Consider the following 72,089-nt stretch of genomic DNA (forward strand, 5'->3'; position numbering starts at 1 on the left):
TCTAGTGACGAGGTACCGTTACGCAACCTGATACAAGACTTGACAGATCCGGCTATGGCATCTACGCCCTTCTGGATAACGAAAGGGTTGACAGAGGAAAAATCCTTTCCGTCCTCAGATCGAGAAACTACGAGGAACTGTGGGGCAGGCGGTAGTACTATTGTCACAGGTGGCTCGTCAGGTTTCCGTTTTTGGGCAGAAGTCAAGAGAGAGGAGAAATCCATTGCGGAGGAATCCCCCATGATTGCCAGCGTCTCCGATGGCGCGCTCCTTCCTTGTGGGGACCCTCTCAGAGAGCACTCCCGCCTTAGGTGAATGTTTACACCTCAGGTCACACCTCCCGAGAAACAGATGGAGCGACCAATCGGCATGGTCGGAAGGTATCAGCTCAGGCAATCACCCCTCCCTGGGCCTGGCCTTTACCAGGGAGTACGTGCGTGCCTTACTTGTCTACCCAGGGCGGGGAATTGCGCGTTACCCCATCACCGGCTACGCGTGCGAATGCGTGGGTCAGCCTTCAGGCGCACACAGGGAGGAAGGAAGAAGAGGAAAAAGAAGAGAGGGAGAGAGAGAGAGGACAGACTGACTCAAACGCCTGGCAGGGGAAAGAAGGCAGGGGAAAGAAGGCAGGGGAAAGAAGGCAGGGGAAAGAAGGCAGGGGAAAGAAGGCAGGGGAAAGAAGGCAGGGGAAAGAAGGCAGGGGAAAGAAGGCAGGGGAAAGAAGGCAGGGGAAAGAAGGCAGGGGAAAGAAGGCAGGGGAAAGAACAAAGAAAGGAACCAACCAAAGGAAGGAAGAAACGAGAAGTGAAAAACCAAAATGACCGGAAATATAGGTCGTGGAACTGTCCGTCTCTGGACGCAGGTGCTAACTACGCCCTTGATGGGGAGGGACTCCTTTTAGTCGCCTCTTACGACAGGCAGGAATACCTTGGGCCTATTCTAAGCCCCGGACCCGCAGGGGGGGAGAAGGTATTGTGAAAAACTGGTGATCTGAACCCCCAAGGGGTTCACAGCTCTTCTGAATAAATGCTTGGCTATCATGGGTCCCCAGCCTTTGCAGCATTACTTCCTTTCCATGCTACAAGCTTGTACTTTCAACATCCCCCTCTCACCCCCCCCCCCCCCCCCACTCTGCCTCACCAGATGGTTTTTCTTGGTGGTGCACACTTTGCTGGGACCTGGTTTATGGTAGAGAATCGAGTTTTCACTTCAGACATTTTCTGTTACTTCTCATTAAATAAAAACATTGTCCCCATTCTTGGGTTTGACTTTCCACCTACTTCCAAAGCTCTCCGGAAGCGCATATCATGCGGGGAATGTCACCCAATGCAGTGCATGCTCCAAATGTTGTGCCTTTCCATCTTTGCACCTGTAGCATTGCATTACTGGCCAGGTAGCCATTGGTGAGGCTGGGTGGCGCCCATGGGAAGAGTTCCAATTCAGAGTGGTGTCACTACAGCAGATGAGCTGCAAATGTAGTAGATGAAATTATCTGCCACTGGCAGTCATACAGCCCAGCAGTATCTAGGGAAGGAAAGACCTCGCTTGATGCAAAGAGATATTACCCTAAAAGTTCCCTTCCTTGGTAAGCACGTGGTTTGCATAAGGACTGGTGGGGATTCCTTGTTGGCCAAAAAAGTACATAAAAGACAAGTCTGTGGGCAGGAGATGCTGTTTTGATCAAAACTGACCGACTTTTCATTTTAGAGATGACTGCCACTTCCAGTCACAGGTGCTGCTCGCTTGCAACAACCTGGGTGACATACAGGTGACTGTCACTCCTGCATAACAGTCTAAATATAATTCAGGGCATCATTTTCCGCCAAGACCTGCTCTTGGAATCTGATGAGCTATGCACCAGTTTGGAGTGAGGGGTGTACACTTCGTTCATCATGAACATATAGGACCAAAGGACAATGGGTTGCTATAGGTGCCTTCATCTTGGCCTGTGAGGGCAATTAATTGCCGGAAAAGGTCAAGGTGATTATATACCGATATCTGATGTGAAACTGTATGCCCACCTTCCACCATGCAGTGCTTAAAGTGTCAACTGTGGAATGCACCATTCCCCCCTGCTCACCAGAATGCACCATTTTCCAGAGAGAAGAAAGACAAGAATACGAGACCCTGGATGAACTAACTTATCAAGAGGCAAAGTATGAGTGTTTGCACCCAGCACACATAAATGTCATATGCTACAGCTCTCATGACCTTCCCTGTTTTGGCAACAGTACTCTCACCAGCTACGTCCCCTACAGTGGGGCTTCAGGGCTGCTTGGTCAAGCCTACCCCTCCTCCTCTCTCCCCCCCCCCCCCCCATAGTTGGCAACTCTCCTCCTGCTATTTCCACCTTACCTACTTGAAAATCATGGACTTCCCACCCATCAGGGACATTGGTCCCCCACCTCTCAGTCTGACAAGTCATGTTCCTCTGGCTTGCCTAGCCACAAAGAGGTCCTTTGGGACACTTTCTTCCAGGGTTTCCACTGGTCTGCCAACACTCTAAGAAGAAGAAATATCAAAAGTCCTCAAACAAGGAAATTCTGGTAGCCCCCACACCACCAAATCCCACCTGTTCCATTCCTGTGACCAAGGAAGAGATTCTGGTGGCCCATGAGGCCCAGTTTGTACCATATAGTGGAACCCAGAACCTGTGTATATTGATGCTATAGCCCCTCAAGCTTTGGCGGCACATGACCCTAAGGCATAAGCCACCTCCTTGATCACTTTACGGCCCCACAGTACTTCAACATTATTATTCTCCAGTGGATCTATAGCAGTTTTTTCCACCTCCAGGCTGAGCTATGACATCTTTCAAATACTTCCCCTGCCTTCCATATTGCCCTTCAGGAGGCTCGTTTTCCACCAACGCAGACCATGGCCCTTCATTGATAGCAGGGGTATTATAAGACTCGTGCTACCTATGACAGGGTGTCAGGCAGAGTTTGCACATATATTCAGGACACTCTTTGTAGTGAACTTGTGCCTCTTAATACGCCTTTAGAGGTTGTGGCTGTTTGAGTAAGGGCATTTCAGAATATCACCTACTGCAGTGTTAACCTCCCCACCCCCAACGGTAAAGTGTGTCAGAATATACTGTAATCATTGGTTTCTCAGCTTCCCCCATCCTTTTGGGGATTTCAATGTCCGTAACTTCTTGGGGTGGAACTACAATCATTGGCCATGGCAAAGACCATGAAAGTGTACAGCCACAACCTGACCTTTGCCTACTGATTTCTGGTACCCCACAAACTTCAGCTTGGTGCATGCAACTTTCTTAGTTATTTACCTTCGTATCTATCTCCATCCATCCATCCATCCATCCATCCAGAGTCCACGTTGACGTGTGGTGACCACTTCCTGATGTCTTCCTCTGCCGAGATGGGCTCTCAACAGTGTTGACCAGGGTACTTTCATATCTCCTGTCACCCTTGGCTCCCTGCTGCATGGAGATATTGATGAGGCAGCTGAGAATATAACTGCACTCAATCTTTTGACAGCTGAATTGGTGATCCCCTGTCCTCTGACCTGCCCCAAAAGAAGACAGTACCTTGGTGCTCATTAAAAGCCAGAGGTTATTAGAGATTGTATGTTGGCTCTCCAATGCTCTAAGCAGCATTCACAAACAAAGCACGTTACCACCTGTAAGCAGCTTCATGTTCGGGCTTGCCACCTAATAAAACAATGGATATAAGTATGCTGGAAATGGTATCTTTGAACCATCAGATCATGTATCTCTCCTTTCAGGTTTGGGCTAAGATCAGAGATCTCTATGGATACCAGACACCTACAGATGTGCCTTGTATTACCTTGAATGGCACAGTCTACACTGATCCAGATGACATTACTGAACATTCTGCTCCTCTTTATGCCCAGACATCTGCATCTGAGAAATATCAACCTGCCATTTGTGTCCCAAAAGAGTGTATGGAGAAAAAGCAATTATCTTTTGCTACTCACCACTGGAGCCATGTAATGCTCCATTGAGCAAGTGGGAATTTGTCAGTGTCTTAGTCCACTGCCCTGATACAGCCCTAACACGAGGCCACATCCACATCCAAGTGATTAGACATCTATCAGTGTACTGTTGGCGTCATAGCTTTACAGTCTTCAACAGCATCATCAGGAGTGAGGGCAAGTTTGTATCACAATGGCAAGGAAGTATAATTGTCCCTGTACTGAAACTGGATAAGCACCTTCTAGAGATGGGCCATTATAACCCAATTAGTATCACCAATGCTCTCTGTAATTTTCATGAATGCAGGGTGAGCCAGCAGCTGTGTTGGATCTTTGGGACTCTGGATTTTCTTGCTCCATCCTAGTGTGGAAGCAAATTTTGTGTGGAGGTTGATGAATTCTTATGCCAGAGAGGTACCACTGCAGCAAAATGAGGGAGATCAAGCAATGAAGTGGATCAAAAATCCAAGCAAAGACCAGTAGAGTACGAACAGCTCATGTGCCACCAAAGGATATAAGACAGGACCACGTATGACACTTGGAAGTAAGGCAGAGATGCAAATTTCCTGAATACAATGAATTTATGTGGGTTTATTGTGAAAAGTATGTAGTCCCATTGTGCAGTAACAAAAATAAAGTGCTTTAAGGTATTTCGTATGCAATAGGACGAAATTGTTAGTCCCAAAATGAGCTGAAAAATTTAGGATTAATTCTGTCTTGTATTTAAATACTTTATTATTCTATATAATCTCCTGAGACTTGAGTACCTTCTTTTATTTTTCCTCTCTTTTCATATCAATTAAGAAGAGTGAGTGAGTGAGTGAATAGACAATGTTCACTTTAGCTCTTGAGCTTAATTACCTAGGACCAACTGAGGCGAAATTGTCACTGTAGTGTGTCAGTTAAATGATAATGGTTTGTAGCTGATGAGCTACGTAACACATTTAACTTTTAACTCACTCAAATTTTGAAGAACTAGTTTATTCTTTTCTTGCTTTTAAGACAACCATGGTAATTTTCAACAAAAATTTAAAAAACCATACATTAATGGTTAAAATACAGAAACTGTCTTATTATAGTTGGTACTTAACTTATATCGAGTACTGTGGCTTTATTCTTGTGAATGAAATGCAGTAAAGTATTGAGAATTGATGACGTATGAATCTACGTTTGCATAAATATTCCTGAAACTACTCTGAAGTGTGTTTCAGAGGGTATTTTGGAAGGCACCATGTGTTAGGATTTCTCCTCATTGCAATTGCGTGTGGACTAAGAGAATAACGGATGATTAACTGTCTTTATGTGTACAGTAAAAAGCCTAATTTGGTCCTGAGAGTTTCTAAGGGAGCTACACATATGAGGCTGAAGAATATTTCTAGATTCTTCACTAAATACTGGCCCTGGTAATCTCATAAGGTGACTTCTGTGGAATAATATGTATGTTTCCTCAGGGTTATTGCTCCCATCAGTCAAGCAGACCTGTGACAATCTGAATGTATACAAAGAAGGATATCACAGTCAGTTGAACAAATGGTCTGATCCCTCACACTTTTAGCAATTATCTAAGTTTGGCCACACAGATGAACTGGAGTCATCCACCTGTTATCAATCCTGTTAAACTGTTCCATTTTGAATTCCTGAAATTATTATTGTTTTACTTTACTGTTCATAATTTTGAATCATTGTTAACGTAACAGTATATGACTTTTTTTTCATTTTGTGAAATCCAGAGTTTTACCTTTCTATACATCAAATCAAGTTACCAATCTTTGCCCCACTTTGAATTTTTTTTCATATCTGATTGATTATGTCTGGAAATATTTACTGTCAATAATTCATTATTCGTAAGTATCATTTGTGAACAGTCAGATTGCTAATAGTACTGTTGGTCAGCTCATTAACATAAAATAAGAATGACTAGAATTCCAGCACTGTCCTCTGGTACCAGTCAGAAGCTATTCTTACTTGGGTTGATGAGTCTCCATCCAAAATTTCATACTTCATTTATCTAGTGATTCACTTTATCAAATGATTGAATGTTTATAGAGTTTTTTCTTTTTTTAAACCCATGGTCCTGAGTTCATCAGACATTATTGTGGAAGTGCCTCCCGTCCAACAGGCAGGTAATGAATTTCTTGATTCCCTTTTAGTGCTTGACCCAGGTTTGCTTGAACCAACAGTGCTGACCTATGGAATGCGGTGACACACACTTCCTATTTCCACATCTGTCAAAGGGTCTTAAGTAACTCTCCCAACCAGTGTAAGTGGTGGTGAAAAAATGGAAATGGGGTGAGAGAATAGAGGCAAGTGAAAGAAGAGACTTTCTATACTGTCCAAACACTCTTTGGTTGCTCCAGCACTAGTAAAGGATGTACTTTTTACACATATGCCTATTGTTTGACACTTTATCTCCATTGTAAAACTTCTTCTCCCATAACCCTAACAAATAGTATAGTGAGAGGAGGCCTCTTCTATTCTTATTACAGTGGTTTGCAGAGTATATATGTAGACATATTGCAGTCTTTGTGATAGTGATTTACACTCAAATTTTGTTCATTAACATTTATGTAAGTGCTGAATCAGGAAAGAAAATCTGATGGTGATTATGATTCATCAGAGTCACGTAGAAAGCGAAGACAAAGTGATAATGCAGGTACGCCATTTACAAGCTACTGCAATGTCTCTTATGAGAATTCTGTGAAATGTGATCTTCCATACTCATGTAATGGAGAATAACTTCCCATTTGCCAAGTGGCACTTGTTACCCACTTGGTAATTCATATTTCTGTCTCAGTAAAAGGAAACAAAAATGTTGTTCAAGGTTCACGTTGGGAATTTCTTTCAGAGCTGTCTGCATTTCTGACATCAGAGGTCACTAGAAGTGAAATTAAATTTCTGAATTTTCTAGAATGTAAGAATGCATTTTCATGTTTGGCATTTATTCATTACTTCATTCACCTCAAGCCACCTGTGTTAGACTATATTTTTGCTGGTGGTTACTTGACACCATGCTGTTTTTGGATCTGCCCATCTATTAACATTATCTACACTACATCTACACTCTGCAAACAACTATACAGTTCATAACAGTGGGGTACACCTCACTGCAAGTTATTAGGGTTTCTTTCCCTGTTCCATTTATGTATGGGATAATTGTTTTAATGTCTCCACGCAAGCTGTAATTAATCTAACCACCACCTCAGAATTCTGTGGCAGTGGTATATATGGAGTTGTAGTATGTTCTGAGTGGCATAACTTGAATCCAGTTCCTAATACTTTGTAAGCAGGCATTCTTGGAATGATTCATGTCCATCTTCAAGAGTGTGCTCGTTCGGTGTTTTAGTGTCTCTGTGCTACTCTGCCATGCATCAAACAAACCTGTGACCATTTGCGCTACCCTTCTCTGTATGGGTTCAGTTTTTTTTTTTTTTGTTGGGTTTAAGGGCGCTCAACTGCTGAGGTCATTAGCGCCCAGTCACTGTTGTTAGAGCACATGGAATCTGCTAAAACTCAAGGGGATGGGGGGGACACCAGAAGGACCTGACAAAGATGCAGATAAAATAAGTAAAAAGGTTAAATGTCTTTGGACAAGCCAGTTAAAGTTATAAAACGCAGAATACGAGCAGCTGCTCGAGCGTTATCAGCTAAAAGTAGAGGGCAACACAAAATTGACTAAAACGGGGACACGACAATAAAACATGGCGCACTGTTAATGCCTGACCACAAGGGCACTGCGGGGCTGGGTCACCGGAGAGCAGGTAGCGGTGGCTAAACCGGCAATGCCCAATCCGCAACCTGGTCAGGAGGACCTCCTCGCGCCGAGATGGTCGGGAGGATGTTGTCCAAGCAGTTGGGAGCGGTTTTACTGCCCGGAGCTTGTTTCCTTGGAGGGATGACCAAGCATCCCACCACAACGACACAAGCCTCTTACATACATCCCCACGAACGTCAGATGACGGGACACAATGGGAGGCTGGCCGAGGCAGGAGGACTGCAGCCTTGGCTGCAGCATCCACAGCCTCATTCCCAGGCACTCCTACATGTCCGGGAACCCACATAAAGCTGACAGAACCACCATTATCAGCGAAAGAATGGAGGGACTGCTGTATCCGTTGAATCAAGGGATGGACCGGATAGGGAGCTCCAAGGCTCCAAAGAGCACTGAGTGAGTCAGAGCAGAGTACATACGATGAATGGCGGTGGCGGCGGGCATACTGAACGGCCTGATGGAGAGCAAAAAGCTCGGCCGTAAAGCTGGAACATTGGTCGAGGAGCCGGTATTTAAAGGTGGCGGCCCCGACGACAAAGGCACAGCCGACACCATCGTCAGTTCTGGAGCCATCGGTGTAAATAAAGGTGTGACCGGCAAGTCGAGCACGAAGTTCGACAAACCGTGAGCAATACACTGCAGCCGGAGTACCCTCCTTCGAGAGTCAGCTGAGGTCGAGATAAATATGAACCGGAGCCTGGAGCCAAGGTGGTGTCGGGCTCTCACCCTCTCTGAAGGTGGTAGGGAGGGCAAAATCCAATTGTCGAAGCAGGCGACGGAAGCGGACTCCGGGGGCAGCAGGGCAGACACATACAACCCATACTGACGGTCGAGAGAATCGGCGATGAAGGACTTGTAAGAGGGGTGATCGGGCATAGACAACAGCCGGCAGGCATACCGACAAAGCAGTATGTCCCGCCGGTAGGTCAATGGTAACTTGGCAGCTTCAGCATAAAGACTCTCGACAGGACTAGTGTAGAAGGCTCAGGTCGCAAGACGTATGCCCCGATGGTGGATGGAGTTGAGCCGGCGTAAGAGGGATGGCCGAGCGGACGAGTAGACGAAGCTCCCATAATCCAGCTTCGATCGGACTATGGACCGATACAAGTGAAACAGGACAGTGCGATCCGCTCCCCAAGATGAACCGCTAAGAACTCTGAGGACATTAAGGGAACGTGTACAATGGGCCGCCAAATAAGAGACATGTGGAGACCAACACAGTTTCCTGTCCAACGCGAGCCCTAGAAACTTAGTTGTGTCCACGAATGGGAGAACAATGGGACCGAGATGTAAGGATGGCGGAAGGAACGCTTTATATCGCCAAAAGTTGATACAAACCGTCTTCTCTTCAGAGAACCAGAAGCCATTTACCACGTTCCATGAGTAGAGGCTGTCTAGACAACGCTGAAGGCAGCGCTCCAGGAGGCATGTTCTCTGGGCACTGCAGTAGATCGCAAAGTCATCGACAAAGAGAGAGCCGGAGACATGAGGTGGAATGCAATCCATAATTGGATTGATCGCGATGGCAAAAAGGGCTACGCTCAAGACGGAGCCCAGAGGCACTCCGTTCTCCTGGAGGAAGACGTCGGACAATACGGAACCCACACGTACCCTAAACTTTCGATCCGTTAAAAAGGAATCAATAAAAAGGGGCAGGCGACTGCGTAGGCCCCACCTGTGCATAGTGCGGAGGATACCTCCTCTCCAACAGGTATCATAAGCCTTCTCCAAGTCGAAGAACACAGCTACCGTTTGGCGCCTTCGCAAAAAGTTGTTCATGATGAATGTCGACAAGGTCACAAGGTGGTCAACAGCGGAGCGGCGGCGACGAAAGCCGCATTGGACATTCGTAAGTAGCCGTCGAGATTCAAGAATCCAGACTAACCGAGCATTAACCATGCGCTCCATCACCTTACAGGCACAGCTTGTAAGAGAAATGGGGCGGTAACTAGAAGGAAGGTGTCTATCCTTCCCGGGTTTGGGTATAGGAACAACGACGGCGTCACGCCAACGCATGGGGACCTGACCTTCGGTCCAGACGCGATTGTAGGCACGAAGAAGGAAGCTTTTGCCCGCCGGAGAAAGGTGTGCCAGCATCTGAACATGAATGGCATCTGGCCCCGGAGCAGAGGACCGGGACAGTGCAAGCGCACGTTCGAGTTCCCGCATAGTAAAGGGGGCATTATAAGTTTCCAGATTCAGCGAGTGGAAGGAAGGTCGCCGAGCCTCTTCTGCCTCTTTCCTGGGAAGGAAGGCAGGATGGTAATGGGCGGAGCATGAAACCTCCGCGAAAAAGCGGCCAAAGGCGTTGGAGGCAGCCACAGGATCAACAAGGACCTCATTACTTTAGGTCAGGCCAGGTACCGAAGAGTGGGCCTTAATGCCCGACAGCCGGCGCAGGCTACCCCAAACGACGCAAGAGGGAGTAAAACTGTTAAAGGAGCTGGTGAAGGAGGCCCAACAAGCTTTTTTGCTGTCTTTGATGACTCTACGGCCTTGCGCTCGGAGTCGTTTGTATTCAATACAATTCGCCAACGTAGGATGGCGGCGAACGGTGCGTAAAGCACGTCGTCGAGCACGTATAGCGTCCCTACAAGCCTCGTTCCACCAGGGGACGGAAACGCGACGTGAAGAAGAAGTAGTACGAGGAATGGAACGTTTGGCAGCATTGATGATAACAGCCGTGAGGTATTCGACCTGACTGTCACAACTGGGAAAATCGTGGTCCGGAAAGGTCGCCAGGGAGGAGTCAAGTCCCCAGTCAGCTTTCGGTATGTTCCAGCTCAAAGGACGTGGGGATGGGGTGTGGTGCAGGAGACGAACGACACAGGGGATGTGGTCGCTCGAATAGGTGTCAGAAAGGACATACCACTCGAACCGACGGGCAAGAGTGGTAGAACAGATCGAGAGGTCCAAGTGGGAGTAGGTATGAGTAGAGTCCGAGAGGAAAGTCGGGGCGCCGGTATTGAGGCAGACAAGATTGAGATGGTTGAAGACATCCGCCAAGAGTGAGCCTCTGACAGGATGCAGGAGAGCCCCAAAGGGGATGATGCGCGTTGAAGTCGCCAAACAATAAAAACGGCGGGGGAAGCTGAACGATCAGGTGCATCATTTCAGCCCGACTAACAGCAGATGACGGAGTGTAGATGGTACAAACTGAAAAAGTAAAAGCAGAAAGAGTAATGCGGACAGCTATTGCTTGGAGTGGGGTGGTCAATGGGATGGGATGGTAATAGACATCGTCCCGAACGAGCAACATGACCCCACCATGAGCTGGGATACCGCCCACAGGGCTGATGTCATACCGCTCCGAGGTATAGTGGGTAAAGGCAATACGGTCAGTCGGGCGCAACTTGGTTTCCTGGAGACCAAGGACGAGCGGACAGTGCAGGCGGAGGAGCAGTTGTAATTCCTCCCGATTAGATCGAATACCTCTTATGTTCCAATGAAACAACGCCATCGCTAGTCAAAAAGTTGGTGGAACGAGACGGGGGAAGAACTGGTCACCTCGACAGCCGCGGAGGGCCAGGTTGCGAGGGAACAATGCTACAACCGACGGGAGGCGGATCCGGTTCCATCGACTCGTCGCCAGCTGCGGCCGCTGTCCCTGGTTGTGTAGGAGGGGCAGCATCATTTGCTGACGAAAGGCCAGCTGAGCGCCTGGCAGCAGAGCGTCCCGGCAAAACTGAGGACGGCCGGGAGCAGCGACTCACGGATGGAGCGTCAGACGAAATGCGCCGGGGTGGAGAGGGGGATAGAGACTTCTTCTTGGAGGCCTTCTTGGAAGGCCGAGGAGGCACAGGGATGGTGGGCTGGACCCGAAGAAGAGGATCGCTTCTCAGGGGGCGTGGGGGGAGGAGGAGGAGGAAGGGTGGCCCCTGAGGCAGAGGGGGTGGGGGCCACGGGGGAGGAGGATTTGGAAGGGAGGGATTTTGGAGGCAGAGGCAGAGCCCCCTGATGGGCGGAGGAGGCGGAGGGGGGACAGGATAGGGTGAGGATACCGTGGAAGGAGTGGACACAACTGAGGCAAACCATGTGGTCAATGGCACGGGATGGAGGCGGTCATACTTCAGAATAAGAGAGCCGATCCAAAGTTTTGTTTTCTTGTATCTTCTTCTCCTTCTGATATGCGGGGCAGTCTGATTATCTAGGCGAGTGGACGCCAGGACAATTAATGCACCGAGGTGGTGGGGTGCATGTATGTTCCTCACGAACAGGACGTCCACAATCGCCACAAAGGGGCTCAGCCTCACACCGTGACGACATGTGCCCAAAGCGCAAACACCTAAAACAGCGCATAGGAGGCGGGACGTAAGGTCGCACATCACACCGGTAGCACATCACCTTTACATTCTCTGGGAGAACGTCCCCCTCGAAGGCGAGGATAAAGGCCCCGGTGTCGATGCGATGGTCTTTGGGGCCGCACTGGACTCGCCGGACGAAATGCACGCCTCGGCGCTCCAGGTTGGCCCTGAGCTCCTCATCAGATTGTAGCAGGAGGTCACGATGAATAATAACCCCCTGCGTCCTATATAGTGCCAGATGTGGGACAATGGATACTGGGATGTCCCCTAGGCGGTCGCACGCCTGGAGCGCCGCCGACTGTGTGGCGGAGGTGGTCTTGATAAGAACGGACCCTGAACGCATCTTGCTGAGAGCCTCGATTTCCCTGAAGATGTCCTCAATGTGCCGAACAGAGAACATGGGCTTGGAGGTGGCGAATGTCCCCCCATCGGTTCGAGAACAGACCAAATGGTGGGGGAAGTACTTCGCCCCAAGCCGGCGGGCCTGTCCCTCCACCCATGGAGTGGGCAAGGGGGAAAGGGCAGGAGAACCAGAACTAGAAACGGTACTTTTCTTTTGAAAGACTCGGCCGCAGAGCAACCTGATATGTGTTGACGTTTCATCTGCGAAACTTCCGCCCAGATACCACACACTCCGACCAGGGGCTCTCCCCATGGGCGTCACCCAGCCTCAGCAAGGGCCACCTGGCAGGATGACCATTGCCGGGAGTCCTGATGCCCCAAGGAGACGGGCATCTACTCCTTGGCCGACGTGGGAAGGGTGCAGCTCAGGTATCGGCAGTACGATCCCTGTGTTGTCAGGGGGCTACAACCTAGAGGGTACATGACGACCCCACCACAACGGGCTGGCAACCGTGCTGGATTTCTGGTGCTATGGAAAGTCCATCATGATCGTTGGTGCAGATGGAGATGCACTATGGGCTTAACTTGGACAACCCATCAGGCGTTTAGGCCCAATTTGAGGAATAGTGGGTATTGTTACAACGCCGGTGCAATGATGAGTGCCAAGTCTTAGTGCATTTAGGACCAGTGGTACACCACGTAAGGTGTCCTTCCCCGAAAGGCTCGTACTTCTGTAGAATTTTGAAAAATGGAGGTCAAACCCCAAGGGGGACCATCACATGGAAGGCCGAAACGGTTGAAACTCCTTTTAGTCACCTCGTACGACAGGCAGAAATACCTCGGGCCTACTCTTACCCCGGACCCGCAGGGGGGTGTATGTGTTCAGGATCACCTGAAGGGTCCTATTTGATATGGGTTTAGAATGGGTGATTTACAAGCAATCTCCTTTGTAGACTGACTGAATTTCCCTAGTATACTACCAATAAATTGGAGTCTGCTGCGAGCTTTACCCATGACAGAACTTCAACATCTTTATATGATAATATTGTATTACTAAGTTTTTCATTTTGTGAAGTGCACAGTTTCTAATTCCTCAACATCTAAAACAAGGTGCCATTCTTTGCCCAAGTTTTAAATCTTACCAGGCTGTAACTGAACATTGATGTCACTTGTGTCACACTGTACTTCTTTACTCAGAGGTGACGAAAGTTGTGGGGGAGCGATGAGCACACACAAAAATGGCAGTAGTATTGCATATGCAAGGCATAAAAGGCCAGTACATTGGTGGAGCTGTCATTTGTACTAAGGTCATTCGTGTGAAGTGGTATCAAGCATGATTCTGGCAACATGATGGGAATTGAAAGACTTTGAACACGGGAGGGTAGTTAGATGTATGGAGCACCCATATCTGAAATTGTTAAGGAATTCGATATTAAAATACCAACAGTGTCAAGAGCATGCCAAAATAGCAAATTTCAGGCATCCTTTCCCACCACAGACAATGCAGTGGCCAGTGGGCTTCACTCACCAACAGAGCAGCAGTGCTTGTGTAGATTTGTCAGTGCTAACAGACAAGCAACACTGCATGAAATAACCACATAAATCTGTGTGGGATCTATGACAAATGCATCTGTTAGGACAGCGCATTGAAATTGGGCATTAATGGACTAAGCGAGCAGATCATTGACAAGAGTGATTGTGCTAACAGCAGGGCGTTGCCTCCAGCACCTCTCCTGCACTTTTGACTATGTTACTTGGACAGAATATGACTGCAAAACCGTCTAGAATTCTTTTGGTAACCACGTGGTAGTATTAGTGTGTGGCATGGACCCGACAAAGCCATGGACCTAAGTTCTCAACAAGGCACTGTGTAACCTGTTGGTGGCTCCATAATAGTGTGGACGCTGTCAACATATAGCGGACTGGGTTCTGTGGTCCAACTGAACTGATCATGAACTGGAAATGGTTTTGTTTGGCTAGTTAGAGATTACTGGCAGCCATTCATGGACTTCATGTTTCCAAACAACGTAAGAATTTTTATGGATGACACTGTGCCATGTCAGATCATTCTGGGCAATTTCAATGAAGAATTTTTCCACCCACATTGCCTGATGTGAACTCCACTGAACATTTATGGGACATAATCGAGAGGTCAGTTTGTTCACAAAATCCTGCGGTGGCAACACTTCTGCAGTTATGGATGGCTGTAGAAGCAGCATGGTGCAGTGTTTCTGCAGGGGATTTCCGGTGACTTGTCGAATCCATGCCATGCTGAGTTGCTGTAATGTGCCACACAAAAGGTGGTCTGACGCAGCATTAGGAGGTATCCCGTGACTTTTGTCACCTCTGTGTATAGCTAAATCAATCACCTGAAAAAAATGTTAGGTCACTAGTAATAATGTTTGCAAGGTAATTCATATAAGATCTGAAAAGCAACATCCGCAATTAACTTCCCTGTGGCACACCCAAAGTTACCTCGACATCTGTTGATGACTCTTACCATGTCCTTCCATCAAAAGCGTAGTCAATCCAATCAATTTTTTTGCTTGATACTCCCTAACAATTGTACTTTTGATAACGAATATAAATTAATACCACTTTTACGTTTATTTTGGAAATAAAAAATACTGCTGTTACTTCATTGCCTCCATAAAAAGCTTCCGGCGTGTCATGTGAAAAACGTGAGTTGATGTTCAAATGAGCATTGCTATCAGAATACATGTGGCTGGCATGGAGATTATTCTGCTAGGGCTATCATTATGTCTGAGCTGAGAATATGTTTCAATGTTCTACAACAAGTCAGTGTCATCGATGTAGGATGGTAGTTCTGTGGATCATTCAATGCAGAATTTCATGCCCTACAATTTCTAATTCGACTGTGTTTTCGGTATGTGAGTCATTTACAATCTATAGTCACAAAACCGAAAAAATAGCCCTTTTTCTGGTACAGTTTTGCCCCCCCCCCCCCACCACCACCACCACCACCACCACCACCCCGCCTTAGGGTAAAACCTAGGATAGTCATATTGGGCCACAAATGAAGCTATTGAAACAATAAAACCTTTTGGAGCAGTTACTTTCTGTTTCTCTAATTTTTAGGTTTAACCCTACTGAATTAAATGTGGTTCTCTGTACTCTTCGCCAATCACAAACTTGAGGTATCAACTAACAAACATTTGCTGTGAGGCAACATTCTACTATATTTCTGTTGAGGTAATAGTGACACACTTGAGTTAACTATTGTCTTTTATGCTTTCCTAGACGCGAGAGAACCGTCTGCCTCTAAACTTAGTTGCATCTGCGTTGAGCGATGACAAAGTGGATGGAGTGATCGGATAAAAATGGGGTTGTAACGAGGTTTGATCTAATGGTAGATAATTTAATGGTACATGTATTCTGGAGAGAGTGGAAATGGTGAAATGATCTGCAGCAACATTTTCTTCCGTTGTTTCGTTGGGTTGCATCAGTTGTGGGGCATATCCTGTGTTCGACTCGTATACAACTGCGTGTTCTGTCTTTGGCTTAGAGCACTATCTACTCGCGATTGTTAACAGCGGACCTCTGTCATCAGCGGAGTTCCGTCTCGTGTGTGGTGTTATGACGACGACGAAACATGCCCATCTTGTTTCGGCCCTTTCCTCTAGACGGATGAAGATATTTGTAAGGTACTCCACTAACCTGCCGTATCTTTGGCATAAAATCGAGTCTTCACTTTCATAACTACATTGATTCTATGTTAGTGACAGGTGTTTGTGAGGCACAGAATCCCCATGTATACATCTGCTTGACAGACGTTCTTTTTACAGATTTAGTGATGACATGACTAGTAATTTCACATGTCAAAGGCCGCTGCTATGCGTTTGTCAGTTTCTTTGTGAGAGGTATTCTCCATTACTAACGATCATTTTGTATAGGACTGATGAAGGCATAGTATAATTTCTAAACCGTGATTGGATATGAACAGTGGACGCCATACACCTCTGCAAAGCTATATTGTGCATGTATCACAGGGAATCGTTTTTTATTTTACAGGTTTTGTTCTTACAGTTTTAGGACGCAAAATTGCTACGGTCATTAGCGCCCGTTCTGTGGCTTAGGGAAAGGCAAAAAAACGAATGGGAAACCAACAGCAATGGGAGCTAAACTCAGAAAGAGGGGAAACTAATAAACAGAAGGAAAGCTTAGAAAACCACTACAGAAGGGAGGGCTTTTTCCTCAAAATGAGCTTCAAATGAACGATGTCATCTCTCTGACACTGATAAACTCGAGGACGCGATCGGCTGAGCACGTGTCATCTGCTAAAATGGAAGATAAATCAGGTGACAGATGTAGACGGGTGCGTAGCGGAGTAAAATAGGGGCAATGAAGTAAAAGGTGTCTCACCGTCCACGTTGAGAGCAGTGGGGACAAAGCGGGGGACGATTGCTAGTTGAAAGATGTCAATAGCTAAAATGACAGTGCCAGAGTGTAGATAAAATTAACTCCTCCCGAAGAGTTCGGGAGGGAGATGTCAGAGCACAGAAAAGAGGCTTCAGGTCCCATAATTTATTATCGGGACGTGTAGACCAATTTGTGTACAATAAAAGAGCAACACGACGACATGAAACACTCCATAGATGGACGGAGGGAACCATGCGAACAGCGGGCCGAATAAGAGAGACCGCAGCATTGGCTGCTATATCGGCTGTCTCGTTTCCACAGATACCATTGTGTCCTGGGATCCAGCGGAATGCCACAGACGCCTCCAAGTGGTCCACCGGATTCAGGATTGCCTCCACTCGCTCCAGAGGGTGGGCAGGATAAAGAGCTTAGAGGCTGAGGAGAGAGCTGAGCGAATCTGAGCATATAGTATACTGCGACCGCTGATGGCAACGGATGTATTGGACACCCTGGAGAACAACGTAAAGCTCTGCAGTAAAAACCAAACATTGGTCAGGAAGCCGAAATTGATTAGGGGTGTCGCCAACAATATAGGCAATCCCAACACCAAATGATCGTTTTTGAACCATCAGTGTAAATAAATTTGGCATCCTCCATCTGTGCACATGTTGTTGTTGTTGTTGTCTTCAGTCCTGAGACAGGTTTGATGCAGCTCTCGATGCTACTCTATCCTGTGCAAGCTTCTTCATCTGCCAGTACCTACTGCAACCTACATCCTTCTGAATCTGCTTAGCATATTCATCTCTTGGTCTCCATCTACGATTTTTACCCTCCACGCTGCCCTGCAATGCTAAATTTGTGATCCCCTGATGCCTCAAAACATGTCCTACCAACCGATCCCTTCTTCTGGTCAAGTTGTGCCACAAACATCTCTTCTCCCCAATCCTATTCGATACTTCCTCATTAGTTATGTGATCTACCCATCTAATCTTCAGCAATCTTCTGTAGCACCATATTTCGAAAGCTTCTATTCTCTTCTTGTCCAAACTATTTACTGTCCATGTTTCACTTCCATACATGACTACACTCTATACAAATACTTTCAGAAATGACTTCCTGACACTTAAATCTATACTCGATGTTAACAAATTTCTCTTCAGAAACGCTTTCCTTGCCATTGCCAGTCTACATTTTATATCCTCTCTACTTCGACCATCATCAGTTATTTTGCTCCCCAAATAGCAAAACTCTTTTACTACTTTAAGTGTCTCATTTCCTAATCTATTACCCTCAACATCACCCGACTTAATTCGACTACATTCCATTACCCTCGTTTTGCTTTTGTTGATGTTCATCTTATACCCTCACTTCAAGACACCATCCATTCCGTTCCACTGCTCTTCCAAGTCCTTTGCCGTCTCTGACAGAATTACGTCATCGGCGAACCTCAACGTTTTTATTTCTTCTCCATGGATTTTAATACCTACTCCGAATTTTTCTTTTGTTTCCTTTACTGCTTGCTCAATATATAGATTGAAAAACAGCGGGGAGAGGCTACAACCCTGTCTTACTCCCTTCCCAACCACTGCTTCCCTTTCGTGCCGCTCGACTCGTAACTGCCATCTGGTTTCTGTACAAATTGTTAATAGCCTTTCGCTCCCTGTATTTTACCCCGGCCACCCATAGAATTTGAAAGAGTATTCCAGTCAACATTGTCAAACGTTTTGTCTAAGTCTACAAATGCTAGTAACGTAGGTTTGCCTTTCCTTAATCTAGCTTCTAAGGTAAGTCGTAGGGTCAGTATTGCCTCACGCGTTCCGATATTTCTACGGAATCCAAACTTATCTTCCCCGAGGTCGGCTTCTACTAGTTTTTCCATTCGTCTGCAAAGAATTCGTGTTAGTATTTTGCATCTGTGGCTTATTAAACTGATTGTGCGGTAATTTTCACATCTGTCAACACCTGCTTTCTTTGGGATTGGAATTATTATATTCTTCTTGAAGTCCGAGGGTATTTCGCCTGTTTCATACATCTTGCTCACCACATGGTAGAGTTTTGTCAGGACTGGATCTCCCAAGGCCGTCAGTAGTTCCAATGGAATGTTGTCTACTCCAGGGGCCTTGTTTCGACTCAGGTCTTTCAGTGCTCTGTCAAACTCTTCACGCAGTATCGTATCTCCCATTTCATCTTCATCTACATCCTCTTCCATTTTCATAATATTGTCCTCAAGTACATCGCCCTTGTATAGACCCTCTATATACTCCTTCCACCTTTCCACCTTTCTGCTTTCCCTTCTTTGCTTAGAACTGGGTTTCCACCTGAGATCTTGATGTTCATACAAGTCATACTCTTATCTCCAAAGGTCTGTTTAATTTTCCTGTAGGCAGTATCTATCTTACCCTAGTGAAATAAGCCTCTATATCCTTACATTTGTCCTCTAGCCATCCCTGCTTAGCCATTTTGCACTTCCTGTTGACCTCAATTTTGAGACGTTTGTATTCCTTTTTGCCTGCTTCATTTACTGCATTTTTATATTTTCTCCTTTCATCAATTAAATTCAATATTTCTTCTGTTACCCAAGGATTTCTACTAGCCCTCGTCTTTTTACCTACTTGATCCTCTGCTGCCTTCACTACTTCATCCCTCAAAGCTACCCATTCTTCTTCTACTGTATTTATTTCCCCCATTTCTGTCAATTGTTCCCTTATGCTCTCCCTGAAACACTGTACAACCTCTGGTTCTTTCAGTTTATTAAGGTCCCATCTCCTCAAATGCCGACCTTTTTGCAGTTTCTTCAGTTTTAATCCACAGGTCACAACCAATAGATTGTGGTCAGAGTCCACATCTGCCCCTGGAAATGTCTTACAATTTAAAACCTGGTTCCTAAATCTCTGTCTTACCATTATATAATTTATCTGATACCTTTTAGTATCTCCAGTATCTCCAAACCGATTTGTGCACATAGAGCAGCAAATGCCCGACGATAAACGAACAAAGGGGTTCCATCATTGGGAAGCTGGGAAAGGTCACATAGCAGGCAGGTCCAGGGGCGAAGACAATGTGGTACTGTACCCCCAGTTGTCAAGAAAGTTTTGGGAAATTGGTTGGAAAGAGAAGACAGCAGTTGACAGAAGCAGACTCCCGTTGGTAATAGGGAGGAAGGTCGGCCTGCATGGCCTGAATTCAAGGAGGCGACAAAAAAAAAAAAAAAAAATAAAATATAGATGTCATGGGCTGGACGAGCAGGCATGGAAGACATGGCTAGCGTAACGACTCAGAAGGACAGCTCGCCGACTGAACAGCAAAGGTTCAGCAGTCTCAGCATAAAGGCTTTCCACAGGGCTAGTGAAAGAAGCTCCAGACGCTAAACGCAATCCACGGTGGAGGACAGAGTCGAGACGTCGAAGAATAGACGGCCGAGCACAGGAGTAAACTATGCTTCCATAGTCCAATTTTGAGCGCACTAAGGCGCGATAGAGGCGGAGAAGGACCACTCGGTCCGCTCCCCAGGAGGTACCATTCAGGACACGGAGGGTGTTGAGGGATCGCAGAGAGCGAGCCGAAAGATAGGAAACGTGGGAGGAGCAGCACAGTTTTCTGTCAAACGTAAGACCCAAGAATTTAGCGACGTCTGTGAACGGGAGGTTGACAATGCGTAGATGTAAGGAAGGCGGAAGAAATTCCGTACGCTGCCAAAAATTGACATAAACGGTCTTACTGGGAGAAAAGCGGAAGCTGGTTTCCATGCTGAAAGAGTGGAGGCGATCGAGACATCCTTGAAGACGTCATTTAAGAAGGCTGGTCCGGTGAGAGCTGTAGTAGATCGCAAATTCGTCCACAAACAGCGAGCCCGAGACTTCGGGAAGGAGACAATCCATAATTGGATTTATGGCGATGGCAAACAGTACAACACTTATCACGAAGCCCTGGGGTACCCTGTTTTCTTGGGAGAAAGTACGGGAGAGAGTAGTGTTCACCTGCACTTCAAATGTGCGCTCAGCCAACCTCGACAGCCCAAAGAGAACAGTGTGCGGAGGATGCCTGCACTCCCACAGGTATCGTATGCTCTCTCCAGATCAAAAAATATTGCTACTGTTTGGCGTTTCCTGAGAAAATTGGTCATGATATAAGTGGAGAGAGCAACAAGATGGTCAACTGTAGAACGATGCTTTCGCAAACCGCACTGGACAGGTGTTAAAAGACTGCGGGATTCCAGCCACCACGCTAGACGGTAATTCACCATATGCTCCAAAACCTTACAGACACTACTCGTGAGAGAAATGGGGCGATAGCTAGAGGGGAGATGTTTGTCCTTTCCAGGTTTCGGAACAGGAACGACGGTAGCTTCCCGCCATCTTCTGGGAAAGATACTGTCGGTCCAAATCCGATTATAAAGGCGAAGGAGGTAACGCAGACCATGGTATGATAAATGCAGCAACATTTGGACGTGGACACCTTCCGGTCCTGGGGCGGAAGAGCGAGAAGAGAGTGCGTGTTGTAATTCCCGCATCCGCTGCACGTTTCGTAGGGGGAAAGGCTGGAGTGTAATTTGAAGACCTCGAAATCTGTGCAAAGTGATGACCCAATGGGTTAGAAATTGCGATGGGGTGCACTAATTTATCATGCGCAACAGTGAGCCCAGAGATACGGGAGAAACTAGATGCGCCAGATAACCGTCGAATTCGAATCTAAACAACTGAGAAGGAAATGAAGGTGTTAAATGAGGTAGTAAAGAAGTCCCAGCTTGCCTTCTTGCTATATTGGATACAGTTGGCCTAAGTAGGATGGTGGCGGAAAACGCGAAAAGCCAAGGATCTTGGGGATGCCGGGGCAAATCGGAGGTGTGAGGTTTTGAACGTTCCGCGGCTGTAAGAATAACTTGTGTAATGTGACCTCATCGTCGACGCTAGGAAAGTGACTGTCATCGAATGTCGCCAGAGATGAAAGGTGTCCTATCGGCTTGGGCAAACTTCCAGCGTCTCGAGCGCATATATGGCTGTTCAGGCTGCAGTCTAAGGACACATGAAAAGTGGTCACTCGAGTGTGTATCACCAAGGGCGAACCATTCGAAGCGCCGAGCTAGCGGAACAGTACCGACCGAAAGGTCCAAATGAGAGAAATTTGTCGTGGAGGCAGACAAAAACGTAGGTTCCCAGTGTTGGGGCTAACAAGATCCGCATGGTGGAAGATGTCTATCAATAGAGAGCCTCACGGACAAGGATGTGGAGATCCCCAAAGTGGGTGGTGGGCATTGAAGACCCCAACCAGCAAGTGGGGGGGGGGGGGGGGAGGGGGGGGAGGGGGCGATAGATGACCAAGGAGATTAAGATCAGCTCTTGCCATCGATGTTGATGATGGAATCTATATGGTACATAGAGTGAAGGTGTACCCAGGAAGTGAAAGACAGTCACCAACAGCTTGGAAGGAACTTTTAAGGGGAATGAGTGATGATAGAGAGCATCATGGAGAAGAATATTAAGTGCCCCATGTGCTGGAGTGGCATCAACATAGGGGAGATCAAACCAGACTGACTGAAAATGGGGGAAAACAAAGCGGTCGTGTGGACACAGCTTTGTTTCCTGAGGACAGAAGATGACCGGCGAGTAGGATCGTAGGAGGATCGACATTTCATCCCGATTGGCTCGAATGCCGCGTATATTCCAATTGATAATTGACGTAGCATGGACAGAAGAGGGAAGAATCGTACCACGGTTGCTGTCAACAACTGTTGAGAGCTGGCGGCTGACAGTGTGCAGTGGCATTCAGCCAAAGAAAGTAATCCTGATCCATAGCTTGTTTTGGGGGCAGCTCCTGCCACCAGTGATTGGCCAGTTGATCGGCCACCAGCAGTGCATCTTGGCGACACAGAAGACTGCCGAGGGTGGTTACTGCTGGGTGGCGATGTAGATGAACCACGTCATGGCGGAGGAGGAGAGGCGCTTTGTTTCTTATGAGCGTTTTTGGAAATAGGATGGTGAGGTAAGTGAGGAATCTATTGTTGTGAAGTCAGGGTATGTAAAAATCTTCGTCAATAGGCTCTTTGTTGGAAGTCTGGGTGTCTGATATTGGGGCTCGTGATTTGTGATAGTGCTGGTCGATCCGACGACTGTGGCACTAAAGGTGAGATTTCAAGTCTGCGTGTCTGCCTCCTTAGTACAACCAGCAGAGGCAAAGAAAGTGCTCCGTTTACCTGCTGGAGGCACAGTGGGCTTTCGAGTGGGGAATAACTTACGAGCAGCATTTGAAGACACCTTTTCCTTCACTCTGATTTCCTGAATAAGTCTTTGAGCTTTGAAAATGGGGCAATCTCTAGAGGAAGCAGCGTGGTCGGCCATACGGTTGATGCAACAAGGGGACGCAGGTGGACAAGCACCCTCTTGGGCATCTTTGCCACACACAACGCATTTCGCCAGATTGGAACAGGGCTGGCTGGTATGATTGAACCGCTGACACCGGTAGCAACGCGTAGGGTTTGGGATGTAAGGGCGAACTGAAATTCTCATAGCCCGCTTTAATGCTCAATGGAAGTTTAACTCTTCAAAATGTGAAGATAATACAGGTTGGTCCCATGTCCTTGCCAACCCTTTTCATGACTCGATGTACAGCCATTATGCACTAGTCATACAGGTAGTTTTGAATGTCCTCGTTGGACAATACGTCGAGGGAGCATGTATAAACCACCCTGCGTGATGAGTTTAAAGTGCTGTGTGCTTCTACCTGAACGGGGAAGGTGTGTAGCAGGGGAGTTCGCAGCAATGTTTGTGCCTGAAGGCCCCCACTGTTTCTAACAGGAAATTGCTATTTCGTAATAGTGAACAAGACTTTACAGGACCTGCAATAGCATCGACACTTTTCTGAATAATGAAAGGGTTAACTGGAGAACTCTTTACCTTAGTCTGACCGAGAAGTCACAATGAACTGTGCCACTTATGGAAGAATTGTCCATGGCTGAGTGTCATCTAACTTTCGCTTGTGAGCAGAAATTGTAGACAGAGGAAACCATTGCTAAAATATCCCCATGATTACCAACGTCTCCGATGGCGCGCTCCTTCCTTGTGGGGGGCCCCTCTCTGAAGGCACTCCTGCCTTAGGTGATTGTTCACACCTCAGGTCACACCTCCCGAGAAACTGATGGAGGAACCAATCGGCACGTTCAGAAGGTACCAGCTCAGGTGATCATCCCTCCTTGGGCCTGGCCATTACCAGGGGGTACGTACGTGTCCTACCTGTCTACCCGTGGTAGGGAATTAAGCCTTACCCTGGCTATGCATGGGAATCCGTGGGTCGGCCTTCAGACACAGGTAGGAAAGTAAGAGTAAGGGAGGAACGAAGAAAATGAAAGAAGAGAGGTCTCAAACGCAACAGTGGGAAAGAGAAAGAGAGAGAGACAAGGAAAAGGGGACAGAGAGGACAAAGATGACAAAGATTTTCCAGCATAGACAGCATAGAAAAGACTGTCTTACAATTACAAGCAAATGTCTCCAGATGTATGCATGATACATACTCCCAAAGAGTTAGAAGGGGTAGGGATGAGGCTGGGGAGGGGGGGGAGGATGGGGGATGGAGAAGGATGTGGAGAAGGAAGGTATGCAGCCTGGGAAGGAAAGAGCCTCACTAGCTCAGAGTCCCGTGCTCACCAATGCAAGAGTTGTGGACCCCCTGGGGGGATATAACAGTTTTACACCATAGTTTGTGGTAGAGAAAACTGCAAGGAGAATATACGTCACGTGCTGGAAACACAGTATGTGATCAAAAGTATCCGGACAACCCCAAAAACCTACTTTTCATATTAGATGCATTGTGCTGCCACCTACAGCCAGGTACACCGTATCAGCGACGTCAGTAGTCATTACACATCGTCAGAGAGCAGAATGGGTCGCTCCATGGAATACAAAGACTTCGAACGTGGTCAGGTCATTGGTTGTCACTTGGGTCATACGTCTGTACATGAGAGTTTCACACTCCTAAACCTCCCTAGGTCCACTGGTTCCGACATGATAGTTAAGTGGAAACGTGAAGGGACACGTACAGCACAAGAGGGTACAGGCTGGCCTGTTCTGTTTGACAGAGACCGCCGACACTTGAGGAGAGTCGTAACGTGTAATATGCTGACACTATCCACACCCTCACACAGGAATTCCAAACTGTATCAGGATACACTGCCATCACTGTGACAGGTGGGAGGTGAGAAAACTGATCTCATGGTCGAGCGGCTGCTCACATACCACTCATCACGCCAGAAAACTCTAAACGACGCCTCGCTTGGTTAAAGAGTAAACATTGGACGATTGAAGAGAGGATAAACGTTGTGCTGAGTGACGAATCGCGGTACACTATGTGGCGATCCGATGGCAGGGTGAGGGTATGGCGAATGCCCAGTGAACGTCATCTGCCAGCATGTGCAGTGCCTGTAGTAAAATTCGGAGTTGGTAGTGTAATGGACTGGCCAGTAGAGTCCTGACCTGAATCGTATTGAACACCTTTGCGATGTTTTGGAATGCCGATTTCATGCCAGGCCTCACCGACCGACATCGATCTCTCCTCAGTGCAGCACTCCGTGAAGAATGGGCTGTCATTCCCCAAGAAATCTTCCAGCACCTGATTCAACGTATGCCTGCGAGAGTGGAACCTGTCATCAAGGCTGAGGGTGGACCTACACCATGTTGCATTCCAGCTTCACCACTGGAGGGCGCCACCAACTTTTAAGTCATTTCCAGCAAAGTGTCCGGATACTTTTGATTACAGTGTATATTTCTTACATTTAATTATTAATAGCGTTGCACCTCACCCGACCAATAGGTCGGAAAGTGCACCGCTCTTATATTATAGCATGTATGTGCAGAACTGCGTAACATTAGGAGTGCATGTGTTTATGTTCTCTTACCAAAACCACCTTGGTACTGATCCTAGACACTAGAACGATTTACAATTGCTAGCGCAGTTGATTTACATAAAATGACTCAAACTCTTTACGTCTGGAGTTTCATCATGCTAAAAACAAGTTTGTTGTTCTGATCTGTCTATTGTATCACGACGCTTTCAGATCTACTACTATACACCAATAAGGGGGTGATAACGTCCTCGACATGGGTGCATCTGGAGGAATCTTGTGCACTTTTATCAGTACCGTACGAAAGATTGGTGTGGAACAATAGTTACGGGCTCGGGTCGCTCTATTCCTTCAAGAGACGCGGCATGTAGCAGTCTACTTCTGGTCAGCTGCGTATTAAATCCGTGACAGTGCTGCAGGGAGGGTCGGCCAAAGACAATGTCAGGTCTTTCAGTCTCTAACTTTATCCTAAGAATGTGGGAATGCCCCGTGACCTCCATCTGCGTAGGGGAAGATCGTAAATTACGCACTATGCGCGAAGTGCTAGAAATATGTAGATCGCTGTCTGGTATACTTTGGTGTAAATGTTCGAGAATTAACAACGAACAGGTTTACCTACATTTGGAATCAAGCATATGGTCCTCGCAAAGTAGTAGAAGGGCAGTTTAGTGATGATACAGAAATTGTGAAGCATGCTGCCGCGTCGTTGGTTAGTGTTGAAATTACGATAAAATTGCAACATCTCGTCGACGTCTCTGACGCACATATTGAACAACCTTTATGCCCATGTTCTATTCCTAATCCGTTACGTACAGAAACAATTCCATATGTCTTTCTTGCATTCAAAGCCGCAAATTTGCACCTGGTGGCCAAACCTAGAACTAGTTTTTTCCAGCGTAAATCGGTTCCGTATTATTTCATTGCAATATGTTTCAAATTTCCCTACCATACGATAATTACAGCCCTCTGACTACCTGTACATTAATTTGCGCCCAGTGCTTTATTTCGCTATGGGACACAATACACTAACTACGCAAAAAGACTACGTCAATTGTTGCGTGTTGTGAGTAATGTGTGGAGATTTATCCCAATATGTTAGACACAAATGAAAATGTACCTGAACTAACACAACAAAACGAATCTAGCAATTTCGTGGTTGGAAGTGAAAAGTCAGGACGGTATTTTCATCTCTTGTTCCTCATCTTAAGAAATACATATCTGCCAAAATACATCAGCTACACTAGTTAATTACGAGTATTTTTTTCCTCGTATCGTGATGAAACATAACATGTACCTCACAATCATGTCTTTGACGTTGCATATTTTCTGCAGTTTATAAAACTGCAAAAGAACTAACTGGATTGTAGGCTTTTTTTGCCTTGTAATTCATATGTACCCCCTTCAAGAAATCTGTGGTGTCACCGCCAGACACCACACTTGCTAGGTGGTAGCCTTTAAATCGGCCGCGGTTCATTAGTATACGTCGGACCCGCGTGTCGCCACTGTCAGTGATTGCAGACCGAGCGCCGCCACACGGCAGGTCTAGAGAGACGTCCTAGCACTCGCCCCAGTTGTACAGCAGACTTTGCTAGCGATGCTACACTGAGAAATACGCTCTCATTTGCCGAGACGATAGTTAGCATAGCCTTCAGCTACATCATTTGCTACGACCTAGCAGGGCGCCATTACCAGTTTATATTGAGATTGTTATTTATGTATCAACAAGAGCGATGTACACCAATTATGGATTAAAGTTAAGTATTCCAGCAGCAACGTACCTTATTGGCTATATTACATTATCCTGTTCCAGACCTCACGCCAGTTTGCGTGAGCTTAAACGCGTGCCTTTCGGCATCCTCGCATAGTGACTTGGCTGTCTTGCCAAGTCACAACAAAATCTACAGTTCTTCCTCCAAGTTTTTTCTAATAAGTCTGTAATCTGTAAGTGGAATTATTATCCTTCACTAAAGCAACAAATTCGTTGCACTTTATGTACGGTCTCTAGCACAGTGCACGAACTTTTCCAGCATGTGTAGAACTTCGGCTCGAAGCATGAGCGGAAGCCACTTTTCTTCAAATGTCCTAAGTGCTGTTATAGAATGAGCAGCACAGAAGGCTTTCGCGATTTTCCGGAACTTATTTTATTGGAAGCTGTTCAGAGACAAAAACGAAATCGTGCAACATGTCCGGCGAAATTTAGTATCAGTCATCCTCTCTTGTGCGTCTTTCATAGTATTTACTGCCGTCAGCTTAACGTCCGTGAGTTCTGTTGTGAATAGAACGTTTTCACAAGAGCCCGACCTGTGCCTATGTAATGTGCTGTGTCAAATAATGCACCTTTTATACGGATCAGTCCACGTATATTAACCGTAGTAGACGTTTCTTATTAATAACTCACTTAATAACAGAAGCTCTTGTACAGTTTCGGACTGCAAGAAGCCTCTTCTTTGACATGCATACTTACAGTAGAAATATTTGACGTAACATCTGAAACGCAGACTTCTCGATAATTTGCACCTAGATGAATTAATTCTTAGCCTATTTTTTTGGAACTGTCATCAGAAACACCACTCACCTCTGAAAGGTGTCACAAAAGCGAAGTTTGTTGCAATGTGTGCTAAAGAGGTCTTATTTGCTACCTACATTCCTGGGATTTCTTACAACTGTGTATCTTTAAATGAATTGTTCCCGACTGGAAACACAGTAACGTTGATCAGTTTACGCGTGACACACATCCTGTAGAATTTGCGGTTTAGTTTACACAAATATTTATTCCTTACTTCGCTTTTTGGACTTTGCTGTTTGGAGGGGAGTAGTAGTTGTTTGGAGGGGAGTAGTAGTTGTAGTAGTAGTAGTAGTAGTAGTAGTTGCTTTCGAGTGGCGAGAGGAGGAGGAGTAGTAGTAGTAGTAGTAGTAGTAGTAATAGCAGTTGCTTTCGAGTGGCAAGGAGTTTTGCATCAAGTTAACAGACATGGTAAGTTAACTCTGATATTTCTTGTAAATTGTATTTTGCAGGGATGTTATGTTTTAAGAAAATGACAGTGTTCCTATTTTAGTTTATGTTCTTGTAAACATGTTATTCATATAAAATGAAAATGGCCGATATTTAGATATTTCACTCATTAAAAGTTTTATCTAATACAACTTGTATAATAGCTTGCTCTCTGCAAATATTTTTTTTTTTACAGTAAACACTGGACATTGTACAATATTATTTTGCCTGTTTCGACTCGATAGATGTTTGTTTTTTTTTCGTCAGCCGTGGCTCTGCTGTTTATTTTTGCATTAGAGGTTTTCCTTCCGTCATCTGACCTCAGATTTCGTATCCATCCAACCCAAAAAGCTCCGGGTGAAGAGTGTGAGAATAAAAGTTTGGAAACCCACCAAACGTCACATAATACTTTTTCAGAATTTTCACAAAGAGGACAGGGAATGCATATTAAATTCGTTGTCTGTGATAAGGAAATATACGAGCAGGTCATTGCTTCCTGCAGTGGGAGAAGAAGTTGTGTGTGTTATGTTTCCAGCAACTATTTCGACCAATAACGGACGATTCTTTCTATTAATTTACAGGGTTTTCTCGTTGGTATTTGGCCGTCGTTAGATAGTGGTTGGTAGGTGTCGTCGACATCTGTTTACCATTGTTGGTCATATTTTCGTTTATGTCTGGAGAGTTTTCGTTTGTTTTACTGTGGCCTTACTGTTAGATATTGTAACTGAAGGTTTACGTAACGGGTTTTTACGATTTCAGTGTGTTTGTTTTTGTCACTATGGGCTTTCTTTTTTCTGCCATAATGACCAAGTGAAATATGCGCTATCAGTTTTCGGAGATGTGTGTGGGTATATGGTATCGAGGGTTTCGTTCGAGCAATACTGGTCAAGCGAAGTTACAATGCCACTGGTTTTTGTTTTGCGTATTTGGATTGTGCTTACTGTGCAGAATTTCGTGTGCTAGATTTTTGGGTTAATATTGGTCTGGAAAGGTGATTATTCTTACAGTCTTGTCCCCACCGAGAATTTCTACTTCTCGTGGTTGGCCTGTTAATTTGAGCTTTTAGTAGTCATTATTGCGCATGTTACTCAGTTTGTTCGCGGATGCAATGAGTGGCACTATGAGGGACATATTCTTTATGCTTGAAACCCAGATGGCCGGTATTTTCATATCATGAGTCAAAGCAGACAGGTGGGATCGCAACCTTTCGGTGATCCCGTAAACAGTGCTATGCATTTTGTCATCTACTGAACTCACTCTGTGTTGTAACTCGATGAATTGCATCCATTCTGATTCCGTTGTAATGAACAGTAGAACTATCCTGGTACATGACAATGTGTGTATATCCTGTTACTTTAAGCACAAGGTTTGCAGTTTTAGTTCAGGGGTTATACGTTCTCGTGTTCTATAACTTGCAAGTAATAGGTTGGAGTGAATGTAACGGTTAGTGCTCTACTAGATTGAAGGTATGTTCTAGACGTTCAAGAAAACGGAGGAGGGATGGAAGCGACTGACGATTTACTTCGATACACAGCTCTCAAGGGACTTGTTCGGAGAGTTCATAATGAGTAGAAAGATAGTGCACATCAATTTCTTTCCTTTCATTGGAACTTTGAAGGGAGGATCTGTCTTAGGAAAAACGCGAACCTAAAAGGGGAAAAATAAAACACCTCACGGTACACCAAATAAAATTCTTAGAATCTTAGCAATATGCCAGAATGCCTCACATGAAGTGAAAGAAGCCCAGCATTTTGTCCTGATGTTGGAAGAGTCAAAAGGGTTTTTCGGAAACTGAGAAAATATAGTCATTCGGTACTATTTAGGTGGTAACTTATACGAAACGTTCCTAGTCTTCGGACCTGTAAAACCTTTGTCGCTTATTCTTCGTCGGCCTACATTAAGAAAAAACTACCAACCCTAATTTAGTTTTCTGTTGCATAATCACATGATGGAGCTGCACCTACCAGTGATTTTCATGGACGTATTCAAGCTGTTTTAAGCAAAGAAATCCCACAAGCTACCTACACACACTATCATCCTTTAAAGGATGTGGCTGTTGCCTGTTACGACCTTTCAAACTAACTCATACCCATCTTTTCCCAGGCCTTCTAATATCTCCCATTCTGCTTGTAGTTCACAATCGAATGAGGAATTCTGTGATCTGGAATTCCCTTGAGTTGTTTGCTCCCAATCTTCACGAAATTTTTTTTAACTTTTTCATTCATGCTGTGAATGTATCTGTTCTAATTCTTCGTTTTTAAGCATATCTTCTTGTGCAGCCCTTGTCTTTCTTAGGAACCCCATCTCGTTTACCACAAAAAAGAAGAAAATAAAATTCCAACTTTAGATTGTTTAGGATAATACCGGAACCGCCGTTACTTTATAGAATATCACGACTGTTTCTTTTTATGCTTTATAGGCCAGTGTTCTGCTAGCGGCGCCACAGAGACCTTGAAATTTCTGTATTTTATTTTCAATATCAGTGTCCAAATCAAAACTTACAGCGCAGCCTAAATAAGAGTTGAGACACTTGTTCTAAAACTGAATTATCGGAAACAGTTTTTGACCTGACTGGCGATTTTCCTTTGTTGTTGTTGTGGTCTTCAGTCCTGAGACTGGTTTGATGCAGCTCTCCATGCTACTCTATCCTGTGCAAGCTTTTTCATCTCCCAGTACCTACTGCAACCTACATCCTTCTGAATCTGCTTAGTGTATTCATCTCGTGGTCTCCCTCTACGATTTTTACCCTCCACGCTGCCCTCCAATACTAAATTGGTGATCCCTTGATGCCTCAGAACATGCCCTACCAACCGATCCCTTCTTCTGGTCAAGTTGTGCCACAAACTTCTCTTCTCCCCAATCCTATTCAATACTTCCTCATTAGTTACATGATCTACCCATCTAATCTTCAGCATCCTTCTGTAGCACCACATTTCGAAAGCTTCTATTCTCTTCTTGTCCAAACTGGTTATCGTCCATGTTTCACTTCCATACATGGCTACACTCCATACGAATACTTTCAGAAATGACTTCCTGACACTTAAATCAATACTGGATGTTAACAAATTTCTCTTCTTCAGAAACGCTTTCCTTGCCATTGCCAGTCTACATTTTATATCCTCTCTACTTCGACCATCATCAGTTATTTTGCTCCCCAAATAGCAAAACTCCTTTACTACTTTAAGTGCCTCATTTCCTAATCTAATTCCCTCAGCATCACCCGACTTAATTAGACTACATTCCATTATCCTTGTTTTGCTTTTGTTGATGTTCATCTTATATCCTCCTTTCAAGACACTGTCCATTCCATTCAACTGCTCTTCCAAGTCCTTTGCTGTCTCTGACAGAATTACAATGTCATCGGCGAACCTCAAAGTTTTTATTTCTTCTCCATGGACTTTAATACCTACTCCGAATTTTTCTTTTGTTTCCTTTACTGCTTGCTCAATATACAGATTGAACAACATCGGGGAGAGGCTACAACCCTGTCTTACTCCCTTCCCAACCACTGCTTCCCTTTCATGTCCCTCGACTCTTATAACTGCCATCTGGTTTCTGTACAAATTGTAAATAGCCTTTCGCTCCCTGTATTTTACCCCTGCCACCTTTAGAATTTGAAAGAGAGTATTCCAGTCAACATTGTCAAAAGCTTTCTCTAAGTCTACAAATGCTAGAAACGTAGGTTTGCCTTTCCTTAATCTTTCTTCTAAGATAAGTCGTAAGGTCAGTATTGCCTCACGTGTTCCAGTGTTTCTACGGAATCCAAACTGATCTTCCCCGAGGTTGGCTTCTACTAGTTTTTCCATTCGTCTGTAAAGAATTCGTGTTAGTATTTTGCAGCTGTGACTTATTGAGCTGATAGTTCGGTAATTTTCACATCTGTCAACACCTGCTTTCTTTGGGATTGGAATTATTATATTCTTCTTGAAGTCTGAGGGTATTTCGCCTGTTTCATACATCTTGCTCACCAGATGGTAGAGTTTTGTCAGGACTGGCTCTCCCACGGCCGTCAGTAGTTCCAATGGAATATTGTCTACTCCGGGGGCCTTGTTTCGACTCAGGTCTTTCAGTGCTCTGTCAAACTCTTCACGCAGTATCGTATCTCCCATTTCATCTTCATCTACATCCTCTTCCATTTCCATAATATTGTCCTCAAGTACATCGCCCTTGTATAGACCCTCTATATACTCCTTCCACCTTTCTGCTTTCCCTTCTTTGCTTAGCACTGGGTTTCCATCTGAGCTCTTGATATTCATACAAGTCGTTCTCTTATCTCCAAAGGTCTCTTTAATTTTCCTGTAGGCGGTATCTATCTTACCCCTAGTGAGATAGGCCTCTACATCCTTACATTTGTCCTCTAGCCATCCCTGCTTAGCCATTTTGCACTTCCTGTCGATCTCATTTTTGAGACGTTTGTATTCCTTTTTGCCTGTTTCACTTACTGCATTTTTATATTTTCTCCTTTCATCAATTAAATTCAATATTTCTTCTGTTACCCAAGGATTTCTACTAGCCCTCGTCTTTTTACCTACTTGATCCTCTGCTGCCTTCACTACTTCATCCCTCAAAGCTACCCATTCTTCTTCTACTGTATTTATTTCCTCCATTCCTGTCAATTGCTCCCTTATGCTCTCCCTGAATCTCTGTACAACCTCTGGTTCTTTTAGTTTATCCAGGTCCCATCTCCTTAAATTCCCAGCTTTTTGCAGTTTCTTCAGTTTTAATCTACAGGTCATAACCAATAGATTGTGGTCAGAGTCCACATCTGCCCCTGGAAATGTCTTACAATTTAAAACCTGGTTCCTAAATCTCCGTCTTACCATTATATAATCTATCTGATACCTTTTAGTATCTCCAGGGTTCTTCCATGTATACAACCTTCTTTCATGATTCTTAAACCAAGTGTTAGTTATGATTATGTTGTGCTCTGTGCAAAATTCTACCAGGCGGCTTCCTCTTTCATTTCTGTCCCCCAATCCATATTCACCTACTATGTTTCCTTCTCTCCCTTTTCCTACACTCGAATTCCAGTCACCCATGACTATTAAATTTTCGTCTCCCTTCACAATCTGAATAATTTCTTTTATTTCATCATACATTTCTTCAATTTCTTCGTCATCTGCAGAGCTAGTTGGCATATAAACTTGTACTACTGTAGTAGGCGTGGGCTTCGTATCTATCTTGGCCACAATAATGCGTTCACTATGCTGTTTGTAGTAGCTTACCCGCATTCCTATTTTCCTATTCATTATTAAACCTACTCCTGCATTACCCCTATTTGATTTTGTGTTTATAACCCTGTAGTCACCTGACCAGAAGTCTTGTTCCTCCTGCCACCGAACTTCACTAATTCCCACTATATCTAACTTCAACCTATCCATTTCCCTTTTTAAATTTTCTAACCTACCTGCCCGATTAAGGGATCTGACATTCCACGCTCCGATCCGTAGAACACCAGTTTTCTTTCTCCTGATACGACATCCTCTTGAGTAGTCCCCGCCCGGAGATCCGAATGGGGGACTATTTTACCTCCGGAATATTTTATTTTCCTTAGAATGCCATTTTTGTTTTGTTACTAGTAATTCTGAAGATGTATTTCCTTTCAGCTGGTATATTGATCTTTGTTAGCTGATACACTGGTCTTTGGAGATCAGTCTGAAATACATTCAGATATTGCTCATTCGTTTCGTTAATTCCTTTGTTTACTTTACATTTGCATTTGCGATAATGTCACTGTAGTATTAAAAAGGATAGGTGGCAGTCCACATTCTTATCTAACGCCTTGGTTGATAATTATTTCTTCTAATCGATTCCTGTGTTTATTGCAATGTATGTGCTATTGTAAAGACTTTTCACTACCTCTGTTAGGTGGTACGTATATCAATGTTCGGACATAATCTTCCATAGGCTATCACGGCTCACACGTCCAAAGGCCTTCTGAAGATCGATAACACGATATGGGTTTCTACATTAAATTGTGTGTGTTTTTCCGATGTCTTATTACAATCACAATGACTGTGCATAAACGACCTATAAACATTATGTTCTTCAGAAATAATAGTTTCTGAAACATTCTGCATGCGGTTATTTATCTATCTGTATAATTTGTAGCCAGTGTTTGGAAGACTTACGCCGCGATAGTTCCTGCAATCACTGTTTCCCTTTCCTGGAAAGAGATCACTTCTGACAGACCAATGGTCTGGGGATCCTGCATTTCGACCAACATTCATTTATTAATTGCAAAGTCTTATTTAGTGGTAACCCTCCATATTTAATTAGCTCTGCATGTATTCCATCTATGTTTTTTTCCTGCATGTCATGCCTTTCAAAACGTGTTGCTCGTCCGTAGTAAATGCATCTACTGATTCATTGTACATACTTTCTCGAGTGTTATTTACAGCCTTCAGTGTACAACACAGATCTGTATAATTGACCCATTGATTATTGAGTACAATGTTCAGTGAGGCAGCGTCTTTTTCTCCCTTGTTGAGGGCTTTTATGACCTAGTATGCACATTGCTGTCTGCCATGTTCATCGTGTTGTAAGACTTATGAATGGGTCCCGTGACGGTTAGTGTGCTTTGCACAGCAATTGTTGGGCAGCATTCTGCTTTATTTCGTACGTCTGCAAACTTTCTGACGTTTTAATCTGTAGAAACTTCAGACATGCAATGTGTTTCTTTAATCGCTTCTTTAATTTCTGTGTTCCAAATTAAGTAGTTTCTCCACCTGTTTTCTTCTTTCTACTAAGTGCTTCTTGGGCTTCTTCAATGATCCGGTTCTGATATTTCATTCTATATCGATGTGTTTATTGACTGGTAACAAAGCAAGCTTTCATTGGAGTCAGTACTGATGAAGTTTCCTAATACTGTATTCCAACAACTCGTGGTGTGGTTTCTTTAGGAGTTTGTCTCCTATTTTGGCAGTAGCCTTATCTTACTGAGTAGATGGAAGTGGTCACTACCTATGTCTCGTCCTCTATAAACATGTGTATCTCACATCAGATTCTTCATTTTATCATTAATCAGAGTGTAGTCAATCACAGACAATCTTCGTGCACTTCATGTAAACTTGTTACTGTGTCTGTAAAATGTCATAGTAATTTTAAAATTGTTGGAGACAACCGTGCGTAGTTCATTTCCATTATTATCAATCGTCTTTTCTCCAAATAAGCCTGATATTACTGGTGTAGGTACATTTCCAACTCTTGCATTAAAATCACCAGCGATGGTCTCTTGTTGATTTTTATTCACTTTGAGGATCATCCTTTCCTCCTCTGGGCTGTAGACAGCTTTTACTGTTAGGTGATCTCTTGGAATATGAAATCTGACTCATTATTTATGAGAAATTCACGAATCTGCCCTCTCCACTTATCGTTGACAAATTGCCACTCCAGCACTAGCTCGTTTTCTTTGTGGGACGCCACTGTAAGCTATCGTGTAGTCCGTCAGATCTTTTGTTTCTCTTAGTTTCTGTTGTTGCAGTGTATACCTCCTTCCTGCGTACTTGCTTTAACTCGTTTTCTGTGTTGGTCAGTCCTCTAACATTCCACATTGTGAAAGACACACCATCTGCGCACGTTATGTCACGTGATGGGGCTGCCACCTCTTGCTTTATTTTCTGTCGGGGTTGTCTAGCTTGGGAAGCTGGGTGCACAGCGCCTCTAGGGCCCTCCCTGCCCTATGTATGAACCATAACAGTCTCGGTATGGTGAAATGTCGGCCATAGATATTTTGACACTGCAGTACTGTTTTTGCAAGTGATTCGGCAGTACATTTAATTTTTGATTCAAAAATGGGAATGAAGATTTCTGAAATAGAATTTAAAAAGCGACACTAAATATGTCTGTCAGTATGGTTCACGAATGGCTTTGAAGTAGACAATTTAACTCTGCTGAACATTCAGGCAGAAAATTCGGAACGAGCTGTAGAAGCATCAACGTTTAGTGCAGAAATTTTCATTTGTCTGTTCACAAGTTTTCTAGAAAAGTGTAAGTTACTACTAAATTCCCTTCAGGGACTCCACTGTTACATTGTTGCTATAATGTTATTTGGAGTAGTATATATTTTAACCGAATGTGTGGATCAGACTCAGGTTTTACTTATGAATGGAAAGAAAATGGTGGGTAGATGTGGCAACAAAATAGGTGCTGATATTGCCACAGGTTCAGGTTCTTTTGAATCGTTACGAAGTTGCCAAAACGTCTTGGGGAATATGTAGGTGAAATGGCGAATAAAAATGACCTTTCAAGATTTCGCTGTCAGTAGGGTGCGTGCATGGATACTAGATTGCACGGCAGGGATCACGAGGTGTGTCCACAGTAGCAAGCAGCACCGCCGGCGTCGAAGTGGACCCGGACAGCGCTCAGCTGCCCGGGATTGCCAATACGTTCTGTGTTGTAATTGCGTTTCCGAGCGAAAACAAGGTTGCTTGCGTCAATGTGAATTTTTATTAATGACTGGTGATCGAATACAGAGTTGCGGCGTAATTGTCGGCGTGTTGAGGGATTTTTAGAGTAAGTTCTTCAGTGAAAAATAATGATTTGCTACGCGCCCTAGAAGCGGTGAGACAAAAAGGAAATAGACAAGTGCTTGAAACTTGCAGATTCGCTTCCAGTTCAAAATGCTCTTTGGGTTGCGATTACGGAGGAGATTCGAAAAGAACTGTTGACTACTCGTTCTAATTGCAGGTAGAGTGATGCTGTTCCAATTCTAAATCTATCCACTGCTGATTCAGAACGTAGTACTGATCCTAATAATGAGAGAAATATTCCGACACAAAAATGGAGCTACCACAAGGAATTAGAAAATATTTTACAGGAAAACGGAAGTAAATTAACGACTAACGAAGAAATTTCTACTAGACAAAATGTTAACCACGAAAACCCGCTGCTGTGTGACAATGCGTGCCTACACTAGTAATTAGAAATTATGAAAATAGAAACAGGCTCAACAGACAAAAGAATACAGGATACAGCACTGAGTTACGGAAATTAAATCATGTTCAAAAAGTGATTCAGGGCTCTTTCTGTATCAACTGTTTATGGAAGCACAGCGTACTAACTGGTCACTTGAAGATATTGCATAGGATGCGGATTTACGTTGCCTATCTTATATAACGTTAGCTTTTCTCTGATCTTTCCTGGAATGTTTCACAAGGGCACGCATTTTCTTCAGAATTAGAGCTATCAACAAGAAAAAATGCAATGATAGTAAGTGAACTGAGAGAAGACAAAACTGAAAAATGAAAGGTTATGTTATAACCTTCCACAATAGCGAAGAAGCTTAATACAGTTATGGTTTAAAATGACAATATAGGGGTTTTCTCCGTACCACAGATTTGGGGTCTAAGGCTGTGTGAGCCTTTTTTTAAATCTTTATTCATCAAAAAGATTAGTGGGTCCTGTCCGCGGGTTGTGCTCTTGCGGTAGCGTTCTCGCTTCCGCGCACAGGGTCCCGGGTTCGATTCCCAGCGGGGTCAGGGATGTTGTCTGCCTCGAGATGACTGGGTGTTGTGTGTTTTTCATCATAGTAGTGGCGTTAAGGAACTTGCGGCGGCCGAACCGCCCCGCGAGGGGTCTCCCGGCCACCAGTGCCGTACGCTCATTTTTGGGTCCTAATTACATACAATGTACTGATTACCAAGCAGCATTTACTATCCTTTTATCTACTAAATATTAACTACAGGATGGAAAGCTAGCTACTCTCTGTTCAAGCCTACTGTTCAATCAACTATGCTAACTACTCTACCAAGCAACGTCCTGCAGCGTTAAAAATGTTCCAGCAAAATACAAACCTCTCTTGGCCGTGTCCACTGAGCTAATCCCAGGGGGCGTGCCCTTTGCACTGGGCTGGCCTTAACTGGAAATCGCTGCAGGTCTTTCAAAATTATCCATAAAAACTATTTTCTACGAATGAATCCTAACTACTAGGCTCAAACAGTGTGCGGTGTCTAATTTGGCTACGTTCACACCCACCCCCTAATCCAGGACGTGGCGGATTCCAAAGGTCACGGCGATCGTCCAGTCCGCGCCCCGGCGAAGTGGGATGGCTGCGGGATGTCGATTCATTGCTCGCCACTCACTCTCTCCCTTCGGTATTCATGCAGGACCTTGGTGGATACCTCGCTGCGAATGAGCACGAAGTGCCGGACGTGTGTGTCTTGTTACGTTGTATCAGGATAATCCCTGGACAGCGTTTGGTATTCAAAAGACGTTTACATGGCCCATATTTCACGACAGTGTGTGCACAATTGTTGCAAGAGTTTCGTACCTAGAGTCATAATTTATCGTTGACCAGAGGTGTGTCAAACTTCTGTATGAATCGTCTGTAGCCAAGCCCCGATGGATGATCAGTAACCCAGTTGTAAACTGGTACAGTCGTGTCTTAGTACTGGTACCGCCAGTCCTCGTATCAGCTGCTTTTACGACATATTCAAGTGTCTTAATTTGAAACTGCTTTTCTGTTTCTGAAGTACAATATTCGTGTTCCACAGTCTTTAGTGTAAAAGGTGTCCTCGGTGACTTTTCTGAAAAATACAGTCTTCATTTAAAGGAATGTTTATCAGCCATTAGTGGATGCGTTTGACAACTGGATACAGATTGATAGGTGGGACTCAGCTGGTCGCTCTTTGGTTTCCAGACACACTGTGGTCAGGCTACTCTCGCATTGTGTGCCACCCTTATACCTGCATTACACCATAAATCAGCCCAAGATCTTTTGTAAAGGCCATGTACGAAGCTGACACATGAAACCCTTTAAAGTCCAATAAAATTCCTTAACGTTGGATTTGGCGGGAGCTATCCACCGTTCAGGAATGACCAGCAGAGCAGTAGAAGTGTTAGGGCTGTGAAAGTGCATTGCACCATGATAGCACATTGCCTGATCCCTGCATGTCCCTGCAGCAAGTGTACGAATACAGCAGAAAGTATAAGAGCCGTAACTATTTTTTTTTTAATTTCTTGGCTTTCGGAACGTGCACATACAGCCAACCAAACACAGGAAATGTTATTACAGTTGGTTTCGACAGTTCATGGAAGACGTTATTTGAATTCGTGTCCTGGTACGATGTAACAAGATTGGCAAGTATCGGATTAGACATGAAACAAGATTTACGATCAGTACACGAAAACGAGTGAACAGGACGAAAATCGAACACAAGATACACAGTGCTAGTATACTATAAAAATTCTTCTGCTAACAGAAGAAATAACTCGCCATTGGAACAAATTTGGGATATTGCCAGTCAGTCCACAATAATGACTAACAATGAAATGTTTTTTGTATGTTCTGACAATTGTTTCAAAAGCTTCGGAAAGACAATTGAATGTTTGTAGAAGTCTAGAAGTTCTGTCTACACAGAACAGAACAGCAGAACAGTTAACAAGAACTAAAGTGTTATTACAGCCACACGCATTGATGCAGAAGTACACAGGCAAGTACACACATAACGTACACAGTGACATGAATTTTGAGACTGAGCATTCCATATCCTGCAGAGTAGCAGATACAGTCAATTGAGCTTTGGCCTTCTGGCATTCTAAGTACATTAATTAGCAACTGGGAGCTATATTCTGATGCTGGCACTGTTGTCCAATTCGTACGGCAGGTTGTATGGTGCTACAGCGTTCGATGTTAACGGACTTCGGAGGCTGACTGGGAACACATGACAAACAGCCCGAAGATTATGTCTAAGGAGGTTAATGTGATACGTGCCCGGAGTACATCGTAAAAGTGAGTGGTTGGATGACAATTCTCGAGTCGATGCAAGTGTTTGTTGAACTTCCAATGTTTAATTTTCTGCCGTACTGTAGTTGTGATATTCTGGAACACACTGAACTGTTGGATGAACTAACGTGTAGTGATCGCCTTTGATTTTCGACGTCTGCTACCATTCCTCTTACCAGTCCACAGACAACCGATTCGTGACCATGGGTATCGTATCTTTGAGAGGGAGCTAATCATATATATAGTAGCTCCATTAGCTGCATGCCTCGGTACTTGCTTTGCACGGCCGTCTACTTATTTAATTCCAGGTATCCAAGAGTGGCCTCTCACCGACGCCCACACGATGTTGCGAAAGTTTTCTGCTCCAGAAACAACGTTTGCAACTGCTGCGACTGTGGGGTTGGTACGACAGTTATGATCGTTTCAAATCCGGGGTGCAGGCTGCCTGCTGTCTACGTCTGTGTGGAAAGAACGGCTTCCAAAATGTTGGTAAGGAAGCTCCGGTGGGTTCTTACGTTTTTCGCCTAGGGTAGAATATCAAGACACTATCTACAGCTACCCAGTAACTTTATCTACAGATGTTGGTAAGGAAGCTTTCTGCAGTTTCTTCCATACGTTTTTCGACTAGCGTAGAAAATAAAGGTGGTATGTACAGCAACGTATGAATTACTGGGGCTGTAGTAAATGACTTTGATGACCTTTTGCTAAGCTCTTCCATCCTATACATACCTTGGTGCAGGGATTGGATGTGCTAACTTTGGATGAGTTGCCACACGTTATTGAAGTACTTTGGTTGTTTGTGCAGTCTACAACTTACTGGAGTCCGGCAGTAATATCTCATCGTTGCACTACATAATGAATCTTCTTCCTCCTGAGACATTTATAGACATAACCGATACCATGTAAAATAAATTTCTCATAGGTTAAAACTGTATCAGCTGTCTCATTACAGGAATTTATTTTATTTTGTATATGATATATGTCAGGCTAAAATGTATAAAAAAAAATTGTGTCAATCCATTGGTAGTAACAGTTAAAATGGCTCTTTTTGGAAATTATTTGAAATTACAAAATTTGTGGCATACTTAAAATTCGCATTTATTGCACAATCTAACACTAATTATTGATGTCTGGATTAATTTATGAAATGATATTTTAGTGATGATTTTTCTTTTGTTTTGCCAGCTCTTCTTTGTTAAGCCTTTGGCATATTGTGGGTACCGCAGAGAACCTAAGGAGTGGTGGGCATGTCTGATGGAAACGCATGTATTTTGTTGACCTTGTAAGCGACAATGTATTTATTGGTTTAACATGGGAGTATGTGTGATTTAGAAGAATGGTATAAAATAAAAGGATGTTCATAGCAAAAGGAAACTGTTCAACAGTTATTTTCTTTTCACGAACCTAAGAAATCGAAATTTTCAGCTGCAAGAAAGTAGTTTTAGACAGGACAGCTATCTACAACAACGAGATAATCAAGGTAAGTAAAAAATTGCTCTTCTGTAGTCTCACTGTTTTCCAAAATTGTACAAAGAATGGTGATTTGTGGGAGGGTGAGTTTACAACTACCAGTCGTACCGTAATTTTTCACATACGTGTTCTCCCTTGGAGCCCACGTTACAAGGACATCGTACTGTCAACGTACAGGTGTTATCCCTGATGGGTTACTGTAAAATGATGTGTCTACACATGATTTTTCACTGCTAGTTCAAGTATTAGTAACTAGATATCTTTCAGGCAGTTATTGGCTGCGTATGGATCCAGCAATGGGGCTTAGTTGTAAATAAAGCCGATAAAGCATTTTTCTTTAGGTTTTGTACAGACAAATTCAGATGATGTTCATGTCAAGTTGTGACTGGAATCAACAATGTAGCTGTGGAGAGGTCCGAGTTCGGAATGAGCCAATTAACCACAGGGGAGTCTGAGGGCCTGTTTGAAGTTCTCACTCAGTTCCCTGACTTTTTGGTCAATGAATCGTGCATCACCAATAGAATCCTTTACAAGAAACGGCTGACCAATGATGTTCCAGCTAGGCAATCCCCGTATCTGTTTACTATCTGTCGTAAGACCTGCCTTGCACAGTGAAAGCAAAGTGTTTGAGGAATGAGTAAGTACGCCATCTGCGTCTCTTTCTGCCTCGTCCATGTTTCTAGTCCTGAAAGGGTGGTCTGGGTACCGCCTGCTCGTGTTTTTTGTATGCGGTTGAATGTGAAGGTTATTTTGCAACCGGTTCCGTTACCGACTTACGCCATTGTATCACCAGGTTTATGAAGAAAGCTTTTTCCCGTCTTCAGTCTGAACCAAGCACTTTATGAGATTCTTCTCACTGAAAAATCGAAGCCAGTGATGGCCACTTGCACTAACGAACTTTTTTAGATTTAACAGTTCTATTTGGACTGCACACAGGTGGAGCCGTCGTCTCCCGATTATTGGATATCTCGCGGGATCTGAAATTAAGTCTATTTACGATTATCTGGACGATGGTGGTGACTACAGCGCCATCTTCGAACACCAAAATCTGGAGTAGGTCTTACTTCGTTCTCGTGCTGGCGGCCTCATAATTAAGCTTTCTAAAGTAAGTTTACCACATAAGGTAATCTCTTTCCTAAGGCATTTACTGTCAGCTTAAAGGTTCAGATTCGATCAAGGACAGTCTAGATATTTGTGTTTTTTCCATCTCAGAACAAGAAGATAATTGCTCGGTTTTATAGGCATGCTCAATTTTTCTGAAGGAAGTTCGTGCCCTATTTTGCTTAATTAGCATTACCTTTAATGACCTACGTAAGACAGGTGCCGAGTTCAGGTGGGGAGAATCGCAACTGTCTGCCTATGATGCTGTGAAGACCGCTTTGGCTAACCCCTTTTCTTACAGTGTGATTTCCAGAAATCTTTCATTGTGCAGACCAACGCATCTCATTGAGGTGTGACTGCTGTGCTTCTACGAGGAGAGTATGGATTGAGCGTGTATCTAAGGAAGACTAAGGTAATCAGAAGCAATAGAAATGAGAATAGCGAGAAACTTAATATCAGGATCGATCGTCACGAAGTAGATGAAGATAAGGAATTATTCTACCTAGGCAGCACAATGACTGACGGACGGGGCAAAGAGGACATCAAAAGCAGGCTAGCACTGGCAAAAAGGGCATTCCTGGCCAAGATAAATCTAATATCAAATATCAGCCTTAATTCGAAGAATAAATTTCTGAGAATGTACGTGTGGAGTACAGTATTGTATGATAGTGAAACATGGACTGTGGGGAAACAGGAACATATGAGAAGCGAAGCATTTGAGACGAATGTTTAAATTTAGGTTGACTGACAAGATAAGGAATGAGATTATGTGCAGAATCGTAGAAGAAAGGATATGTGGAAAACATTGGTAAGGAGAAGGGACAGGATGATAGGACATCTGATAAGAGGGAATGACTTCCGTGGTACTAGAGGGAGCTGTAGAGGGCGAAAACTGTAGAGGAAGACAGATTGGAATACATCCAGCAAATAATAGAGGACGTGGGTTGAAAGTGCTACTTTAGATGAAGAGGTTAGCACAGGACATGATATCGTGGCGGGCTGCATCAACCCAGTCAGGACACTGATCAAACACCACAGCCAAAAGAACGCTACGTCTGCTTGCCGTTTTCGCGCAGTAACGAGGTGTGTCTCCGAGCTGTGGGCAGATAGGAACGGACAGCGGTTAGCAGCAGATGTGTCTTCCCTCCTACGGAGTCTGGACTGTCTTCGGCCCAAGTCGGCACTGTAACGAGGGCCGGAGTGGTGTTCCTGCAGGGCCGTGTATCGCCGCAGCTGAGCTCTGGACGTGCAGTGCGGCGTGGTCGCGCCTTCCCTGGTCAGCGGCTACTGCGTTCTGCCGGACGGCGTTTTGTCACCTCGACAGTTGCTGAAGGCCTGTTCTTTCGCGAGTTCATTGTTAGCGTGTGCGACGTGTTTCTGATGCATTGTCCCACGAATTTAATCTGAGTTTCGCTTCTCTAATGTGACCGTCCCACACCTGGCTGGGTCTCATTTTAAATGATCATCCTACTCACTCAATTTCTTTTTGCGTTTATCTTAGTTTGAGAAAATTTTCCTGTTCTCATCCAGGAAGTGTCAAAAGCATACGAACTGACTACAGTAAAACATGAGATCATTTATCTCCTGAGAGTAACTGACATTCCCTATTTAAAATAATTGTGCCTAGTCAGACACCTAGTCACGCAAAATAATGTTAACTCTTTTATACCACATAACAATTAGGCCTAATTGCACCTAGGACGAATAGAAATTGGAAGAAATTTGGCTTACGTATTTTCAAAATGTGTCCATAAGCTATAGGACAAAAGTGACCTGACGAATGACTGGGTTTAAAAATCTTTAACCCTAAATTCGCAGGGTAATCGCTTTCCAGCTACGTCACTGTACTTTCAAAGACCCCGTAACAGACCACGAATATCAAAGTTACACATCACAATGCCCAACAACTTTGTGCAGTAACCACATCCCTCAGAGCTCGATACAGCAGCTAGAATGGGACGCCAGCACAGAAGCTCAGAATTCAATTAATCAGAAGCTGCGAGATGTGCAGGCAGAACTGAAGTTAGCGACCAACCCTGAACTGGACTTCAAACTGATTACCAGTAATTTTGATGGAATGCTGACTACATTGCAACAGCCTCATCAGCTGCTAAGAATGATACACCGTTATTATTTACTGAAAATGGTAACAGTTTCTTGCACTAAGGAAATGTCAGTTTGATCAATATTAGAAACTTTGCACACAAGCTCATTTATCATTTACATCGGGTAGCCTTCCGCATATTTTAGGGATGATACACATCAGGGAAGGAGAATTTGAAGGTTTGTACAGAATGATTTGAAAGCTAAATATGGACAATCACTGAAAGTAAGGAAATACTGGAAATCGCAAAACATCTGAGATAGGGTGCTGAGATGACGAACCCACAGCAGGAAGTGTAAGAGCATTATTTGACGTGTGTTGATTACATAAGATGGCACTGTGGTTCCGGTGTCAGATACACCCCATTGTAGGAGGTGGCCTGACAACCTCCTCTCGCTACAAGAGGTTGCTGCTTAGCAACGTCAACACTTGTGCTCAACTACACAGTTGGAGGTTTTCACTAGCGGAGAGTGCTAAATTAGAGGATTATTTTAATCCAACTACTGACAGACTTTCCATTCAATATAAATATTAGTACAGACCTGGTCGATTCCGCATGAAGAATCTAGCTGCTTCCAGAAGCAACAAATTTGAGTTGCATTACGTCACGTAATTGACTTAATATATACAATGCTATCATGTTCTGCACATTACGAGGCATAATCTCATGTTTGAAGTTCAACAACAAAACTAAGCAAGTATTACAGTTACGTACTGTGTGACCTTAGGCAGCATAACTGACAGCACAGAAGTATCTTGACAATTAATCCAGTATGAGGATGCAAACACCCAGTGCTTTTCTTGCTTATGTACATAAAGTTCTTTTAGAAAGTTTATGAACGATTTGAAATTAAATTTGAAATTAAATTTGAAATTAAATTTGACATGCCATTATTATAACAGTAGCTAATTTATAAAGTAATCAGACGACTGAAGCTGTTTTGTACGCGAGATTTCGAGTCTTTAAGGCTCAGAGGTTTACTGGTACATTTAGAACGCCTGCATGTTCAGGCACAACATTTTCTCAAATGAATTAGAGATATATGGAAAGATCACGTCGATATTTGGAATAGTCATGTTACTGCACTGGTAACAACGCATGCATAATATTAATTTACAATAAACTTTTGTTTTTGTTAACAGAATTTCATGGAAACCACTCAACATCAGTGGCTGTCAACTTTCAGTACAGACAGGAAAAAATCCTTAATCATTCACAAGCATCATTTTCTACTATCCGCCCAATGTGTTTCGGAGCTATAGCTCCATCTCAACGACTATGGATACAACCGGCGTTTCATCTGCTTCGGGTTTTTAGCTTAACGACACATTTCTAGATAAACAACACCCTCAAACAGGATACTTACAGTACACCACATCTCTCCTCTTTCGACCATTCTAATTTATTACCTACGTCTGACAACTTTCGTCTTCTACAATGGTGAGATACATTTGCCGTTTGAATTTAATCTATTTAACATCTTAATGACAGTGCTATATAACTCACATTTTGCACATTTAACCATATTACAGTCATGTGATGTAATGCATTAACTTTGATTTTCATTTACATAATTGACAAACTGAAGGAAATAATGTATTACTAAGAGATCCGACAGCTAGTTTCAGTTTACATATATATTCGACATGAAATTTTACTTGCTATTTTATGTAACTAATTTAGGTACAGAAGCAGTAAACAACAGTATGAAGTACGTAAAAGATTGGGGTGGGGAGGGGGGGGGGGGGGGGGGAATGTCCCCGACCTCTGAGCCACTGGCCTTTAAACTATCACTGTCCTTCCCGAGCCAACTCTGGAATGTCTCGATGAAAGGCTCGTAAATCGTTGGGAACAGATTTCCACTTTTGAGGTGCTAGCCAGCAACTTGCATCGTTCACTGTATATCTCGTAAGCTGGGTGCTTTCGGGTCAGGCAGTAGTGACAGTGAAATGGCTGTAAGGACTGCGTTCAGCGGACGCCACGATCTTCTTCGCCAAGTGAACGACAGCAGGTGAAGTTCTGGCTTTACCTCTTCTCTTATTCTTGCCGACTGATCTGCGGAACGATCTTCTTCAATGACAAATGATCAAAATTCTTCCTGTTATAGCCACCAACACAGAAGTGATGAGAATCAGTGCAGACGTTCGTGATGTCTGAGGCACAGAACTTGGAATATGGTGCCATCTGGCGGGCTGTGTACTGCAGACATACTGTTTTGGGAGGAACTACACCAGTATCTGATACAGCAATGCTCTACCACAGCATTCTATCCCCGTCTGCACATTGTCTTCTCTTCGCAACTGGCAACCACAAAATTACTTTGCTTGTGAGCGGTCTACGGCATGGTACATAATATCACTGGAGTTTTGAAACATTAGTCTTCTGTCTCACTTTCATTTGTTCACTAGCCATCAAGTTCAACTCAACGCTGTGGACTTTTCCAGGATTGTCCCTGTAGTAATTGCAGGAACTTTAGATTGTGTGATTCCAATATGCTCCAATATTTCTACTGGTGATCACACCTCCAAGATCAGCAACAGTTAGCATTTGACATGGTTTACATCCTGAGAAGCAACCTTCGTGATGTTTAAGGCTTCTTTTTCGATCGCATTTACTTCACTACTGATGTAGAGTGACGCCTCCATCTGCGATTCACATTTTATTCACGAACTAGGAATATTGTGTGTGATCATGCTGACACTGCTATTTACTCATCTAGTATGGCTTGTTCTATGTCTTGCTTGGTCTCCACATCCAAAGATTATTTTCAGGCGTGGGACTATGATGACTTACATGGATCGTTTACCAACTTTATCGCCTAACACCCAGCTTTGAGGGCCAGGCTCTCTCTGATAGGATTCCTCCCAGGAACGTTGGCTTCCCCCTCACCGTGTCTGAGGCCGCCGCCGCCGCCGCCGGTCCCACCCTCCGCCCTTTCCCCCAATCGAAGGCAAAAATGAGAATGAAAGACACCCTCTGGCCTCGCAACGTAATACCATTGGGGTCGAAAAGAACAAGAGTTGACCAAGAGGTCGACAGGAAAGGTAACAAGATTATGAAGTAAGTGGAAAGTCAGACTTCGTTAACAGTTATTAGCAAGACCATATAGCATGAAAGGAACGTTGCTGTACTAAGGTTGTCAATTTTTTAAAGTAATAATTCCAGTCTGACTGCGCTTCTGTAATACTGCTTACAAAGGAATGGTGATTAATAGAAGGTAACTTAAAAGATGTATCTGCACACTGTATGTTGTAGAAGTTACTTATTTAATAATGCTGCTGATGTATTTCACATTGAAAGTTTGTGATAGTTACACAACGAAAGCTAAATTGAGGTTACACCTTACCTAAAAAAATTCTTGAGTTACAATTTTCTTAATCTCAGTTATAGTTGAAATGACTATGCAAGTTGTTAGATCTGGTGATACAAAGTAAAGTATTCATAACAGTTCAACTGTAAACCAGTTTCTGCATCTACCATTTACCAATTTTATTAAGTGGACAATTTTTATAACAGGCTTTATTACACTGCTTGTGAGAAAACACCAATTTAAAAATCTCAGCAACGTTTCACGTAATATTACAGTTTACTTTCAGAGGCAGGAATTTCAATTAACTACTTATAACACCAGTTTCAGTTACGATGAACTCATTGATTGCAAATATTTCAGCGAGTTCTCTGTGCTGAGGAATAATTTTTCCCCAGATGAAGTGCAATACTTCAAGCACACCACAAACTGTTTTTAAGAACTGCTTTGCAAAATCTGGTTGAACACTTTTGCAAGCTATTAAAATTTGAACATGAAAAATTATCGAGTGTTACACTATTTAATACATATCGTGACCCACAATAATATGAACACACAAAAATTCATATAAAGACAATGGTAACATAGGTACCATTAATTACAATGAAGGAAACCATGGATTCTGTAACAAGCAGTTCGTTCCAGAAGCAGAAGATGTAGGCTGCGAGAGGTTAAAAAGGAGGAGAAAGTGAGACTACAATGAGTAGGACCCACATGTGGCATTTGTGAAGTTACATAAAGATCTAAGGTTAGACAAAATTATTTCTATAGCTATCTATAAGCAGTAACGTGTTTTACCTTAAAACACCGACTTTTGGATATACTTGCGATCAGTACGAAATCAATTACTGGCTTCGAAAAGTCCATTACAATGCTGTCTTAATCATTTATTACAACTAGTTTCATTCACTGACCACACTCAGAATACTACACAAACACCATAAGAGAAGGAAACCAAATATACAATAGAAAGAATTAAAGATCCAATGGGATTACAATGTCATCTTCACAAACTTATCAAAAAATATTTATCATACCATATATCCTACATTTCTACATATATGAAGAAAAACTGTCACAATAAAAATATATATAAAAGTGAACAAAAATATTGCAGTTATACATTAACTGTCAGGACAAACGGTATACATGCGCATAGCAATATGGAACAATTTCTGCCAAGTATTAAGTCGCAAGTTCGTATTACTCTATGAAAGTAAATTGAGAACGTTCAATAAAAGGAATAAAAGGATTATGAAATCGAATTTCACTCCACTCCCAAAGTGAACAGTATGTACAAAGTGCACATTCTTTATGAACATAACCATGCACAAACCCAGAGGTAAGTAAAGGGCACAAAAATCAAATAATATAATGTGCTTTATTATTAAATTGAACATTCTAAAAGACAATGCAATGAAGCCATGTTAAGGAATGTAGTAATATATTATGTATCAAATATTTCTGAAGTATCTAAAACTGCTAAGAGACTTGAATATATGAGTGTTAATAAACTTCAGAATCTTAAGTATATTAATGCCAACTCAATGCAAGCCAACATGAGAGTTTCCAGATGTAATCTTAGACCTATGAGAGTATATGAGAGTATTCCACTTCAGACAAAAGGGTGGGGAGCGGGGGGGGGGGGGGGGGGGAGGTCAATAGCAGTAGGCAACCAGCACTCAAGGTAATGCTGAAACTGCTTGTGATTATTCCTTATGCACAATGACTAAATGAACCTATCCGCAACTGAACCGAAACAGAGCGAAACACACTGAAGGCCAAAGAAACTGGTACACTTTCCTACTATCGAATACGGCCCCTACGAGCACGACGAAGTGCCGCAACGGGACGTGGCGTGGACTCCACTAATGCCTCAAGTCGTGCTGGAGGGAAGTGACAACATGAATCGTCCAGGGCTGTCCATAAATACGTTGTAGTACGAAAGGGCGGGGATCTCTTCTGAAAAGCACGTTGCAAGGCATCCCAGATGTGCTCAATAAAGTTCATGACTTGGAAGTCTTGAGGCCAGCAGCAGTAAGAATTCTGAAGACTGTACCTGGAGCCACTGTTGCCATTCTGGACGTATGGTTTGTTGTATTTTCCTGGTGGAATTGATGAAGTCCGTCGGAATGCAGAAGGGACGTGAATGGATGCAGGCGATTATCAGGATGACTACAAATGTGCCACTTTTCAACCGTATCTAGACATATCAGAGGTCCCGTATCACTACAGCTGCACATGCCCCATACCATCACAGAACTTCCACTAGATGTAACAGTCCCCTGGTGTCGTGCAGGGTCCATGGATTCATGAGGTTGTCTCCACACGTCCATCCGCTCGTTGCAATTGGAAACAAGACTCGTCCGACCAGACAACGTGTTTCTCGTCAAACGTCCAGTGTCCAGTGTCGGTTGTTGCGTTGAATTGTTCACACGCTGACACTATGGCCCAGCATTGGTATCTGCAGCAGTTTGCTGAAGGGTTGCATTTCTGTTACGTTGAACCATTTTCTTGCCATTGGCACCGTTCTTGTAAGATCTTTTTCCGGCAGCATGATGTCAAAGATTTGATGTTCTATCGGATTGCTGATATTCAAGGTACACTCTTGAAATGGTCATACGTGAAAATCCGGACATCATCGCTACCTCAGAGATGCTGTGTCCCATCGCTCGTGCGGCGACTATAACACCACGTTCAAACTCAAATCTTGGTAACGTGCCGTTGTAGCAGCACTGACCGATCCAACAGCCGCGCCAGGAACTTTTTGTTATACAGGCGTTGCCGACCGGACTGCCGTATTCTGCCTGTTTACATCTCTGAATTTGAATAGGTACCACTTTCTTTGGCACTTCAGCGTATACAAAGCCAATAAATTTCTGATTAAAATTTTGGAACAGAGTGAGAAATGAGGGAGTTCAAATACACATGACTAGTAACATGCTTGGTTATCTACATATGCAGTTCAGATTACACCTAGATCATGATTATCATTATTAATAGCAAACAGCTCACTACCTAATGCACTTAACTAAAAACAATTACCTACTATGACAGTCCTGAGATGAGAGGATTACTTAAAAACAAGATTTATACAGCACATAATAAAATCAACAGATAATGAAAGGGCATAAAACGATGAAGCATGGTTAGAGTAAATTTCTTGAGTTGGCCCTTATAAATTTCGTATCCGTAAGATATAATTGAAAGGTCAGCTATATGGTAGCAAGGAGTGCTGCTAATATCTAATTTTATATAGTCTGCACATTGCTGAAAACCTCACTGAAAAAGTCAATGACTGAATGCAATCAGGCGTTCGTCATCAGACATCTTTTTTTTTTTTTTTTTTTTTTTGTTTGTGGTTTTAGGGCGCAAAACTTCTATGGTCATTAGCGCCCAGCCCATGACGTAGAAAACAGGAAAAAAAACGAAATTTAAAATCAGCAGCAATGGAAACAAAGTCAGAAAATTTGAGAAACTAAAGGCAGAAGGAATGCTTAAAAGTCCACTATAGAAGGGGGTTGGTTGTCCCCAAAAAAAAGCTTCAAATGACTGACGTCATTTCACTGTCACTAATAAACTGTAGAACGCGGTCAGCTGAGCTCGTGTCATCTGCTAAAATCGACGATAGATCAGGCGAGAGCTGTAGACGGGAGCGTAACGGATTAAAATAGGGGCATTCAATTAAAAGGTGTCTGACCGTCCACAGCTGAGAGCAGTGGGGACAGAGTGGGGGAGGATCACCGCTTAAAAGATGTCGATGACTAAAAAGACAGTGCCCTATCCGGAGTCGAGCTAAAATTACCTCCTCCCGACGACGCGTTCGGGAGGAAGAGGTCCAAGCGCAAGGAAGGGCTTTCACTTCCCGCAATTTATTGTGGGGAAGTGTTGACCAATGCGCATGCCATAAATGAGTAACTTGGCGACATAAACCGCTCCGTAGATCGGTAAACGTAAGAGACTGAAGAGCTGGCCGAGGAAGAGAGACTGCAGCCTTGGCCGCTATATCGGCCGCCTCATTTCCACAGATACCAGCGTGTCCCGGGAGCCAGAGGAACGCCACTGAGACGCCCCCCAGGTGGAGCAAGCGCAGACAGTCCTGAATCCGGTGGACCAGAGGGTGCACAGGGTAAAGAGCTTGGAGACTTAGGAGAGAGCTGAGAGAATCTGAGCAGATTACGTACTGTATCCGCTGATGGCGGCGGATGTAGTGGACAGCCTGGAGAACAGCGTAAAGCTCCGCAGTATAAACCGAACACTGGTCGGGAAGCCGAAAGTGATTTGGGGTGTCGCCAACAATATAGGCACTCCCAACACCTAACGATGTTTTCGAGCCATCGGTGTAAATAAATGTGGCTTCCGTCATTTGTGCACATAGAGCAGCAAATGCCCGACGGTAAACAAGTGTAGGGGTACCATCCTTGGGAAATTGACATAGGTCTCTGAGCAAGTCGATCCGGGGACGGAGCCAAGGCGGTGCTGTACCCCAAGTTGTCAAGAAGGTCTTAGAAAAGCGGAAGGAAAGAGAATGGAGCAGTTGACGGAAGCGGACTCCCGGGGGTAGTAGGGAGGAGGAGCGGCCTGCATACCAGACATCAAAGGAGGCGTCGAAAAAAAGGTTATGGGCTGGATTAGCAGGCATGGAAGACAGATGGCTAGCATAACGACTCAGAAGGACTGCCCGCCGATTGGACAGCGGAGGTTCAGCAGTCTCAGCATAAAGGCTTTCCACAGGGCTGGTGTAAAAAGCTCCAGACACTAAACGTAATCCACGGTGGTGGATAGAGTCGAGACGCCCAAGAATAGACGGCCGAGCAGAGGAGTAGACTATGCTTCCATAATCCAATTTCGAGCGCACTAAGGCGCGATAGAGGCGGAGAAGGACCACTCGGTCCGCTCCCCAAGAGGTACCATGCAGGACACTGAGGGTGTTAAGGGAACGCAGACAGCGAGCAGAAAGATAGGAAACGTCGGAGGACCAGCACAGTTTTCTGTCAAACATAAGACCCAAGAATTTAGCGACGTCAGAAAACGGAAGGTTGACAGGACCTAGATGTAAGGAGGGCGGAAGAAACTCCTTACGTCGCCAAAAATTAACACAAACGGTCTTACTGGGTGAGAAACGGAAGCCGGTTTCGATGCTCCACGAGTGGAGGCGATCGAGACATCCTTGAAGACGTCTTTCAAGAAGGCTGGTCCGTTGAGAGCTGTAGTAGATCGCAAAATCGTCCACAAAGAGGGAGCCCGAGACATCAGGAAGGAGACAATCCATAATTGGATTTATGGCGATGGCAAACAGTACAACACTCAGCACGGAGCCCTGGGGTACCCCGTTTTCTTGGGAGAAAGTACGGGAGAGAGTAGTGTTCACCCGCACCCTAAATGTGCGCTCTGCCATAAATTCGCGAAGAAAAAGGGGCAGCCGGCCTCTAAAGCCCCAAGAGAACAGTGTGCGGAGGATGCCCGTCCTCCAACAGGTATCGTACGCTCTCTCCAGATCAAAAAATATTGCTACCGTTTGGCGTTTCCGGAGAAAATTGTTCATGATATAAGTGGAGAGAGCAACAAGATGGTCAACAGCAGAACGATGCTTTCGGAATCCGCATTGGGCTGGTGTTAAAAGACTGCGGGACTCCAGCCACCAAGCTAAACGGTAATTCACCCTACGCTCCAAAACCTTACAGACACTACTCGTGAGAGAAATGGGGCGATAGCTAGAGGGGAGATGTTTGTCCTTTCCAGGTTTCGGAACGGGAACGACAATAGCTTCCCGCCATCGCCTGGGAAAGGTACTGTCGGTCCAAATTCGATTATAAAGGCGAAGGAGGTAACGCAGGCTATGGGTTGATAAATGCAGCAACATTTGGACATGGATACCATCCGGTCCTGGGGCGGAGGAGCGAGAAGAAGAGAGTGCATGTTGGAGTTCGCGCATGGAGAAAACAGTATTGTAGCTTTCGCGATTTTGAGAGGAGAAAGCAAGATGTCGCACTTCCGCTGCACGTTTCTTCGAGAGAAACGCTGGCGGGTAATTTGAAGAGCTCGAAATCTCAGCAAAGTGCTGACCCAATGAGTTAGAAATTGCGACAGGGTCCACTAAGGTATCATGCGCGACAGTGAGCCCAGAGACCGGGGAGAAACTAGGCGCGCCTGAGAACCGTCGAAGCCGACTCCAAACTTCCGAGGAGGGAGTGAAGGTGTTAAATGAGCTAATAAAGAATTTCCAGCTTGCCTTCTTGCTATCGCGGATGACGCGACGGCATCGCGCACGGAGCTGCTTATATCGGATACAGTTGGCCAAAGTTGGATGGTGACGGAAAATGCGAAGAGCACGTCGCCGCTCACGTATTGCGTCACGGCATGCCTCGTTCCACCAAGGAACTGGAGGGCGCCGGGGCAATTCGGAGGTGCGTGGTATTGAACGTTCCGCAGCTGTGAGAATAACGTCGGTAAAATGTGTGACCTCATCGTCGACGCTGGGAAAGCGACGGTCATCGAATGTCGCTAGAGACGAAAAAAGTGTCCAATCGGCTTGGGCAAACTTCCAGCGTCGCGAGCGCATATATGGCAGTTGAGGCTGCAGTCGAAGAACACGTGGAAAGTGGTCACTCGAGTGTGTATCATCAATGGCGAACCATTCGAAGCGCCGAGCTAGCGGAACAGTACCAACCGCAAGGTCCAAATGGGATAAATTTGCCGTGGAGGCAGATAAAAATGTGGGGACCCCAGTGTTGAGGCAGACTAGATCCGCTTGGTGGAAGACGTCTAGCAATAGTGAGCCACGTGGACAAGGATGTGGAGATCCCCAAAGTGGGTGGTGGGCATTGAAGTCCCCAACCAACAAATAGGGGGGTGGAAGCTGATCAAGAAGATGAAGGAGATCAGCTCGTGCCATTGGTGTAGACAATGGAATGTATACCGTACAATGAGAGAACGTGTACCCAGAAAGGGAAAGACGGACGGCGACAGCTTGGAAGGAACTGTTTAAGGGGATTGGGTGATAATGGAGAGTATCATGGAGCAGAATCATGAGTCCTCCATGGGCTGGAGTGCCTTCAACAGAGGGGAGGTCATATCGGACGGACTGAAAATGAGGGAGAACAAAGCGGTCATGGGGACGCAGCTTTGTTTCCTGAAGACAGAAGATGACCGGCGAGTAGGATCGTAAGAGGATCGACAATTCCTCCCGATTGGCGCGAATGCCGCGGATATTCCAGTGGATAATGGACATTGGGTGAACAGAAAAGGGAGGAACGTGACCAAGGGTGCTGTCAACTCAACGACTGCTCAGAGCTTGCGACCGACAGCATGGAATGGCATTCAGTCGAAGGCAGAAGATCCTGATCCATAGGTTGGTCAGAAGCAGCTCCTGCCACCAACGATCGGCCAGTTGACCGGCCACCAACAGTGCGCCTCGGCGACACAGAAGATGGCCGAGGGCGATTTCCGCCAGGTGGTGCTGTAGATGGGACACGCCTTGGCGGAGAAGGAGAGGAACTGTGTTTCTTCGTAGCCTTCTTGGAGGTATGTTTAGATGAAGGAGGAACCGATGGTTGTGAAGTTGTAGTACGTAAAAACTCTTCACGAGAATGCTCTTTTTTTGAAGACTTGGCGTCTGACTTTTGGGCTCGAGATTTAGCAGAACCCGACGAAGGGTGAGCCATAGAGTGGGCAGGCGAAAGAGGTGAGGTTGAACGGGCGATCTTTGCGCTGGCCGATCTGACGACCGTGGTACTAAATGTGAGGTCGCAAGTCTGCGTGGCCGCCTCCTTTGTTGACCGAGGAGAAGCAAGGACAGCGCTGTATTTTCCTTTCTGAGGCACGGTGGGCTGTCGACTGGCGAGTAACTTTCGAGCAGCAAAGGTCGACACCTTTTCCTTCACTCTTATTTCCTGGATCAGCTTTTCGTCCTTAAAAACGGGGCAATCTCGAGAGGAAGCAGCGTGGTCACCCAAACAGTTGGTGCAGTGAGGGGATGGAGGTGGACAAGCACCCTCATGGGCATCCTTGCCACACGTAACACATTTGGCCGGATTGGAACAGGACTGGCTGGTGTGATTGAACCGCTGACATCGATATCAACGCGTAGGGTTTGGGACATAAGGGCGAACGGAAATTATCTCATAGCCTGCTTTGATTTTTGATGGGAGTTGAACTTTGTCAAATGTCAAGAAGACAGTGCGGGTTGGAATGATGTTCGAGTCAACCCTTTTCATAACCCGATGAACAGCGATGACGCCCTGGTCAGACAGGTAGTGCTGAATTTCTTCGTCAGACAATCCATCGAGGGAGCGTGTATAAATGACTCCACGCGAGGAATTTAAGGTACGGTGCGGTTCCACCCGGACAGGGAAGGTGTGAAGCAGAGAAGTACGCAGCAATTTTTGAGCCTGGAGGGCACTGTGTGTTTCTAACAACAGGGTACCATTCCGTAATCTGGAACAAGACTTTACGGGACCCGCAATTGCGTCGACACCTTTCTGAATAATGAAAGGGTTGACCGTGGAAAAGTCGTGACCTTCGTCAGACCGAGAAACAACAAGGAACTGTGGTAACGATGGAAGAACCGTCTGTGGCTGAGACTCAGTGAACTTACGTTTGTGAGCAGACATAGTGGAAGGTGAGGAAACCATTGCGGAAGAATCCCCCATGATTACCGGCGTCTCCGATGGCGCGCTCCTCCCTTGTGGGGGCCCTCACCGAGGGCACACCCGCCTTAGGTGATTGTTCACACCTCAGGTCACACCTCCCGACAAACGGACGGAGGGACCAATCGGCACTTTCGGACGGTATCAGCTCGGGTAATCACCCCTCCCTGGGCCTGGCCGTTACCAGGGGGTACGTACGTGTCCTACCTGTCTACCCGGGGCGGGGAATTACGCGTTACCCCGTCACCGGCTACGCATGGAAGTGCGTGGGTCGGCCTTCAGACACGCACAGGGACGAAAACAGAGAAAAGGAAAGGGAAAGGAAAAGAAAAGAAGAGGGGGTCTCAAACGCCGCAGCGGAGAAAAGGGCAAGGAGAAGAGGGAAGGAAAAGAGAAGGACAGAGGAAGGACGAGGACTTGTAAGTGTAGAAAGCAAGTAAGTTGGAAAAGTTTCGAGCGTCCGTCTCCGGACGTAGGCACAAACCATACTCTCAGAGGGGGAGAAAGGGAAGGAAATAGCCAGAGGTGAGGGGGGGGGGGGCGAAGATGGGGGACGGGAGGGATGCGGAAAGGGAAGGGAAGGTATGCAGCCCGGGAAGGAAGGAGGGCCACATTAGCTCGGGGTCCCGTGCTCGCTACGCATGTGTCCACAAAAGAGTTGTGGACCCCCTGGGGGGTCATCAGACATCTGTTTAATTAAATCAATTACTCATGAAATAAAAATGAGTTACAGAACCAATATCGGCATACAATAAAAGCATTGCAAAGCTGAAGAGGACATGTGCCAGGGAACTGCATGCTACTAGTAGACGTAGTTACAAGCACAACTGGACGTAATATTTACATTTTTTAATGTTAACAGACATAAAACTGATAATTAGGTGAGAATACAAATTTTTAATACCAGATTGCGTTACAAGAGCGGGTGTTGCGCCTGCAGCACCGTAGTATGAAATTACGTACGACTTACAAAAAGCATTAAACCAAGGGAAATACAACACAATGTGCTAGAATAGTAATAAATGTTTATACAAATAAAGTGTTAAAAATTGGTAAAACATAGCATTATTAATATTGCTGACTGTACAAGTGTGACGCCAGATGACGTTGCATATGCAAGTATGACGCTACGTAGTGAGTTTTAATTGGTGGTTTGTACTAATATAACTCGTAGGAAGCTGACAGTGCTCACAATCAAAATAAGCTTGGCTCTGAACTTAAAGCGCAAAACTTATTTCGAGCAGTACATTTCCTTGCATGTTCGAAATTACACACTGTGCCGACGTAAGTACAATGAAACAGTCTACCAGTTCTAAACTACGAACTGCGTATATAAGCGCTGTAATAGCTACATGCATTGTATAGTGTAAGTGGTTAAAAGGAATTAAATATTTAGTTCTGACTTATTAGCATGAAAGGAAACTATATAGTACACTGCCTGTTGTAAACGGAAAGTGGTAAATAACTTCCTATTTGCGCCAAACAGTGAGTGCATGAAGCAATTGCAGCACTGAATGAATAAATATGAACTGCCGACCTGTTGGTACAACTCAACTAACAGCACAGTTCTCTGCCTGTTGGAAGTGAAGCAGGGTACATAAGCGCTAAAGTAGCTAGAAACACTGAATGGCGTAAGTAGTAACAAAGATGTACGTATTTAGTAGCGCCGTCACATTAGCACAACGAAACTAAATACAAACCTGTTTATGACAATCAGTACAACCGTAATGAGCAAGTTTCGTTGCTCTATCCGGGATAACGACGTGAACAATTACCTTGTAGCGTTTTGTTTCACTTAATGTAGTTCTCATGGGAGAAGTGTTACATCAAGCATATGTTGAAAATAATATTATATGGGACCAAATCTATAACATGAGAAACCTCTGTCATCAGAAGCATTGTTAGCAATTAGAAATCGAATAATAAACCTCTGAGTCTTTATGCCATCAAACTCCCATGTTTCAACTCACTTGTAAAGCAATCTGAAGTTTAAGTTGTTCCAGTGTGTTAAATATCTGACATTAGGAGTGTAAGCAAGAAAAAAAATTGTAAAGCGTTTTTGTAATCATGCTTAGCAACGGCCAACTAACATTGAATATCCTCACTACGGAACATTGAATAAGTATGGCTAATATCCGCGTCGTGAGCTATGCATCCTGGAGAAACATACATAGGTCGCAGGTTTCATACAGTAAAACAAGTATTTTAGACCAAATACTAAGATTCTCCCTCTTAATGAGCAGATGAGTCACTTGGTTTCCGAAATTATGTTTTTAAAACTGTGTGTCAAAAATTTTGTTGCTTCTAAAAGCCACTATACAGGCAAAATGCACCTGGCGCTGGGTGTCATGAACCGAGTTAATAGTGCAGTAATATATATATATATATATATATATATATATATATATATATATATATATATATGTACTTTCTGTGCTGTATCCTTTAACGTCTTTGATTTATGCCTATCTACCAGCAGTAGTGAATGGGGCAGAGTGCAAATTTGCTTGTCTGACATGTTCTGTTGTCACCCGTCTACAGTCAGTAACAACATTTTATAGAAAGTTATTAATTGGTTTGCTGATACCTCCCTCCCTGCGCGCCTAAGAAACTAATTTAACGCAATTTAGATCACGTCACAGAGCCAAAGAAATTCTCAGTGACAATAACGAGCACGATATTCCTGGGCTTTAAGAGTGAAAACTACACTGGGAACTTCCCAGTCTGAAAACAGATTTGGCCCAGCAGCTTTCGGATCCAGAATGCCGTCTCGTATTAGATACGAAACAGTCACAAAGGCTGCTTTTTGGCTTCTGGGTACTCACTGTCACACTGAATTATCTTCCGATGGATTTTCTCTCCTGATCAAAATATTTTCATTGCTTAGTAGAATGATCGGAGTCATATGTAGATGTAGTCCAAGAATGTCCTGTTTCAAATTGGGCAAGGTGAGAATATTTACCAGCGGTTCTGTTAACCTTTTTTTCTCTCATCTGTCGTCACGGCCACCATACTCTTTGGACGCGACTACTTCCGTGTGAGAAAAATATGACTTTTTTAACGTAATCTGTCCCTACTGTAGAGAGACGTTAAGTATGCTGCTGTAGAATTTTACTAGCTTCTTCCCATTAGCGTGCAAACTGCATGAATATTAAATCTGTTCAAATCAAATGCCCACTTAAATGACTCATTCCATTCTTTTGAGCAACATAGGAGAACACAGCTTACCTAAGGTAACCGTCAATTGTTAAACTGTTGAGCTATATCTTTCTGTGTTTCAGGGATCGATGTACCTTCACATCCGTAGGTTTTTTTTTTTTTGTTGGGGTTTAAGGGCGCTCAACTACTGAGGTCATTAGCGCCCAGTCACAATCGTTAGAGCACATAGAATCTAGTAAAACTCAAGGGGAGGGGCGGGGACACCAGAAAGTCCTGACAAAGATGCAGACAAAATAAGTAAAAGAGTTAGATGTCTTTGGACAATCCAGTCAAAGTTATAAAACGCAGAATACGAGCAGCTGCTCGAGCGTCATCAGCTAACATATCCGGTAAAGTACGGGCAGGGACAGGACAACACGAGATTGACTAAAGTGGGGACACGACAATAAAACATTGCGCACTGTTAATGCCTGACCACAAGGGCACTGCGGGGCTGGGTCACCGGAGACAATGCCCAATCCGCAACCTGGTCAGAAGGACCTCCTCGCGCCGAGATGGTCGGGAGGATGTTGTCCAAGCAGTTGGGAGCGGTTTTACTGCCGGGAGCTTGTTTCCTTGGAGGGATGACCAAGAATCTCACCACAACGACACAAGCCTCTTACATACATCCCCACGAACGTCAGATGACGGGACACAATGGGAGGCTGGCCGAGGCAGGAGGACTGCAGCCTTGGCTGCAGCATCCGCAGCATCATTCCCAGGCACTCCTACATGTCCGGGAACCCACAGAAAGCTGACAGAACCACCATTATCAGCGAAAGAATGGAAGGACTGCTGTATCCGTTGAATCAAGGGATGGACCGGATAGGGAGCTCCAAGGCTCCGAAGAGCACTGAGTGAGTCAGAGCAGAGTACATACGATGAATGGCGGTGGCGGCGGGCATACTGAACGGCCTGATGGAGAGCAAAAAGCACGGCCGTAAAGCTGGAACATTGGTCGAGGAGCCGGTATTTAAAGGTGGCGGCCCCGACGACAAAGGCACAGCCGACACCATCGTCAGTTTTGGAGCCATCGGTGTAATTAAATGTGTGACCGGCAAGTCGACCACGACGTTCGACAAACCGTGAGCAATACACTGCAGCCGGAGTACCCTTCTTCGAGAGTCAGCTGAGGTCGAGATAAATATGAACCGGAGCCTGGAGCCAAGATGTCGAAGCAGGCGACGGAAGCGGACTCTGGGGGGCAGCAGGGCAGACACATACAACCCGTACTGACGGTCGAGAGAATCGGCGAAGAAGGACTTGTAAGAGGGGTGGTCGGGCGTAGACAACAGCCGGCAGGCATACCGACACAGCAGTACGTCGCGCCGGTAGGTCAATGGTAATTCGGCAGCTTCACCATAAAGACTCTCGACGGGACTAGTATAGAAGGCTCAGATCGCAAGACGTAACCCCCGATGGTGGATGTAGTTGAGACGGCGTAAGAGGGATGGCCGTGTAGACGAAGCTCCCATAATCCAGCTTCGATCAGACTATGGACCGATACAAGCGAAGCAGGACAGTGAGATCCGCTCCCCAAGATGAACCACTAAGAACTCTGAGGACATTAAGGGAACGTGTACAACGGGCCGCCAAATAAGAGACGTGCGGAGACCAACAAAGTTTCCTGTCCAATGTGAGCCCTAGAAACTTAGTTGTTTCCACGAATGGGAGAACAATGGGACCGAGATGTAAGGATGGCGGAAGGAATGCTTTACATCGCCAAAAGTTGATACAAACCGCCTTCTCTTCAGAGAACCGGAAGCCATTTGCCACGCTCCATGAGTATAGGCTGTCTAGACAACGCTGAAGGCAGCGCTCCAGGAGGCATGTTCTCTGGGCACTGCAGTAGATCGCGAAGTCATCGACAAAGAGAGAGCCTGAGACATTAGGTGGAATGCAATCCATAAATGAATTGATCGCAATGGCAAAAAGGGCTACGCTCAAGACGGAGCCCTGAGGCACTCCGTTCTCCTGGAGGAAGACGTCGGACAATACGGAACCCACACGTACCCTAAACTTTCGATCCGTTAAAAAGGAATCAATAAAAAGGGGCAGGCGACTGCGTAGGCCCCACCTGTGCATAGTGCGGAGGATACCTCCTCTCCAACAGGTATCATAAGCCTTCTCCAAGTCGAAGAACACAGCTACCGTTTGGCGCCTTCGCAAAAAGTTGTTCATGATGAATGTGGACAAGGTCACAAGGTGGTCAACAGCGGAGCGGCGGCGACGAAAGCCGCATTGGACATTGGTAAGTGGCCGTCGAGATTCAATAATCCAGACTAACCGAGCATTAACCATGCACTCCATCACCTTACAGACACAGCTTGGAAGAGAAATGGGGCGGTAACTAGAAGGAAGGTGTCTATCCTTCCTGGGTTTGGGTATAGGAACAACGACAGCGTCACGCCAACGCATGGGGACCTGACCTTCGGTCCAGACGCGATTGTAGGTACGAGGAGGAAGCTTTTGCCCGCCGGAGAAAGGTGTGCCAGCATCTGAACGTGAATGGCATCTGGCCCCGGTGCAGAGGACCAGGACAGTGCAAGCGGACGATCGAGTTCCCGCATAGTAAAGGGGGCATTACAATTTTCCTGATTCAGCGAGTGGAAGGAGGGTCGCCGAGCCTCTTATGCCTCTTTCCTGGGAAGAAAGGCAGGGTGGTAATGGGCGGAGCTTGAAACCTACGCGAAAAAGCGGCCGAAGGCGTTGGAGACAGCCACAGATTCAACAAGGACCTCATTACCTGAGGTCAGGCCAGGTACCGAGGAGTGGGCCTTAATGCCCGACAGCCGGCGCAGGCCACCCCAAACGACAGAAGGAGTAAAACTGTTATAGGAGCTGGTGAAGGAGGCCCAACAAGCTTTTTTGCTGTCTTTGATGACTCTACGGCATTGTGCTCGGAGTCGTTTGTATCCAATACAATTCGCCAACGTAGGATGGCGGCTAAAGGTGCGTGAAGCACGTCATCGAGCACGGATAGCGTCTCTACAAGCCTCATTCCACCAGGGGACGGAAACGCGATGTGAAGAGGTAGTATGAGGAATGGAACGTTCGGCAGCATTGACGATAACAGCCGTGAGGTATTCGACCTGACTGTCACAACTGGGAAAATCGTGGTCCGGAAAGGTCTCCAGGGAGGAGTAAAGTCCCCAGTCAGCTTTCAGTATGTTCCAGCTCGAAGGATGTGGGGATGGGGTGTGGTGCAGGAGACGAACGACACAGGGGAAGTGGTCGCTCGAATAGGTGTCAGAAAGGACATACCGCTCGAATCGATGGGCAAGAGTGGTAGAACAGATCGAGAGGTCCAAGTGGGAGTAGGTATGAGTAGAGTCCGAGAGGAAAGTCGGGGCTCCAGTACTGAGGCAGACAAGATTGAGATGGTTGAAGACATCCGCCAAGAGCGAGCCTCTTTGACAGGATGCAGGAGAGCCCCAAAGGGGATGATGGGCATTGAAGTCGCCGAACAATAAAAACGGCGGAGGAAGCTGAACAATCAGGTGCATCAGGTCAGCCCGACTAACTGTGGATGATGATGGAGTGTAGATGGTACAAACTGAAAAAGTAAAAGAAAGAGTAATATGGACAGCTATTGCTTGGAGTGGGGTGGTCAATGGGATGGGATGGTAATAGACTTCGTCCCGAATGAGCAACATGACCCCACCATGAGCTGGGATACCGTCCACAGGGGTGAGGTCATACTGCTCCGAGGTATAGTGGGTAAAGGCATTACAGTCAGTTGGGCGCAACTTGGTTTCCTGGAGAGCAAGGACGAGTGGACAGTGCAGCGGAGGAGCAGTTGTAATTCCTTCTGATTAGATCGAATACCTCTTACGTTCCAATTTAAGGCCATCGCTAGTCAAAAAAGAGGGGGAACGAGACTGGGGAAGAGCTGGTCACCTCGACGGCCGCGGAGGGCCAGGTTTCGAGGGAACAACGCTACAAACGGCGGGAGGCGGATCCTGTTCCATCGAATCGTCGCCAGCTGCGGCCACTGTCCCAGGTTGTGTAGGAGGGGCAGCATCATTTGCCGACGAGAGGCCAGCTGAGCGCCTGGCAGCAGAGCATCCCGGCGAAACTGTGGACGGCCAGGAGCACTGACTCACGGATGGAGCGTCAGACGAAACGCGCCGGGGAGGAGAGGGGGATAGAGACTACTTCTTGGAGGCCTTCTTGGGAGTCCGAGGAGGCACAGGGATGGTGGGCTGGACCCAAAGAAGGTCCTCACACGCGGGGTCCGTTTTGGAACGCCGTACCTCGGAAGCTGGGGTCCGGAACGTTTCCCGATGGACGCCTGAGAAGAGGATCGCTTCTCAGGTGGCGGGGGGAGAGGAGGAGGAAGGGTGGCCCCTGGGGCAAAGGGGCAGGGGCTGCGGGGGAGGAGGATTTGGAAGGGAGGGATTTGGGAGGCGGAGGCATAGACCCCCGATAGGTAGAGGAGGTGGAGGGGGGACAGGATAGGGGTGAGGATACTGTGGAAGGAGTGGACACGACTGAGGCAAACGAAGTGGTCTATGTCATGCGATGAAGGCGGTCATACTTCTTCCTGACCTCAGAATAAGAGAGACAATCCAAAGTTTTGAGTTCTTGAATCTTCTTCTCCTTGTGATACGCGGGGAAGTCTAAGGATCTAGGCTAGTGGATGCCAGGACAATTAACGCACCGAGGTGGTGGAGTGCATGTATGTTCCTCACGAGGACGTCGTCCACAATCGCGACAAAGGGGCTCAGCCTCACACTGTGACGACATGTGCCCAAAGCGCAAACACCGAAAACAGCGCATAGGAGGCGGGACGTAAGGTCGCACGTCGCACTGGTAGCACATCACCTTTACCTTCTCCGGGAGAACATCCCCCTCGAAGGCAAAGATAAAGGCCCTGGTGTCGATGCGACGGTCTTTGGGGCCGCGCTGGACTCGTCGGACGAAATGCACGCCTCAGCGCTCCAGGGTGGCCGTGAGCTCCTCATCAGATTGCAGCAGGAAGTCCCGATGAAAAATAACCCCCTGCGTCCTATTCAGTGCCAGATGCGGGACAATGGACAATGGGACGTCCCCTAGTCGGTCGCATGCCTCGAGCGCCGCCGACTGTGTGGCGGAGGTGGTCTTTATAAGAACGGACCCCGAACGCATTTTACTGAGAGCCTCGATTTCCCCGAAGATGTCCTCGACGTGCTGAACAAAGAACATGGGCTTGGAGGTGGCGAACGTCCCCCATAGGTTCGATAACAGACCAAATAGCGGGGGAAGTACTTCGCCCCAAGCCGGCGGGCCTGTCCTTCCTCCCAGGGAGTGGCCAAGGGGGGAAGGGCAGGAGAACCAGAACCAGAGACAGTACCTTTCTTTTTAAAAGACTCTGCCACAGAGCGTCCTGATACATGTTGACGTTTCATCTGTGAAACGTCCGCCCAGATACCACCCACTCCGACCAGGGGCTCTCCCCACGGGCGCCACCCAGCCTCAGCAAGGGCCACCTGGCAGGATGACCGTTGCCGGGAGTCCTGATGCCCCAAGGAGACGGGCATCTACTCCTTGGCCGACGTGGGGAGGGTGTAGCTCAGGTATCGGCAGTACGATCCCTGTGTTGTCAGGGGGCTACAACCTTGAGGGTACATGATGACCCCACCATAACGGGCTGGCTACCGTGCTGGATTTTGGGTGCCATGGAAAGTCCATCATGATCGTAGGTGTAGATGGGGACGCACTATGGGCGTAACTTGTACAACCCATCAGGCGTTTAGGCCCAATTTGAGGAATAGTGGGTGTGGTTACAACGCCGTTACAATGCTGAGTGCCAAGGTCTTAGTGCACTGAGGACCAGTGATACACCACGTAAGTCGTACTTCCCCAAAAGGCTCATACTTCTGTAGAATTTTGAAAAATGGAGGTCAAACCCCAAGGGTTACCATCACATGTAAGGCCGGAACGGTTGAAACTCCTTTTAGTCGCCTCTTACGACAGGCAGGAATACCTCGGGCCTATTCTTACCCCGGACCCACAGGGGGGGTCAGTGGAGGGACTGTATGGACCATCGGGTAGCACAGGACACGGAGTGCTGGACAGGGAAGTTCTGGAAATACTTTGCGAATGGTTGCGGAAGATAATATTTCGTAGTGGCAACTTGTGCACTTGTGAGATTTCCGTGGCTTATGCAGTGAAGACGTAGTATGCGTTTAATAGTAAATATCTTGCGAGCTATGTTCATAACTGGTTACGTGAAGCAGGAATCAGTTGTTTCCCTGTTATTCCACTAGTATTTTAATTAATTGCTGGACCATCGACACAAAAAGTCGTTTTGCATGTATAAATTTCATTCTTCAAGGCACTTCTGTTATCGTACTCATTTAAAGTCTTGAAAATAGTACCTGCAGATTTTAATTGCCACCTTTAACTTTCTATGTTACACTCAAAATTCGCAATTTCCGAGTAATAGGAACCTTCGGCCATCCGATTCATGTGTATTCATATTGTATACGGTAGACTCAGCAGTATTTGGCCTGTAATGCAGCAACTAGCTATTACAGCTCTTACACAACGAAACAAGCCAAAACTTAACTACATACCGTCATACTCAGAGTTGCAATATTAAGGCCGAATTTTGTTTATTTTGTAAGACCACAATGTGGATACACGACTACGAGCTTTTGTTTATCTCTAACAGCCCTTTCTTGTTGCTGTTGCTATCTTTCCTTTAGTGTACAATAACTCTTCAATAGGAGGAAATAGAAACATCCATTTTACTTTCAATTCTGAATATTCCGATTCCTTCAGTTCAGCAGCTTGGAAAAATGGTTTCTAGTCAGACTTACGTTTTATCACTGCTTATGGAAAGCATAGCTTTGTCGCTGCAACTGAGAACATTGTCAAATTTCTCTCTTAATACTATCTCGCTTTAGAACAAATCAGCAAGAGTATTTCATTTATTAGGTTGCTGTTTAAGTCTGTAGCATTTTTGTGTAACTTTAATAAACAATTCGTAATATATTATCCTTTGTTATTTAAATCTGTTTGCCAACGCTGGGTGTAACTTTTCGATTCCGCAGCTGTACGAATAACATGGCGTTAAGGAGACAGTCTCATGAAAGGAAATTTCTTGGAAGCAGTTTGATAGAGCGGAAAATCGCAACGATCTAAGAGTGGAAGATAAAGTGAGTGTTCAATGACTTCGTAGCGCAATTCCTGTAGAAGGTTTTTTTGTCAGTCTAACCATGTGGGCGGGCGTTATGGAGTATAATCACTTCAGGCAGTCTGTTATCGTCGTCGTTGGCTTGCGTCTGCAACACGTCTCAGTTTTTGCGAAATATCAGTGATGGCGAGACCTCGGGGAAGCAATTCACAGCACACCACATCGTCCCTGTTCTACCAGATCAATAAATTATCTTTTGTGGAAGCGCGCATGCCCTTGTAAGCGGAGTGCTTCCTTGTTTGAGCTCAACCATTCATCTTTTTCTCATGTTAGCATGAAGAGACCATTTCCCGTGACCACTGACGATACAGGGTAGCAATCTTCGGTGTCGTTCACGAGCAAAATTTATCATGAGCATACAGATGCACATATGACAACCGCCTGATTTTGGCTTAGAGCATGCAGTACCTATACAACCCACATTTAATCCGTCTCATTGCATGCTAATGTCTCACTATGGCGGAATGATCACAGTTCACCACGTTTACGATCCCTCCAGTACACTGACGTGAATCATGTGTGGATTAATGCATGAAAGATTTTTAATCACCCAAAGGTCTTCCTGTACCTGGAGACTGTCACTAATGACGGAACGGTTCTCCTTTTAACTAGGAAACCGTTTGTCGTGTTTTGTCCAGTGGCATCTCCACACACAGCGCTCAAGTTTCTGGCTGCCTCCGCTGCTGTCACTCCACTACTCAAGCAGGAGGACATGACGAAATTGCAAATTGTCCATATGGCACTGCATTTTCTAGCTCCACAGCTCCACTTCCTCCAATGACAAAGTACCATTATGGAAACCCATGTGAACTACAAATAAAAGAAGTCCAACAATCCTTAGCAACCGAAATACCAACATGATAAACAGAAACGCCACTAGCTTGTGCACCAACCTAATAAACAGTAATTCCTCTGTCCAGACTGAACCAAAAATGCTGATTGGAACGTCTTCCTCGATAAGTACCTCCACTGGATTCTACCGTCTGCTGGTATCTGCAAGACTTTAGTACGAGCAGTTGCCACATCGACGAATGAGCCCATGTCCTGAGAATATCGGGAAAGATTCTAGGCTGGCACAAGAAATGTGAGGATCACCACAATGGTTTTCGAAGTGCCGGTTACAATTATCTGATTAACTGAAGCACAGCGTGGATACTTCAAGAAGGGATAAATTTATAATCTGAGTAGTCTCCATCCATTTTTAAGTATCCAGCAGTTCTAAGTATCCTGCTTCAAAAATTAGGAGCTGGAGCCAGCCATATGACTTGGCTACATTTTCTCACACTTCACAAAATTGCTTTGCACGTTGCCAAACACCCGAAGAGGTGTATCACCGATAGACAGTAACACTTATTAAACAGGAGCTCCAAGACAAAAGCAGCAGCCATCTACGACACTGAATATTTTTGTGACATCACCCATGAAGAGAGTGCAGCGTCAATAATGGAGACAAACCTAGTCAAGCTTCTGGCTGTTGAGCTACTCCTAGAGTCATCTAGTCCGAGAAATGTTTTCAGACATGGTTAGCGAATTTCGTGACCTCGTTACTGGAGACTATAAATGTGCCCCGAAGAACTTAAACGAGCGAAGGTAGCTGCTCTCCCAAATCCAACTGAAGCTTCATATCTTGCACAAACCTTTCGTCACATTTCGCTGCTTATTGTGATGCAGCGACTTCTGGAACGGATACTGTTTAGCAGGACTGGTCGAAGAAACCAGCATTCGCCCCGAACGAAGCTGTGTTGTTTAAACCCTGGCCCTCGCAGTACTGATTGTAGTGGGCTTTCAGAATATGGAAACGTCTTTGGCTTGCACTGATTTACTTCCAGCCCACGATGTCTGGTTACAGGGCCTTCTCTATAGACTGATGAATGTAATCTGAGCCCAAAAGTTACATAGCTTCAAAACGTGTCTAAATACAGGGTACCATGTCATTACGGGACAATATCAGCAGCCAGAAATTTCTCCAGAATTGCTTCCATCTAAGATAGATATTAGTCTCACTCCCCATTATCCTTACACTGGATGCCCCAACAACAGTTTGTACGAAATTTGGTTTACCTTGGGCCATACGATAAACTCGCTTTTTCGAAACTATGTAGGAGGTCCTGTCTTATGTCTTATGTTTTAGGGTGCAAAAAGTAAGGTCATATGCTTCCTTGTCATAATCGTGGAACACTAACACGAAAAATAGCAAAAGTGGCTATACGTTCAGGTGTGTTTCTGAGTACGTTTTGTTGTATAAATCATTTTTGATCACACGTTCAAGGAAAGTGTACGTATTTATCTTGAAACAATGGACATGTACCTCTAACTCCAGGAATGGTTGGACAGCAGGGAAGAACGTAACAGTGGTACGATGGATCCATGTAAAACGACTGCGTGTTGGTGAGAACCTGTGTTGTTAACTAACAGTGCATTCGTCTAGCTCTGAGCTTTAACGCAGAGTGCGCGCCATTTCCGATCTTGGTGGCAGATTAAAACTGTTTGACGTAATGGAACTCAGAAATAGAAGCGCGCCTTTTTGAAGAACAGATCGTACTTACTCTTTTCTCTATTCATGACTCACAACCTTCCCTCACAGCTTTACTTTCGCCAATACTTCGATCTAGTGATGACTGGGTGTTGTGTATTGTCCTTAGGTTAGTTAGGTTTAACTAGTTCTAAGTTCTAGGGGACTGATGACCATAGATGTTGAGTCTCATAGTGCTCAGAGCCATTTGAACCATTTTTGAACTTAGATCTACCTTTCCGACTTCACACGCCACAGGCGTTCCCGTGCGTACTTTTCTGGATTAACACCCATGACAAAAAGGGTATCATGGGGAAACAATTCCCAAAATTAATCTCAAGTGCAGCGTGGACGTGTCATTTGTTAAGTCTTCATCTGGTTTAAAGCTCACGTTAGTGGTAAAACACGAGCATGTGAACGTTAACACTAATCCTGACCTATCCGTATCCCTCCTCCTAAGACGAACAATCGTTATGTTAGATATTAACGATTACCATCAATCGCATGTGGAGAAATTTCAGATTACTGCAGGACGATTGGTTTAATTTTGAGCCACAATACACTGGTGAAGTGGGTTTAATTTTTCATTGATGTATACTTTTCTTTTACTTTAGAATTACTTTAAAAATAAAAAAATGGAGAGCACACCATTAAGTAGTTGGTTGGTTTTGGGGTTTGATGGAGGCTAAACATCGAGGTCATCAGTCCCCTGTTCCAAACAGACATACTTGTAAAAGGCCTATATAGTAAAAGCGTAACCTCTGCACCCAGAGGGGGAGAACACCAAGGTGTACAGAGCTAAAATGAACACCGCAATAACACAAAATACAGGACACTAAAACGAGCAGAGCAAATAGTTGACTAGAGTAAAACAGACTAAGTGGTTGATGCATCAGGTAAAAGGTCAACCACTCAACTACAAACGAAGAACCTCCGGCTGGGAAACATTGATAGAGGTACTAACACAACTTGTTAACATAAGACACTATTTTGGTATCCATGTAACAATAAGAAGTCGCTGGAGTGGGTGTAGCCTGAGAAACCATGCTAGAGCTGTAGTAGATCGCAAACTCGTCCACAAAGAGGGAGCCCGAGACATCAGGAAGGAGACAATCCATAATTGGATTAATGGCGATGGCAAACAGTACAACACTCAGCACGGAGCCCTGGGGTACCCTGTTTTCTTGGGAGAAAGTACGGGAGAGAGTAGTGTTCACCCGCACCCTAAATGTACGCTCTGCCATAAATTCGCGAAGAAAAAGGGGCAGCCGGCCTCGAAAGCCCCAGGAGAACAGTGTGCGGAGGATGCCTGTCCTCCAACAGGTATCGTATGCTCACTCCAGATCAAAAAATATTGCTACCGTTTGGCGTTTCCGGAGAAAATTATTCATGATATAAGTGGAGAGAGCAACAAGATGGTCAACGGCAGAACGATGCTTTCGGAATCCGCATTGGGCTGGTGTTAAAAGACTGCGGGATTCCAGCCACCAAGCTAAACGGTAATTCACCATACGCTCCAAAACCTTACAGACACTACTCGTGAGAGAAATGGGGCGATAGCTAGAGGGGAGATGTTTGTCCTTTCCAGGTTTCGGAACGGGAACGACAATAGCTTCCCGCCATCGCCTGGGAAAGGTACTGTCGGTCCAAATTCGATTATAAAGGCGAAGGAGGTAACGCAGGCTATGGGTTGATAAATGCAGCAACATTTGGACATGGATACCGTCCGGTCCTGGGGCGGAGGAGCGAGAAGAAGAGAGGGCATGTTGGAGTTCCCGCATGGAGAAAACAGTATTGTAGCTTTCGTGATTTTGAGAGGAGAAAGCAAGACGTCGCACTTCCGCTGCACGTTTCTTCGGGAGAAACGCTGGCGGGTAATTTGAAGAGCTCGAAATCTCAGCAAAGCGCTGACCCAATGAGTTAGAAATTGCGACGGGGTCCACTAAGGTATCATGCGCGACAGTGAGCCCAGAGACCGGGGAGAAACTAGGCGCGCCTGAGAACCGTCGAAGCCGACTCCAAACTTCCGAGGAAAGAGTGAAGGTGTTAAATGAGCTAATAATGAATTTCCAGCTTGCCTTCTTGCTATCGCGGATGACGCGACGGCATCGCGCACGGAGCTGCTTATATCGGATACAGTTGGCCAAAGTTGGATGGTGACGGAAAATGCGAAGAGCACGTCGCCGCTCACGTATTGCGTCACGGCATGCCTCGTTCCACCAAGGAACTGGGGGGCGCCGGGCCAATTCGGAGGTGCGTGGTATTG

Source organism: Schistocerca serialis, chromosome 8, assembly GCF_023864345.2.
Source record: "Schistocerca serialis cubense isolate TAMUIC-IGC-003099 chromosome 8, iqSchSeri2.2, whole genome shotgun sequence".
Taxonomy (NCBI): domain Eukaryota; kingdom Metazoa; phylum Arthropoda; class Insecta; order Orthoptera; family Acrididae; genus Schistocerca; species Schistocerca serialis.